The 68,292-nt window shown below is 41.9% G+C and overlaps 1 protein-coding gene across 1 annotated transcript; it reads right to left on the bottom strand.

The window, feature by feature from the left end:
• Positions 1–11,035: 11,035 nt before the first annotated feature.
• RASEF (RAS and EF-hand domain containing) lies at positions 11,036–41,190 on the bottom strand. Its single transcript, XM_075273387.1, has 17 exons — positions 40,748–41,190; positions 33,161–33,316; positions 31,619–31,709; positions 28,747–28,842; positions 27,586–27,663; positions 24,538–24,653; positions 23,185–23,253; positions 22,524–22,602; positions 20,851–20,900; positions 19,153–19,354; positions 18,918–19,034; positions 17,449–17,596; positions 16,531–16,612; positions 14,282–14,396; positions 12,667–12,777; positions 12,509–12,585; positions 11,036–11,370 (listed from the first exon to the last, which is right to left on the bottom strand). The coding sequence occupies exons 1-17, from the start codon at positions 41,059–41,061 to the stop codon at positions 11,274–11,276; spliced, it is 1,998 nt and encodes a 665-aa protein (XP_075129488.1). The 5' UTR covers positions 41,062–41,190; the 3' UTR covers positions 11,036–11,273.
• Positions 41,191–68,292: the final 27,102 nt, after the last annotated feature.

Raw genomic sequence — 68,292 nt, 5'->3', positions numbered from 1 at the left:
CAGGAAATTTGGAAAACTTCGCAATTTTGAAAATGTGAAATGCTTTGCTTTTCAGACAGATGGTCATACCACCCTAATACATCAATAAATATTATATACCATATCTCTGCTTTTTATTGGCATCATCTTTTAATCGTCCTTCAATTTATAGTGTAAGGGCCCCTTCACACGGAGTTTACGCTCCGCTCGTTCAGATACGTATACACGAACGCTTCAAAACACATCTCATTCACTTCAATGGGAGCGCGCGTCAAGCCGATTTTACACGTGCTCCCATTGAAGTGAATGGGATGTGTTTTGAAGCGCTCGTGTATACGTGTCTGAATGAGCGGAGCGTAAACTCCGTGTGAAGGGGCCCTAATAGCGATTTTACAGATTTACAAGAAAGTTTCCCAAATCCAGTTCAGTTCTGTAGCAATTTTAAAGGCCTACATACGTGGACAAAATTGTTAATACCCCTCGTTTAATGAATGAAAACCCTACAATGGTTACAGAAATAACTTGAATCTGACAAAAGTAATAATAAATAAAAATTCCATGAAAATGAACATATGAAAGTCAGACATTGCTTTTCGCTTCAACAGAATTAAAAAAAAAATAAATTTCATGAAACAGGCCTGGACAGAAATGATGGTTCCCGTAACTTAATATTTTGTTGCATAACATTTTGAGGCAATTGCTGCAATCAGACAATTCCTGTAACTGTCAATGAGACTTCTGCACCTCTCAACGGGTATTTTGGCCCACTCCTCATGAGCAAACTGCTCCAGTCGTCTCAGGTTTGAAGGGTGCCTTTTCCAGATGGCATGTTTCGACTTCTTCCAAAGATGCTCAATAGGATTTAGGTCAGGGCTCATCAAAGGCCACTTCAGAATAGTCCAATGTTTCCCTCTTAGCCATTCTTGGGTGTTTTTAGCTGTGTTTTGGGTCATTATCCTGTTGCAAGACCCGTGACCTGCGACTGAGACCAAGCTTTCTGACACTGGGCAGCACATTTCTCTCTAGAATCCCTTGATAGTCTTGAGATTTCCTTGTACCCTGCACAGATTCAAGACACCCTGTGCCAGATGCAGCAAAGCAGCCCCAGAACACAACAGAGCCTCCTCCGTATTTCACAGTAGGGACAGTGTTCTTTTCAAGATATGCTTCATTTTTCCCTCTGTGAACATAGAGCTGATGTGCCTTGCCAAAAAGTTCGATTTTAGTCTCATCTGTCCATAAGACTTTCTACCAGAAGCTTTGTGGCTTGTCAACATGTAGTTTGGCAAATTCCAGTCTGGCTTTTTTCTTTCTGCGACCACGTCCAAGGAGGTTGGCTACAATCCCATGGAGCTTAAATTTCTGAGATGGTCTTATAACCTTTACTTTTTACATGCTTGTCTATCATTTTCTTTCTAAGCTCCTGAGACAACTCTTTCTTTCACTTCCTCTGGTCCATGTTGAGTGTGGTACACACCATGTCACCAAACAGCACAGTGAGTATGGCTGAGATGACACGGGGTATTTGGTTCAGGATTCTGAGGCCGTATCCATCTCAAAATCCTGACCAAAAGGACGTATTTTGGACCCGAACCTGAATAAATTCTGTTGAAGTATGGTTGAAAAGCAATGTCTGACTTTCATTTGTTCAGTTTCATAGAATTTTTATTTATTACTTTTGTCAGATTCAAGGTATTTCTGTGACCTTTGTGGGTTTTTTCATTAGACGAGGGAAGCCAACAATTTTGTCCATGTGTATATGAGAACCACCAACAATAAAAAAAAAGTTGTATGTGTGGACGTAAACTGATGGTTGGGCACGCAGCAGGGTCCAGAAGGGAAGGATCACTTTGCTTTTTAAATTTCGTTGTAAATTTAGAGGGACTGGTTTCTGGAAGCCATGTTGTTTTTGCAGAGCCTGGAAGGTACCAGTAGATTTCAATTCCCAGTGACGCTATTTTGTAGGGCAATTTTAGAGTCTCTGTAAACTTGACATGGTATCCAAAAACCAGCAATCTAAACCTGCACTCCAAAAGCCACATAGCGCTCCTTCACTTTTTCGCCCTGCTGTGTGCCCAAACTGAAGTTTATGCCCACGTGTCTGAAATCCAAACCATCTAAGGCTAAGTTCACTCAGCGATTTTTGGTCTGGAATCTGAGGCGGAGGCCTCAGGTTCTGGTCCAAAAGCCGGGTACCCGCGACTGAAAGCCGGGGCACTGCACCAGCATCCGGCCACGCACTGCGCTCCAGATTGGGCCCAATGAATGAGCCTAGTCAGGAGGAGGGAGTGTCTTCAGGCCGAATCGCGAGGCGACTCTGCCTGAAGAATGAGCATCTCGTTTCTTTTTTCTGCGAGCCGGAAGAAACTGCTCCCAGAAAAAACTTGAAAAAACTCCTGAGCTGCTCCGATTGATTTCATTGGGAGTCGTCTTTTTGGTTAGGATTTTGAGGCAGATACGGCCTCAAAATCCTGACCAAAAAACTCTGTGTGAACTGACCCTTAATCTGTGCTCTAAAAACCAAATCGCGCTCCTTCTCTTCTGTGTCCGGCTGCTCCCAAACAGCAGTTATGTCCACCAATGGCATTTAGTACGCTATCCTGGGTACAAAAGTGTCATGCATGTGGGCATACACTGCAGATTGGGCACTCAGCAGGGGAAGACGTGACAGAGCACTATTTTGTGAGTGCAGATTTAGGTGCATGGTATTTTAGACGCCATGTCATGTTTGCAGAGCTCATGAGGTGCCAATAAAGTGGGATCCCCTAGGAACAGAACCCAGTGTGAAAACTGTACCTCTCAAAAATTTATCAAGGGGTGCAGTGAGCATTATTTTTCCAAGATGTGAATGCACAGCGGATGCTGAAAGTGAATATGTCAACTGTGTGAATACTAAATTCGCTATTATTTTCTCAGTAGCTCCTGTGATTAACTTTTCCCTTTAAAGCTCTAAATCTGGGGTGTACCCTAATCTACACTCGCACAGCTTACACATTCCTTCCGCAGCTAGTGCTGCCCTAAAGGTTTGGCGAGTTCTGAGGGTTTTGTCTTCACATTGTGCAAGCTATATATATATTTTTTTTTTTAACTTTTCTGGTGATGTAATGAGTTTTTTTTTCAACTGTGAATTTTATTACATTTTTTCAAAAAAGAGAACAAATAACCATATACTAGAATCAACCACTAGAACAACAAAAAACAGTCGAAACAAGCAATAAGGCAATTAAAGCACTGCTACGGTAGGGCTAAAGGTAAAAAATAATTGAAAGAAACAACAGAGAGAGTTTTTTTTTTTTTTTTTTTAAAAGCTGCATCGCCAATGACATGCATTTTGTAATGATGCCATTTATTATTATTTATTTATATAGCACCATTATTCCATGGTGCTTTACATTTGAAGAACTGGGGGAGAGGTGTATTAAGCAAGCAGCACAGTTTAAGGTGAACTGGAGGGGGCCGAGAGTCTTCGCTGGGAGGCCATGGATATTATATACACTACCATTTTGTGATGTCTATAATTGATTAAACTTCATTAACATTTTTTCTTGGTGATTTAAAAAAAAACAAACCTCAATTCTTGCATTGCTTTTTACTTCTTAAATTTTTTTTGCCAGTGTATAGCATAAGTACCAAGTTACCTTTATCCTATTGGTTGGTACGATTACGCTCTCTGACCTGTAACCGCCCTGCCTGATGGTAACCTTCAAATCCATCCCCGACATCAGGAGCTCTGGTGAACATCACTGGAGGGTCGGGTTTGGTGCGACTGGGAGTGCACACAACGCTCAATGCCATTTGATTAGTGTGTCTGATGCTGGGACTCCCTATTTTGCTCAGTGCTGCATCATTTTCTATTTTGTGCTATTAAATTAAAAAAAGAAAAACGTTTTACGTATTCTCTTGTATATATTTTCCCAGATATAAAAAAAATGCAAAAGTAACAAAAAAACAAAGTCCTACCAAAAAAGATGCCAGAATTAGTTAAAAAACCCAAATGATAAAAATGGGAATCTTTTTATCAGCGCTGATTCTGCCGCAAGTTATCGTGGTAGAATCAGTGCCACTTTACTCCGTGTGAATGCCCCCTAAGGCATTCACACGGAGTTTTATGCTGCCAATTCCCTTAAACCCTCTTTAACTGGCAGCCTACCTTTCCAGTTTTCACTGACTTTGCAAAATGGTGAGCCATTCTACAATGACAAACCCTCCAGCAGCACGTTGTTCACATGAAGGCCAAATGGATGACCCCATCAGCCAATGCAAGAGAAGTTGGTCATTCCTAATATGTGATTTCTAGGATATTGCAAGTTTACAACATCACAAACTCATTCAAGTCCCCCAAGAAGTGACTGGTTGCCCACAAAAGACAAATTCAAATAAGAACAGGATAACGCAGAGAATCATCACCCATAGCATCTGTTTATTGTCTATATAATCAAATCTTATGATGCGTACATTAACCTTTCCCTATCACCCACATATTTCTACAGCCATGGTGGCATTTCTGTAGCAGAGGATACATGTAGCACATGCTTTCCACTAATGGCTATTTCTTGGAATCTCATCTATAAAATGATACCAAAATCATCATTATAGCCCTTACAGATCCAGCGCGATTCACTGGTGAAAATGCTGTTGGAAATGGCTATCCCAACGCAGATCTGAATTCCCGATAGCGGTTTTAACAGAAAAATCACTGAATCATGATGATCATGGTATTCCCATCTTCTTATGCCTAATGGATCCTGAGATAAGAGGCTCTAAAGTGCCCCCCTCCCCGTCTCAGGCATCATCTGTCTATGACCTGTATATTTGACCCCAGGGGGTGGGGTAACATGGACTCTGTCCATGTTATTCCCTCTCCTATCAGAGAGCATATTGGCACATAAAGGGATAATGTAATATCCCACTGCACATATTTTACCGCAGTGTGGGGATGGGGTCACTAGAATCCAATCCACTACACAATGACTGTAAAACACTGTTTTCCTGTGGCATTTCCACCATGTGGGGCCCTGGTCTCAAAGCAAATTTTTGTTCATTCTAGTTATGGTGATTTTCTAAAGACATGTGCATGCAGGTGCAGGCTGTAGTGATATGAATGAACTTTGCAAATGCTGAACTCTTAGGGCTAGTTCACACGGGCACAGAGGAGGCGGATAATGGCACGGAATCCATGTCATAATCCAGCCCCTCACAATGGTGGTCTATGGAGACCGCTAGCGGAAAAAAGCAACAAGCTGCCCTTTCTACAGGCGGATTCCACGGCTCGATGAGCCATGGTGTCCACCTCGCGGCAGCAACCTCCAAAGTCGGCCCATTCATTTCCTTCCACTCCGGAGGGAAAAGCTGTGAAATCGTGGCAGGCGGATTTTGGCCCGAGAGTGACGCGGCTCCCCGTGTCACTCTCTGTGCCAAAATCCACGCTTCCGCTCCCCGTGTGAACTAACCCTTAGGAGATGTGGTGCATATAACATTTTGTTTGGTTTCCACTTTTAGCAGCAACAACGAAAAAGCAAATAAAATTTATATGAAACACACACTTTAAATCAAAACTTCATGAAGATGTATATTCACATACAATACCAAGTGGCATATTGACAATGCTGCAGGTGTCTACTTTCACACAATATATAGGTGTAGTGGTTCATGTAATTTTTTTTATTATTATTTTTTGTTTGTTAATGTTGCAATTTAGGCTTTCCCATCTCAAAAAAAACAAAAACAAAAACAAAAAACTGTGAAAATTGCCCTGGCTATTGAAAATATCTGAAAACCACTGGCAGTGAAAGGGTTACAACTGATGCCATTAGAGCTTAGATTCCAGACAGACATTGTCACGTGCCTGAAATGCATGAAGAATTGTTTTTCTGGCTATTTTGTCGTGTTGTGTTTTTCTTGTGGGTGTTTTTTTTTTGTTTGTTTTTTTTGCAAGACAGGAGGCAAGTGCTGTGGATCACCATGTGGCATAATGAACATATCACAATAGTGGGCAGTGCAATCATGCAACCACTTCTGTAGGAATCATGTATGGACATAAATGTATGTGCCATACAGGAGGAGTTTGCCTTTGGTGATAGATTACCACAATCAATACGTCTCTGGTGGGGTGTACATTTGGGTGACATGCTCTATTTTTGTCAAGATGCACAGAGCCATGGGATTAGACCCATTCACATACATGGGTTCTATATTCATAGAAGGAACTTATTCGCTGATGGATGTCCATGTCTTTTGGTAGATCATTGAGGACTGACTGCTGAGGCCCCCACCAATCACAAAAAGTTTGCCCTACTTTACTTATTTCAATGGGACCACAGAGGATGGCAGAGCACTGTACTGCAGCCATCACGGACTGAGAGGAACAGAGGGGAAAGTGGTTGGGAATTGGGTGCTGTCTGACCATCACTCCATTTAGTATCTGCATCTCCATGAGCAGACCCCTACCAGTCTGCAATTTCTCCCCCAAGAAAGAAAAGTAAATACACACAAATCCATTATATATATATATATATATATATATATATATACACACACACACACACAGTCCTATGAAAAAGTTTGGGCACCCCTATTAATCTTAATCATTTTTAGTTCTAAATATTTTGGTATTTGCAACAGCCATTTCAGTTTGATATATCTAATAACTGATGGACACAGTAATATTTCAGGATTGAAATGAGGTTTATTGTACTAACAGAAAATGTGCAATATGCATTAAACCAAAATTTGACCGGTGTAAAAGTATGGGCACCTCAACAGAAAAGTGACATTAATATTTAGTAGATCCTCCTTTTGCAAAGATAACAGCCTCTAGTCGCTTCCTGTAGCTTTTAATCAGTTCCTGGATCCTGGATAAAGGTATTTTGGACAAACAATTCAAGTTCAGTTAAGTTAGATGGTCGCCGAGCATGGACAGCCCGCTTCAAATCATCCCACAGATGTTCAATGATATTCAGGTCTGGGGACTGGGATGGCCATTCCAGAACATTGTAATTGTTCCTCTGCATGAATGCCTGAGGATTTGGAGCGGTGTTTTGGATCATTGTCTTGCTGAAATATCCATCCCCGGCGTAACTTCAACTTCGTCACTGATTCTTGAACATTATTCTCAAGAATCTGCTGATACTGAGTGGAATCCATGCGACTCTCAACTTTAACAAGATTCCCGATGCCGGCATTGGCCACACAGCCCCAAAGCATGATGGAACCTCCACCAAATTTTACAGTGGGTAGCATGTGTTTTTCTTGGAATGCTGTTTCTTTTTGGACGCCATGCATAACGCCTTTTTTTTATAACCAAACAACTCAATTTTTGTTTCCAAAATGAAGCTGCCTTGTCCAAATGTGCTTTTTCATACCTCAGGCAACTCTATTTGTGGCGTACGTGCAGAAACGGCTTCTTTCTCATCACTCTCCCATACAGCTTCTATTTGTGCAAAGTGCGCTGTATAGTTGACCGATGCACAGTGACACCATCTGCAGCAAGATGATGCTGCAGCTCTTTGGAGGTGGTCTGTGGATTGTCCTTGACTGTTCTCACCATTCTTCTTCTCTGCCTTTCTGATATTTTTCTTGGCCTGCCACTTCTGGGCTTAACAAGAACTGTCCCTGTGGTCTTCCATTTCCTTACTATGTTCCTCACAGTGGAAACTGACAGGTTAAATCTCTGAGACAACGTTTTGTATCCTTCCCCTGAACAACTATGTTGAACAATCTTTGTTTTCAGATCATTTGAGAGCGGGCTGTCCATGTTCGGCAACCATCAAACTTAACTGAACTTGAATTGTTTTGTAGAAAGAAATGGTCCAAAATACCTTCATCCAGGAACTGATTAAAAGCTACAGGAAGCAACTAGAGGCTGTTATCTTTGCAAAAAGGAGGATGTACTAAATATTAATGTCACTTTTCTGTTGAGGTGCCCATATTTTTGCACCGGTCAAATTTTGGTTTAATGCATATTGCACATTTTCTGTTAGTACAATAAACCTCATTTCAATCCAGAAATATTACTGTGTCCATCAGTTATTAGATATATCAAACTGAAATGGCTGCTGCAAACACCAAAATATTTAAAACTAAAAATGATTAAGATTAATAGGGGTGCCCAAACTTTTTCATAGGACTGTGTGTATATACAATCACCGGCCACTTTATTAGGTACACCATGCTAGTAACGGGTTGGACCCCCTTTTGCCTTCAGAACTGCCTCAATTCTTCGTGGCATAGATACAACAAGGTGCTGGAAGCATTCCTCAGAGATTTTGGTCCATATTGACATGATGGCATCACACAGTTGCCGCAGATTTGTCGGCTGCACATCCATGATGCGAATCTCCCGTTCCACCACATCCCAAAGATGCTCTATTGGATTGAGATCTGGTGACTGTGGAGGCCATTGGAGTACAGTGAACTCATTGTCATGTTCAAGAAACCAGTCTGAGATGATTCCAGCTTTATGACATGGCATTGCATTATCCTGCTGAAAGTAGCCATCAGATGTTGGGTACATTGTGGTCATAAAGGGATGGACATGGTCAGCAACAATACTCAGGTAGGCTTTGGCGTTGCAACGATGCTCAGTTGGTACCAAGGGGCCCAAAGAGTGCCAAGAAAATATTCCCCACACTATGACTCCACCACCACCAGCCTGAACCGTTGATACAAGGCAGGATGGATCCATGCTTTCATGTTGTTGACGCCAAATTCTGACCCTACCATCCGAATGTCGCAGCAGAAATCGAGACTCATCAGACCAGGCAACGTTTTTCCAATCTTCAATTGTCCAATTTCGATGAGCTTGTGCAAATTGTAGCCTCAGTTTCCTGTTCTTAGCTGAAAGGAGTGGCACCCGGTGTGGTCTTCTGCTGCTGTAGCCCATCTGCCTCAAAGTTCGACATACTGTGCGTTCAGAGATGCTCTTCTGGCTACCTTGGTTGTAACGGGCGGCTATTTGAGTCACTGTTGCCTTTCTATTAGCTCGAACCAGTCTGGCCATTCTCCTCTGACCTCTGGCATCAACAACACATTTCCGCCCACAGAACTGCCACTCACTGGATGTTTTTTCTTTTTCGGACCATTCTCTGTAAGCCCTAGAGATGGTTGTGCGTGAAAATCCCAGTAGATCAGCAGTTTCTGAAATACTCAGACCAGCCCTTCTGGCACCAACAACCATGCCACGTTCAAAGGCACTCAAATCACTTTTCTTCCCCATACTGATGCTCGGTTTGAACTGCAGGAGATTGTCTTGACCATGTCTACATGCCTAAATGCACTGAGTTGCCGCCATGTGATTGGCTGATTAGAAATTAAGTGTTAACGAGCAGTTGGACAGGTGTACCTAATAAAGTGGCCGGTGAGTGTGTGTATATATATATATATATATATATATATATACACACACACACACACACACACACACACACACACACACACACACACACACACACACACACACACACACACACACACACACACCGTATTTTTCGGACTATAAGACGCACCCAGGTTTTAGAGGAGAAAAATAGGGGAAAAAAAAATTTTCAGGCAAAAACGGTAAAATATTTAATGTATGGGAGTTGTAGTTTTGGAACAGCTGCAAGGCCACATTGACAGGTGACCCTGCAGCTGTACGGGGATGCATAGGGCGTTTTTTTTTGTGGGGCCAGGTGTACTTTTTAGTTATACCATTTTGGGAAAGGTTTATTGCTTAGATCACCTATTATTTAATTCAGAGGCAAAACAGAGAGAAAAACCCAGCGGTTTAGCACTTTTGATTTTGACGTTCACTGTACATAAAACTATTAGTAGACCTGGCATTTTCAGACACAGGGATACCTAATGTATATGTTTCACAGTAATGTTATACTTTTATATGTATTCTAGGGAAAGGAGGTGAACTTTTATTTATTTTATTTTTTATTATATATTTTTTTTTTACTATTTTATTATCCCCCGTCTAGGGGGCTTGAACCTGCAATCATTTGATTGCAAGTCCCATAGACGGCAATACAAGTGTATTGCCGTCTATGGGAGATTCTATACATTACTATCGCGGAGTGTCATAGACCCAGCCGCGATAGTAATATATATCTATGACAGGCCTGGGAGCCTTCATTAGGCTCCCAGCTGTCATCGGAACAGGTCGGCTCCTGCGGCCTCCCCGAGCAGGAGCCAGCCTGCATCACTAAAGGTATGGGGCCGGTGGGGACCGGCCCCGGGGCTAACTAACTGCCAAAACCTGCGGAGGAGGAGCGGATTTACAGCATGCCACTGCTGGTTTTCTTCAGCGGCAGGAGCGTGACAATCTGCAGGCCCCGGCAGCTAAGACAGTCCCCGGCATCTGCTGTAATAGACCGGCGGATGCCGGGGAGTGCCTTAGCTGCCAGGGCCTGCAGATTGTCACGCTCCTGCCGCTGCAGAAAACCAGCAGTGGCAGTAGCGCGGCTATGCTGTAAATCCGCTCCTCCCCCCACATTCGGACTATAAGACGCACCCTCATTTTCCTCCGAAATTTGGGGGGAAAAAAAGTGCGTCTTATAGTCCGCAAAATACAGTATGTATATATATATATATATATATATATATATATACACACACACACAAACTTTCAGGTTCTAATTCCAAGCAATACCGTTTTATAACAGATACAGTCACAAATACTTAAATAAAAGCTTTATTTGTCATAAAAATTATAGCTTGTCAATGTGTATAGTCCAAAATGCTGCAGTTTTGGTTTTTGTTTTTTTTTAGAACTTTTAGTCCAAAGGTGTCGCCATAAAATGTCCATTTGGAGTGTCCAAAATTCTGAGCTGCAGCCTCCACAATGCAACATAAACTTGCAAGAAGTAAAAAGACCTCATAGAGGAGTAGTTCTCTACTGGTCTGCCCTGCGTTATAGAACACATTTTATAATAAAATATTACCCTGGGAAACATTAATAGCTTCCCAATTATTTGTATGCCTTCTGAGAAAAAAAATCGCCTAGACTGCAAAATAGAAGTCTCAAAGTCAAAAAAAGAAAAAACAAAACAAAACAAGAATGCATACAATATAGGCAGTGAAGTCATAAAAATACATCCAAATGAAATAGAAAACAGGATTCATTATCAATAAGAATATAAAGAGTTTGTTCCCCTGAGAGCTCATTCACAATTATGTGCTAGAAGTGACCACCAAATGTTTGTTCATCCTTAATATATTAGTAGTTCCTGATATTGGATTCCTCCATCACAGTGAACCCTTCCATACGATACATCTTGTCTGCAGGATGGCCTCTGGGCTCTAGATGACGGTTAGATCTTGCAGCAATTAGACTTCTTCTCAGATATACTGAGCTTAGTCACAGACACTGAGCTTTCTTCAGGCACGTCTACACATTTCTTCACTTCTCTGGAAAGACAACAAGTGTCAATATACATTACAATGCTAGGGTCAGGGCCCTTTTATATGGGGTTATGTGTACCCATAAAGAAAGCAATAAGGTTATAATCTAGTTAAAAGTCTTTACACAGTCCAATAAACCAATAAGGGGGAGTTCACACTACCGCTACTGTCTGCCCCAGAGTTTCCGTCCTAAACCCCGGGGAAACTGGACAGGGGACAGCTTGCCGGCAGTCAGCTTTAAAACCCATTCGTTTGAATGGGTTTTTAAAGGTAACCACCAGTGTCCTTGTGCAGACTCTATGCCTGGAAACTGGTTTATTTTTGCATGGACACCCCCTAAGAGGACAACAAGCTGTTAAAGGGTTCTCTATGACTCAAACATTGACCAGTCCTTCAGATAAGTCAAATATTAGATAAATCGACTTTTTGCTGTGATCTGGGGAACTCTGCTTCTACTTCACAGGCCATTTGATGTCATGGTCACAGCCTGTTTTCAGCTCAGTCCCATTCAAGCAATCTGGGCTGAGCTACAATACCAAGTACAGCCACTATACAAGGCATGGCACGCTGCTTGTCCAAATGCTATGATCACTTTAAACAGCCTGTTGTTGTGTGTTCTGGGCATAAGTTACACAGTGATCAGATACTGAGGACCTATTGTAAGGATAGGTCAATAGCTTTGCCTTGAAAACCCCTTTAATACAACAGCTTATTCCCATACAATTTGTAAACACTGATTGATTGAGATTTTTTTTGCTAATGCAGATTTTGTGAAGTTTCGGATGCCATTTTAAATGTAGCATTTTTTATTTTTCTAAAATCTTTTTTGGCACATAAATTTTTTGTCCAATTTTTCCACACAAGTCATGTAATTCAGATCATGATTTGAAGTGTGAAAAACTCCACAATAAAACTATTGCAAATCAAACATAGAAGCAATAACCTATGGGAGCGTGCTGGAGCAAACTGCCAGAACACCACACCATTACACACCATTTCTTTTGCTTAAGAAACCACCACCAATGTATTTCACTATAGACACTAATGCAACACCAGACTGCACAAAAAAACACAAAACCACAAGCAACAAGAAAACTAATGTGTGAAACCACTTTTATGGCGCTGGTGTGTAGTGAGACATTACCTAGCTAGATGCAGAACAGCTTCTACTACATTAGTGCCATCTTTTGCGCTGGTCTCACAGAAGAGGGAGCTATAGGCCTGTAAATAAACAAACCAGACAAAGTTTTACACACCGCTCCACAAAGTACTATATGCAACAGACAGACATTTTAATCTTACCATGGCTAGCTTCTCTCCCATTGAAGTCTGAATTCCAGATTCATTGCCTTCTGTCCTCAAGTCCGTTTTATTGCCTATAAGCATCAGAGGGATGTATCGATCACAAGAGTTCTGTAAATGAGAAAATCATAAGGAGGTATACTTCAAAGACAAGATTGTAAGGCTAAAAGCAGCGGCGTAGCTAGCCATCTTCAAAGTGTTGGTGTTGTGTTAAGTTACAAAGTGATAATGTTTCCTTGCAGAGTAAACTCTGCAAGGAAACATTGTCACTTAGTAACGTAATACAACACCAACACTAGAGATGAGCGAACAGTAAAATGTTCTAGGTTCGATATTCGTTTCGAGTAGCCCCTCAATATTCGACTACTCGAATTGAATATCGAACCCTATTATAGTCTATGGGGGGAAAATGCTCGTTTCAGGGGTAGGCAACGTTCGATCAAATTATACTTAAAGTCCACGAGTGAGGGTCGGGCAGTCTTCTCCTTGCAGCGTCCCCGCGGCGTCTTCCAGCTCTTCATTCACTCTGCTAGGCATCGGGCCTGGGCAGAGCCGACTGCGCATGCCCGCACTACAAGCGTGGCAGAGTGAATGAAGAGCCGGAAGACGCCGCGGGGAAGCTGCACGGAGAATATTTCTACAGGTAGGAGAAGAACCAGTGTTGATTGGCCGACTGTATAGCATTCGGCCAATCAATGCTGGTTCTGCATTGAACTTTTCCATTTGAACAGCGAGTGGTACTCAAATCGAGTATGAGTATTTCGAATACCGTAGTATTCGATCGAATACCTACTCGATCGAGTACTACTCACTCATCTCTAACCAACACTTTAAAAGAATTCCACATCCAAGATCTTCATTTATCTCAACCATCTTAGATCCGGCAGGACAATCACGATTTTAGACTGCTGTTCCTGTCGTCCTGGATAGCCTACGGTTTGTTTAGCTATTCCCCTGAAGTCTTGCTATTAAACTTTTTTAGGGTAAGGTAAAGGCTGAATGGTCGATGCTAAATTCTAGATGACATCATGACCATGTGATTAGACTCTTGTGTGGGTGGAGCTATTCTGGATACTACAGGATAGTGTGGCCTTTCACAGAAAGAGGAAGCTGCAGGGAACGGAGACTGATGGAAGGCAAGGAGAAGAGAAGAGACAGCATGTGTGAGCAAAAGGGGGAACTGGGGGCAGATGTAGGGGACATTAAAATGGGAACAGATTGAGGGGGGACATTAAACATTAGGGGGTTTGCTGGAGGGTGACATGTCTGCCTCTAGTTGCCACCAGTTTAATGTCCCGCTCCAGCTGCCAGAGTTTAATTTACACCTCCAGCTTAAACTGGGGCACAAGGAGAGGGACTTAATACTGTGGGACAATTGGAGGAGAACATTATAATGTGGCGACATATGTTAGGGTGACTGTAGGAACATTATACAGTGTCGAGGAACATGGGAAAATGGATGAGAATGGGCAGAGTCAACATAGAAGTGGGTGGAGCCAAGTTTGCCATGGCACGCATAGCGCGCTGCATATATTGTCCCTCTTTCTATCCTTTGAAAGTTGGGCGGTATGAGCATAGAGGTTATCAGAAAGCGTAAAACATCACCATTTTATACCTTGATCTCATCAATCCATTGCCGCACATTGAGAAAGCTGGCTTCAGATGTCACATCATACACAAGAAGGACCCCGTGTGCTTTACGGAAATAAGACTTTGCTATACTGCGAAACCTAAAAAGATGACAATATATAAATATGTAACTTATTGAGGAGCACTAACATAACCAATAAACTAGCGGAAATCCATATTTACCCTAAATTTCCTTTCACTCTTTTCTTTAGGAAAAAAAAAAAAAAAAAAAGGATTGGACAGTAGTGTAATGCTTAGGGCTCGTTCACATCAGCGTTGTGAACTCCGTTCTTCAGGTTTCCGTTTCCTGCATAAAACAGAGGCAGGATACGGAAACCTGCAGGAGTCTCTCTCACCCATTCATTTGAATGGGTGAGAGAGATGTCCGGCCGTGAGTGGTGGTGAGCGTTTTGCGCCCTCCGCCGCGAAACCGGGTTTTATAATCTGGACACAGAGTCGGACATGCAGTACTCTGTGTCCGGATAAAAAAAATCCGGTTTCGCGGCGGAGAGCATAAAATGCTCACCGCTGCTCACGGCCGGACCCGGTCTGTGCTTTCCGACTTCTGGCATGCAGAAGACGGAAAGCAGAACGCTGGTGTGAACCTAGCGTCAGAGGTTTTGTTCCAACACTACAGCTGCAGGACTACCATGTCCAGTGCTTTATATACTAAAGTGAATAACGTTTGTGGCTGGAAATTCCCTACCTCATGCCATTAATATTCAGCCACTGTACAAATAGATGTCTTCTTAAATCCATCATAAGAAATCCCCTAAAATTCAACTACATTGTAATAGTCACCTTAAATCTCAAGTACTTTGAAGTCTATTTCCTATCTCAGAGTTCAACAAACAGCCGACCTATCACCACCCTCCCTGTTTTAGGGGGCATTCACACAATGTAACACTGCACTGATTCTTGCACGATAACTCGTGTAAGAATCAGCACTGAAAAACAGAATCCCATTGACTTCAACAGTACAGTACAGGCTGCAATGTAGAATAATCTGTACTACTTCAGTCAATATTGCAAAGGACAGAGACTTTAAGGAGCCCATTAGAGACAACCATCACAGATGGCCGCCTGGTTTGTCCCCTGTACAGACTTAGGGTGAGGCCCCAGATTGCGGAAACTGCTTTTTTTTGTTGCAGATTTTGTTGCATTTTTGTGCCAAAGCCAGGTGTGGATTGAGCAGAAGGTAGAAGTATAAGAGCTTCTTATATATCACATTCCTTTTGTAGCCATTCTTGGCTTTGGCTCAAAAAAATGCAACAAAATCTGCAACATAAAAAAAAAAAAAAAAAAGCTTCATTTATGCAATGTGAGGCCCCAGTCTTAAAAGGTTTTTTCCCAGGCAAATTAAAAAAGGACTGTTACTGCTATTAATATGTTAATAAGTGCACCCAAATATCTTTATCAGTGATTTCTGGATTTCTCTGAGCTCCTGGCATCATCTGCATTTGTATACATGGGTAGCTTTCTGTTGTGTTTTCCTACAACTACTATGCCTTGCACTTCACTCAGAGTTGACTCCCTCCCTCTGTCTCACTCACACCCCTCCCCGCTTACCTAGCAAACCCTCCCACTACTAGCCCTTCCTAACTCCCTCAACTTCCCACCCAATCATCCTGCCTGGAAGACAGGGAAGCATCTTCTCGGCACAGGACTTCACTTTGTTCTGAGCTGGCGGCCCAGAAAATCTGGATAAGAAAACAGGCAAGTATGATGGGGTGGTCTGTTGGGGACGAAGGAGGGGAGGGGGTTAATATTGGTGACATTCTATGTGCAGACTTTTATCCACTAGAGGTAATCAGAATGAATGACAGCAAGCAGAGATATAAAAAACCATGAGAGATTGATACAGAAAGTATATTGGAAAATTGTACAACTTTTTATTATACAAACCATAACCTTTGTCTCTCAATATTGGTCTGAAAGTGGACAACCCCTTTAAAGTGTCAGGATAAGTGGATGACAATGTGCCCAAAGCAGACGTCAGTTTCCTTCCATGACTTATCAAGGGGACATGATACCAAGGCATTAAATGGTCCACTCATTTAGAAGCCCAAACTAATTTCGCTCCATTCCACCTCCAGTCTTCCTTGTGTAATATTGCACAAAAATAACGTTTTTGTGGTTGTACTGTTTCTAACATTACCTGTATGGAACAGCTATTTTAAGCTACAGGATGTTATCAGTGTAGATAGGCACATTTTTTTCAAGGTTTGCACACACCTTTCTTGCCCAGCTGTGTCCCAGATCTGTAGAGTTGTATAATCTCCGTCAACAAGAAGTTTCTTCATCTGAAAGTCCACTCCTAAAATGGAGACATTCTTTGCTGACATGTTTATAGCAACCATATAGTCAACTAAATAAAATAGATCTGAAGATAAAGTGGCAGAGACAATCTACTCCCAACAAGGTCATCTGAAATGGAAAAGCAAATACAACATCCAGGGGAAAGGTTCTAAATTGGGTGAGAAGCACAGCGTAGATATTGTGAACCATAGAAAAAAAACCTCTTGCAGGTGATCATGCAGGGCTGAGAGTGAGAGTGAAAGCGAGAGTGAAAAGAGCAGCGCTAAACAAAACAGAAGACTGGGTGCAGGCCCCACAGTCCAGAGACAAGGACTGCAAAAATCCAAAATAAATAAAGTACAATATAAGTAGGGACTGGTCAGCCCAGTGCAACATTTGTCCTTAAAGGGGTTGTCAAGGATACTTTTTTTTTTTTTTGTAAGGGAGTCAAGAAAGATGAGTAAAACAAAACAAAACAAAAAAACACAACCAATACTCACCTGTCACTGATGCTTTGGATTCTCCCACAGGGATCCGATCCTGCTGCTCCCAGGATGTTATCCGGCAGAAATCCCCCATCTGTTACCGGCCTAAGGACAGAATGTCACAGGTATGTGTGGCAGGGACTTCCGCCGAAACACCTTCCATGGCCCTCTTACAACAGAATGATTATCCTGAACAACCCCTTTAATGACTTTTTGAGATATAGATATCATCTCTCTCATGGGGCAAGTCAGGATTATTTTGCTCATAACCAGGATTTGCACCTAACTAACCCTCACTTGTGCTGCTCTGGACTTATTGTTCAAGATGCACAGACAGATAAGAATAATTCAGAAATCTCAAACACTCTACCTAATGTGGTTGGAATATCCCCTCTGAATTCATTCAAGCACAGTCTGAGAAGGAAACTGGATTTTCCAGACCCTGCATCTCCAGCCAAGACCAGCCTGTATATTGGATTGGGAGAATGAGATTCTTCACCTATCACCAAACCTTCTTTCTGCAAGGAGTAAAAAACCAAATATATATTCAGTAAATGAACAATGATGGTAAAATAGCTAAAATGTTTTGGTCATATGCATATAGTCCTGAGTACTACTGATCAGTATCATTTATACTAAGGAAGATATTAAGACTGGTGGTCCAATTTAATTAGAATTAAAAAGGGCCAACTTTATTAAGAGGCATGCACCTTTTAATAAATTAAAAGTTAAATTAAAAATCTGTACCCACTATGAGAAGATTTAGATTTGCACCATAATTTGTGCCAATTTCTAGCACAAGTTATCATAAATCTGTTAGTCTGAAATTCGCAACTACTTTTTTGCTTCATCCATTTTTGTAAAAGTTATAAGATTTAGTGCAAATATGACATGTACCAACATCTGTGACTTTTTGCACTACAAACCTGGCACAATTTCATGATAAAGTCTCATTTAAAAGTATTATTTTCCCCACAACATTTTTATGCCAAAGTAAGGCAAAATCCCCCACAAAAATAAATAAATAAATAAAATCATCATTAATTTTCTAATTTCTCAGGGGCATGCCTGAAAAGCCTTTGTATACTGTAGCCGGATCTATACTCTCCAGTACAGATCCATGAAAGCACTTTGTTTATTTTAGTGACTATCAATTAACATACTTGTGGTGCTACACATTGTAGTTTGGTGAACACACACTTAAAAGCGAACCTCCACCTTTCAACCTAATGTAGTATTAAAGGAGACTAGAGTCTTTCTGCATACAGTTTTATTATTGGTAAGATTTCTGAGATCTGTTCACATGGTGTAGATCTGCATGGTGGCCCAGGCCCAGAGCCTGGGAACTTAGCCTGCCAACAGGGGGCGTTATTGGGTTGTAGTTTGTGTATTTCTGTATACAGAACAGTGTAAGGTGTCTTCTGGAGCAAGTTGTAGTTTTTCTAGGTCTTATTGTGGTGAGTATTACATTTTTTAAATGCAATGCATTTCTAGCTATATATATATATATATATTTTTTTTTTTTTTTAAATATATCTGAAGGGGGTCATTTGACTTGTTATATTTTTTACCAAGTTTTAAAATTATCTATTCACATGATCAGTGGGGTCCGGCTGTTGAGATCCCCATTCTCATCGGTAGTGGTCCCATCAAAGAATATATAAAACTTGGTGTTACCCCTTTAAGACTCAACTTAGAAAACTTTGTAACTTCTTAGAGAACTTAACTAATTTCCTCTGGGGTGACAAAAAGCCCTAACTAGCAGTAGAAAATATATAAAACCGCTATCCAGATGGTTTCTCAAAGCTTGTTAGCAAAAATTGGAAGTCATCTACTCACTTTTGGAGTAAATGCTGGAAGTCGTCTTCTGGAAGAAGCATTGGAGCCACTGCGGCTAACTGGACGTGAGGGAGTCCATTTAATCCGTCCATCAACCTCTGATCGAGCCTCTACTGTCTGAACAGAAAGGCAACAAACATTTGAACACAACCACAATATGGCTTCTTCTACTAAAAGCATCTTTTCTAGTTGTGAGCTGTTTGATATATGCCAAACGCAGCAAGTGTATATTTACCTCTGTTTCAGAATTGACATAAGAAACACTCCCTTCCCAGGGCTCAGAGCTGTTGCTGTGATCACTTCCAAAGTCACTTGCAGAGCAGTCTATGTCACTATAGCCACTGCTTCGATGTAGGGACACGCCACTGTCTTTACATCTATCAGCCCAGCTGGCCACATCAGAATATTTGCTATATGGGTCATCCTCTGCTGCAAAGCTATAAAAGTCAGAAAACCATTTGGAATTTCATTTATCAAAATCCATACAGCACAAGAGACAAAAATACTGAACATTCTCCATCTCCAAATATTATAAAGTTAAAGGGAGTCTACCACCACAAAACTCCTCTGTACCATTTATATGCTGTTGTAGGGGTTGCTAGTGACAGACAATTTTTTTTTTTTTTTTTTTAACAAAGTGTAATCTAACTGCTGAGAAAACGGCATCTGAAAGCTCTCAAGTAAGGTATGGAGCTAAACACCATGTTGTCTGATCAGGTTGTGCATCATACTAATAGGAGATCTGAAGCAGTGACAATAGCTAGGGGCGTAATGATCATGGTCACAGGGAGTGCGACCGCAACCAGCAAGGTACAGGGCTCGCTGGAGATGGCTGGGGCCCTGTACAACTATGACAGTGGTCGGGGAAAGCCTGGTTCCCCAACTGCTATACATGCTAGCCCAGGGGAGGAGACTTAAAATAGTTATACTCACCTCTCCTGGGTTCAGGAGTCCTCTCGGACGCTCTTCTGTCTCATAACCGAGTCCTGTGATTAGGCCCCAGCAGTCACATTGGGCGCGACAGTGTAATGACATCAGTGGGCCCACATGTGACCGCTAAGGAACAATCACAGGCCTCAGCAGGGATGTCGGGAAGATGGCAGAAAACAACCGGAGCCAGGAAAGGTGAGGCAAGGTGAGTGCGTTTGTTATTTTGATTCACCTTCCCTGGGCTTCTGATTATAATACTGTGAGGTGTGAGGAGACCCCAAAGTATAATAGCTTTGGAGCAGAGGGAGAGGAATGTTGGGAGGGGAGGGGGTGAACACTGCTGGACGCATAATATTGTATGGGGGGGGGGAGACATACTCTGCTGGGCGTATAACAATGTGTGGGGGGACGGGCACTGCTGAGCATATAATATTGTGGGGTGGCCCAGACAAAAGTTTGCACCCAGGCCCACAAGACACTTGTTATGCCACCAACCATGGCTGTACTAATACCAGAAGATGGAGCAGCACAGTCTCTTCTCAGCTACTCCACCATCTTCATGTATTAGTGTAGCCATTTTCAGAGTGTCTTTCTCTGTAAGCAGCAGCGGCCTTTTCCCCAAAAAAATCATATCCCTAAAGGCAAAGCATGCTCCTGCAGGTTTTTTTTTTCTTTTTTTTTTTTTTTTTTTAACAGCTTAATCCCAGAAAACCTCTATAAGTGTTTAGTAAAAGGAGTTATAAAATTGAAAATTCATAATTAAAAACGTTGTTTAGTATTTTTCTCCCCTCCACTAGCATAGATACCACCTCTGCTTTGTCAAGTTTCTGAATCCTGTAGAAATACTGTGGGATGCAAACGTTTTTTTAAACATCTTAACATAAGGATTAACAAGTCCTGATGTGAGACAACCACAGGGTAAACAAGTGACCTGGTAGACGTGGCCATGTTCTGGGTGCACCAAACTACTCATTTGCATAGGAATTAAAAGTTGATTTTCTACCTGCTGTAGGTAATCACAGGCGCATCCTTCGGAGGATTGGGGGAGGAATGCTGAAACAAAAAGGAAACAAGCCTTACTTCCCTCATACCTGTAAGTGTCACAAGAAACCAAACAAAGATTGGAGATTGGAAGCATCTGCAAGATGTATACCAATTTAGGCACAACATATGTTTACACCAAAACCATTAGATATATGGGAGATCATAGGAATGCAACAAGTCCGTAAGCTCACGTAGCAAGGGCAGATAGTTGTGAACATTAGCGATACAGCTGGTCAGTTTCACTCTTAAATATGAAGTGTGGTTGGAACGCCAGTTAAATGGAGAATCTTTTCCATGAGTGCTAGCTGAGGAGGTGAGATATATTAAGGACTTCTGACTTAGCTAGGTTTACTTTATAATTCAAAAAAGTAGAAAAGTTGTGATATCATCTAATGTCAGTAGTGCATGCAATGATGGCTCAATGATTATCTACAGAGGTCTTATCTTCTATTGTAAATCTGTCTGTGATGTAAATCAGATGATTGACACAAAGAAAGCCCTTACAAAAATGGCAGGTGTCGGTCTTACCACAGTGAAAATAAAATAGTGGAATGAAGAAAAAAATAAAAATAAATTTACTACAAATGGGTTTAACAAATGGGCTATTACGTTTTTTGTTTGCAGTTTTTTCAAGGCAAATTCAAGACTGGCCTCAGAAGGAATGGGAAATATAATAGAAGTGTTACTGCAAAAAAAAAAAAAAAAAAAAAAAAAAAAGCTCTTCTGCAACATGAGGCTTAAGTCTAGAAGTCTAATCTGTAACCTCCCGGCAAGAAACAATGTCTATTTTGGGAAACATACCAACTCGAGTGGTTGAACAGGATTCTTTGGTTATTTGTTTAGAGTTATGAAAAACTTCCCTGCACAATTTCAGAATGGACAATTAGCACCAGGATGTTATTAGCAGAATCTTCTAAAAATTCTGTAACTGGTACAATATAAATAACCCAGACTGCAATGCTAGTATCTGGTAAACTGTTGGGCTCCCTAACAGAAACCAGACAAATCTTACTATAGTATAGATCTGCCGGACATAGTCGGTATCCGCTATTTTAGGGATCTGGTATTTCCGTTTTAACAGAGCAAAAATAATAATAAAAAAATATATCAGAATTAACAGCATTAGGCAACATGAACACGACTGTGATCGTGTTTGCAGACTACGATTGAATGTTACAGACAGCACAAGGATGACATCTGTGTGCTGGAGGTGCCTCCATGGGCTCAATTCATTGAGGTCAATAATCATGGGCCGCAAAACTGAAAGGGATTTAGCTCACATTCCCATACACGGAACTATAAAAAATACACGGTCATGTTTATGGGGCCATAGAAAAGAATGGGTAAGCGTGCTAGCTGTGAAAATCACAACTAGTGCACGCAGTCATGTGCATGAGTTGCATGGCTTAAAAAAGGATTGAAAATGTGCAACAAAACTTTTTATTCGATGTATATAAAACAACTAGAAATAACACTTGTGGAGTGTAGGATGTAGCCCTATGTTTGACAATACAAAGCTGTGTCTTTCTTATATGGAGCAAAGTCTTATATTCATTTCAGGCTGATCAGGAATACATTTTTTACAACCTGGCAGCAATCTGTCACTTTATGTAACCTTGTCAAGCCACTCACCCTTTTCTTTTCATTTTCAATGTTGGTTAGAGCAAAGCGCATGCTGTCATTACTGTCATACAGAGACTTGTTGGCCTCGCTGTGGGGGTAAAGCACAGACATTCAGTAAGCTGCAGACATAGATATAACCATACTTTTCTGCTACAGATATTTAGCTGATTTACAGAATTACTCACAATCACTGAAAACACAAGGTGGACTGCACCAACCTGCATCCTTTATTTTTACATCTATTATTTATAATTTGCATTGAGTACTTAGAAAATAAAGGAAAAATATATTTGTACCGTGTTAGCCAGTGGATATGAAATATAATTTTTTTTTGAGGAGTCTTCAGTAGTTGATACCTTTTTTAATGGCTACCTAAAATGATGACATATTGCAAGCTTTCGGGACTACTAAAAAGGTCCCTTCATCAGGCTGCTCCCTTCATACCAGCCTGATGAAGGGACCTTTTTAGTAGTCCCGAAAGCTTGCAATATGTCATTATTTTTAGTTAGCCATTAAAAAAAAAAAAAAAGGTATAAACTTCTGAAGACTCCTCAAATTTTTTTTTTATATTATGAAATAAATGCATTATAATATATAAACTATAAAATACATAGTTATAACAGGAAGTATTACCCCACTGGATTATCAAAAAATAAAATATTTTACTCACTTCAGTAACTGAATCTGGTTGCTGTATCCTGTACTCTCTTCGATGATGGTTTTTAGCAGTAATTTTTCTCTATTTTATAAGGAGACAGTAACAGAGTAAACCTAAATATACATTAATAGAGTATAGACAGATTATCCTATTAAACGAGGGCTTGTCCGCCCTTTGATGTTTGGACATACAGCATCAGTTATTCATGGAGACGACTGTACAGAGTATTAAACCCCTCTCCGATTAAATGCAGAGGTAATTGTGGTAATAGTAATTACCGTAACTCACGTGTGTAAGTTGCACAGAAGCCATGTATCCAAGCAGAGTAAGAGCACCATTAAATGCACATTACATAGCCCAATGCCTGTGATGGACAAGTGCCCTAAAGACTGGCTAATGTAAACTGCATGAAGGAGGCGCAGTTTTTGTCCCCAATAAACTGTAGTTACATTATGTAGGCAGGACATCCCAGTTTTATTTTCTGTGCTGCAATAATCCAACAGCTGAACTTTTGCTTGTTTGTTGACTCACTGGCATAAACAACAATCAGCCATGTTTTTGTAATCCTGTACAAATCCTTTAAAGGCATATCAAGCCCAAGGGCAAACAGAGTTGTTGTTTTTTTTTGTCTTAAACGGAAAGTTAAACTACCAGTACGACTATATATATCCTAAATAATCCTTATGTTTATTCTGTACTCTTGCAGCAGAAGAACCTTATCTTATCCTCTTGTCATTAGACTATTAAGTTAATTGGAATGGATTACACTTAAATTATTGGAATGATGAAGTAGTATCCTTACATTGTCCCCAGAGTCTACACTCCTGCTCACTGTTCATTATTTCAATATACAAAAGAGTATAAAATAAGCAGAATCATGATATATTATATTTGTAACTCTGTCCTCTTCCCTCATTTTCAGAAATGAACTATAATTAAAGTGCTTGATGGTCACAACCAGTGCCATACAATAAACTATCAGCAGGATATGTACTATAATAAAACACAGATTCTTTATTCATAAAATAAAAGGGGTTGCCCAGCTTCCACAAATAAATGCTATAGTCTGTATACAGAAAAATACAGTTTACCAATGACACAGATGCTAAACCAGCAAGTAAACAGGGGAGACATGCCACTTTTTGTTTATTACATACCCTGTTGGTAGTTCTTTTTACACTTGGCCTATCTCTTTAGCATATAAGGCTACAGATCTATCTGGTGGAACAATGTAGGTGTTCGCTTCTTTTATCTCCATTTCTTTTTCCCCCCATTAAACTATTCTTTTGCACACTATATTTGGTAGTGTCAGAATTAACTACATCATATATTTAATCTACTGGCAGAGTTCCCTCTGTACCTCACCTTTCATGATGTGCCTGTTGATCTGCAAAGTCATTTTTCAGTCTGTCCAAATCAGTCTGCAGTAACGAAATGCTTGTCTGTGTCTCCAGTAGGGATCGTTTCAAGTCTGAATTTTCCTAAAAAATAAAAATGTATATATATTTAAATTTATTTAAATATTATCTGATTCAAGAGCCAGTTTAAGGCCGGGGCCCCACGGGCCAAAAATGCCGTGGAGAAAAAAAAAAAAAAAAAAAAAAATCATGGCATTTTACAGTACAGGCAAAGTGGATGGGATTCAAGCAAATCCCATGCCCACTTTGCGTTAAAAACCGCAGAGCGGACACGCCGCAATTTCCAAAACCGGTGCATTTTTGGAAAACACAGCATGTCAATTATATCTACGGAATTGCCAGCAGATTCCCTATAGCTATAATTGTAACCGAAAGTCTGCAGAGGAAAACTTCACAAACTTTCTGTTTAAAGTGCTGTGGGAAGAACCGCGATGTGCTGCCACCGCAGTTTTTCCTGCAGCACTTTATTGATGCAGGACGTCCCATGGGGCCTTAGCCTAAATCGAATTTTTGCTACTTGTTTGACATACGCACTGGGAAATCTCCATAAACATGCCAAACTTATCTCAGGCTTGATGTACCGACAAGTGTCAAAAAATTTCTTTTAGCATACAGTGGGCATATATCTATGATGGAGGGCTATGATGTATGTAATGTATAGAAATAGACTGCCTATAGGGTCCTGGTATACCTTTTCACAGGATGCATCTGGATAGAATTACTAAATTTAACTATATTATTGATTAAAATTTTTTTTAAAATATATTATTTATACACACACACCTGCCAAAGAACAACCAAAATAATATATTCAGATAAAGAGAGAATATCATAGAAAGCCAAGGAACTAACACTGAATGCAAGATACAAGATATTTGTATAAAGGAATAGTACCCATAACGGTTATGTTTTGTATCTACAAAGACAGGACACCCTAATGTGAACAGGTGTAAGCTACTGTGGTGGCAGCTGGGCTTCCTATTGTTTGATCAAATATGTATAACGAAGAACCTCAAATTTATATATTTATTTTATAGACAAAATGGTTTACAAATAGCAGTAATACAGTTTATTTTTTGTCTGTTCTTTATATGTCCAGATGTTGTGTCAGCCCTGCTGCATTTTTTGTGATCGTTATGTAGTTACTTGATATTATTTAGCTGCCATTTTAGGTGTAAGTCTTAATTTTTCCCTTCACTGCCACATCTTGTGAGGTCTTGTACTCCAGAACTGAAATGGGACTGGCACAAATTTTATAGTTTTAACTTGTGCCAGTTTTCTTCTATATAATATTAATTTGCTCTTATGCAAGTTATAATAAATCTGTCACACCAAAAATCCCTACCACGGTCAACTTTGACCCCTGCATTGGTGACTTTTTACATAATTGGAGAGTATAGTGGAAAATGGCCAAAAAGGTTACAGTTTACTTGTGCAAAAGTGGTATAGACCAAAATTTGTGACATTTGTCATTCCTTGTATGCCTGAGAACTAGTTTACAATGATAGGTCGGCCCCAATGTATACAAGTAGTTGAAAGATCTTTTCATGAGTGCAAATCACAAAGTAAATAGTACATAGTACTAAGGCATTTCATGTGTAAATAAAGGGAACCTGCCTTGTGTGGTACAGTTCACTGCCTTTATTCTTAAAGATAAGACATTCATATAATACAGCTGTCTCTTAACTTCTGACAACTTTACAAGTGTGACTTTTGGTAGGTCAGCACTGATGCTTTGCACCACTTTGGTCCTGGGTTGAAACATGAGCAAAGATAACATCTGCATGGAACTTGTATGTTCTCATGTTTTATTAGGGTTTCTTCTAGAAATTTAGATTGGTAATCCCATTATGGACAGACTATTGTGAACGATGACAATCTCTAGTATGGTATCTAAGCGTTATAATATAATAAAGCAAGGACATACTTAGATTAACTGGTCCCATATTAATTTAGTTTAAGAGTGTGAAAGCTACAATTACTACAAAAACCATCGACAACTTAATTTAGATCCTGACAAGAGAGACGATGTACCGTATATACTCGAGTATAAGCCGACTTTTTCAGCACATTTTTCATGCTGATAAAGCTCTCCTCGGCTTATACACGAGTCAAGGTCCACGGAGCACAGAAAACTGAAAGGGGAGGTCCTTTAGTGCTACTGCTCTGTGATTGGCTTGTCATGAGGTCACGTGACTGTGATGCCATCAAAGGTCCTGTAGCCACTGGTATGTAACATCTGCAGATAAAGTTGAGTCTAAATCCTAGTAGCCCCACCCACACCAGAGTCCCATCACATGGTCATGACGTCATCAGAGATCTGTTAGCACACTAGGATTTAGCATCTATCCTGCAGATGAGTGGCCAGGATTCATTGTGTTTTATGGAAGATGTCTGTTGTATGGAGGAGAGGAAGCTACAGTAAAGTGACACACACAGGGACCTTCCTTTAGTTACTCTGCTTATTAATGTCAGGCATTTGGGGTTATTAATTTAGTTTCAGTAACTACATGTGCCTCACATTATTAATAGTTAACCCCATAATGTCCCTCATATTAACCCCTGTGTGCCCCATATAAGGGTTACTAATATGTGAGACACATGAGGGTACTAATGAAGGACCTTAATTATGAAGATACTTAATTATTACCTCCAAATGTCTCACATATCAGTAACTCTTATGTGAGGCACACAGGGGGTTAATGTGAGGGACATGATTGGGTTAACTGCTATTACTATCATCCCCATGGAGTTACTAAGCTGTAATGCGCATGACCAGACTTTTTATGGTGGATTTCCCCCTCGGCTTATACTCGAGTCAATAAGTTTTCCCAGTTTTTTTGTGATAAAATTAGGGGTCTCGGCTTATATTCGGGTCGGCTTATACTGAAGTATATACAGTAACTTCTAACATTCAGTATGGCAAGTCTTCTTGTTCACATAATTTACACCATGGATAAAACTTCCTGTTGGGGAGACAGTTTAACTTGCTTACCTGAGAAAGATCAAGAATTTGTCTTTTAAGCTTAGTACTTTCCTCTCTGGTTTCTTGGGCTTTCTGTTCATCTTTGTGCTTAAGCATAAAAAAAATATATATATAAATAGTTGGTAAGAATCCAGTTAGCAGATAATGCTAAGAAAGGTCCACGAAGAGGATGCTGCATATCAGTGACTGACACAAAGCTTTCACTTCCTTGTCATAGAGGATAAGTGATCACTGGAGGTCTGAGCACTAGGATGCCCAAGTCCCTGTGTAAATGTAGTAGTTCACATAAACAGCCACCATGTCATTCACTTCTACAGAGCACAGTTCTCTAGCTCAGTCCCACAGACATAAATAAAAGCAGTGACTGCATTTGTACTACTATATTCAAAGAGGAGACTTGAGAAACCATTTGTGATTTCTCGGTGTCCCAGCACTTGGATTGCAGGCGTCAGTCAGTTATCCTACATAGGGGATAAGTGTTTATGATAAATCCCCTCTAAGGGCATGTTCACATGGAGGAATTTTTTAATTTGGAATCCCCCCCCCAAAAAAAAATAAAAATAAATCAGCAGTCTGTTGCAGCAATTCTGTGGCCGAATACGGATGCAAAAAAAAAAAAAAAAAAAAAAAAAAAAAAAGACACACTGATGGTCATCAATTTACAGAGACATCAAATTATTAGAGATGAGCAAGTAGTATTTGATTGAATACCTCCTCGTCATAGGTATGCGTCTAAGCGGCTGAACACCAAGGGGTTAGACGCATCAAATATTCAATGTGCTTAACCCCTTGGTGTTCGGCCACTTACACGCATACCTATGGTGGGGAGATATTCGATCGAATACTACTCGCTCAGCTCTACAAATTATATAAAAATAGATCTAATTTTTTTGGAAGGACAACAGTATGTAAAAAATATGTGATCTGAATAGAGTCTTAGACTGTTTGATATACAAAAACCATTTTAGTCAGAAGTCTATGTACTAAGAACTAGTTTATACATTATCAGAATGTAATCCTCACATTTCTATACCAGTTATTGTATTGGTTACCAGATGTTCTGACCCCACCCCCACTTATGGTAGGCTATAAATCAATATATAGATTAATACAGATGAGACAAAGGATGTTCTTGTACTAACCATGTGTATCTTACAAGGAGAATCCTACCTTAGCCATTCGGGTAACTTTGGCTTGCAGGTCTGATATTTCATTCTCGTGTCTTCTTTGCATCTCTTGAACTGCAGCTTCAAGTCTCTGTTGTTCCTGAGACAATACATGGAATATAAGGACACTGTTTTGATAAAAGCAAATAGTAAGACCTCTACTAAGCTCAGCACTATGAAATGCCTGCACACTCCTGTCTTATCTCTACAATGTGATGATCAATCAGGAAGTTACAGGCTTAATAATAACAACATACAAACTATGCAAAATGCACAGATAAAATTACAGGAAGCATGCCCGATCTAAATGCAGAGAATGTAACTTACCTACTTGGTTTGAATTTATTACTTAAGCCATCCTTCCCCTGGGTGTATGAGAATTTACCATTTAATAAATGAATAGGAAAAGTCCTATTCAGCAGAATATATTCTACTACACAACAAACCATAACAAGTAACTCACGGGCTACTTTATGTTGCCTTTTAAACAGATTAATTTAAAAGGTACCATCCAGGACTCTTACTTACCATCTTCTGGCCCAAGTTCTGAAAGTTGTAAACCTTGGGTTTCTGGCCCACTTCCAATTCTTGGCCACGTGTCTGGCACCAGACTCCTTCCTCCTCTTCTCCCTACGTCTTAGTACAATGTACATAGTGGGAGCTGGCAGATTCTCTCACTATAAGAGCAAAGCCAGCCTCCATCTTCATTGCGCATCTACACTGACATAAAGGGTCTGGCTTTGCTATTACAATGAGCGAGTCGGGTGGTGGACACGTGAGCATCATTCGGATCAAGCCCAGCTATGTTCACAATGGGGTTAAAATAAACCTGTTCTCAGGATCTTACTGCCGAGATCCCCATCAATCATCAATTTATCCTCTATCTAATGGGTAGAAGATAAATATTTTTGTGACGTAACCCCTTTAATTCTAATTTAAAAGGTTTTTCATTTCTACTTAACTTTGATATTATCAAGCACAAAACACCTTTTTTCCCCTCTACAGGCAGTGTATTATGCATTTATCTTAGGAACCGCACTTACAGGCTGTGTTTATTCATCTGCATATATTCATATATTTACATTAATCTCAATTTAATCTGACCGATCACCATCTGTGGTTTGTTCTCTTCTCCCAGCCAAAGGTTGTGTGCTGATGAGTAGGATAATGATCCCTCTGACTGGTTTACACTATGGGTCTGTTATTTAGGCTTGCTTCACATCACATTTTCAGTACAGTTCATGCCCCTCTTTGGAAGGAAAAAAAAAAAATCCATGCAAAACAGATGCCACCCCATGGCAGCCATTTGCATATGTTTCTTTGTGATATGTTTTTATTCAAAACTGGGGCATGGACTTCATTGTAAAAATGCGACGTGAACCCAGCCTTAAAGGGGTATTCCCATGTACATAATCATATCTATATTTGTAGATAATTAAAAGTTAAACATTTTTGCAAATATAATTAAAAACTCTGCACAGTTTTAAAGATTTTCTCTAACTTTCTTAGTGGTGACAGTCTTATCTTGATCGATTGCCATAGACACGACCACTAATGCAGAAACTTTCTATGATCTGGGACTTGTCAGGAACCCAGCTATGATTTTCTTATTGTACCTGGGTTATTAGACAGGGACACTACATGTATCAGAAGATATCCCGGCCACAATAAAGAAATCATGGCTGATTTTCTGACCTTAGAAAGTTCCTGCTTTGGTTGTTGTATCCATGGCAACCGATCAAGATAACAGACTGTGACCACTAAGAAAGTTAGAGAAAATCTTTAAAACTTCGCAGAATTTTTAATTACTTATATTTGCAAAAATGTTTAACTTTTAATTATCTACAAATTTAAAAATAATTATGTAGATGTATATACCCCTTTAACTGCATTACTGATACATAGACTGCCCTGATGTCTTCTCTGAAGTTGTACCATGCACATATGTCTACTAAAATTCTGTATGTTCTCTTTATTTTGTGGGTTTACAGTATGGCTAATAATATAACACATATAATCCTTGCTAACTTGTATTTAATGCTATTTATTAAGTCCAAAACTGATTATATCATGTTTATTTCTGCACTGGCTTCTTTACAGGAGGTTTTCAAGGATTATAATATTGAAGTTCTTGCCTTAGGATATTAAAGGGAGTATCACAAGATCCAGCACATAAACCCAGTCCCACAGATAGGTTAACGTCACCTAAGGGTGCATTCACACTGAGTAAACGCTAGCTTATTCTGAACGTAAAACACGTTCAGAATAAGCGGCGTCTAAAGCAGCTCCATTCATCTCTATGGGAGCCGGCATACGAGCGCTCCCCATAGAAATGAATGGGATGCTTCTTTCACTCCGAGCAGTCCCATTGAAGTGGCGTACACACCAGCACTCCCCATTCACTTCAATGCGACTGCTCGGAGTGAAAGAAGCAGCCCATTCATTTCTATGGGGAGCGCTCGTATGCCGGCTCCAATAGAGATGAATGGAGCTGCTTTAGACGCCGCTTATTCTGAACGTGTTTTACGTTCAGAATAAGCTAGCGTTTACTCAGTGTGAATGCACCCTAAATCAGCATTTTTTCCCCTTGTACACTGGTGCCTGTATCCATTGTCCAGACATCGCAGTTTTTGGTAAAATGCAGGTTAGCTCTTTGCAATGATGCCATTGCCACTTACCTGTGTAAAGCAATGACTATACCCTCATTGCTCCAGTGATTATTGCACCAGGTTTTCTGACAGGGCCAAGTCATTGAAAGTCCAGACACATTAATATAAATACTGTATTAAACCTATATGAAGCTATATAACGGTCACACACTTAAGATGACAATTCTACTATATAGCACACATTTCATTTACTGGGAACCATCTTACCTCTTCACGTATTTGATATTCTACTTTAACTAAATGACGCTGCAAATCTTCTTCCAACTCGATCATCTGTAAGGCTGTTGTCTCCTCCGTTCTACAAGATATATAAACATAGATTACAATATATTGTAGTCAAGTTATGACGGCATCACAACATAACAGAGAACTAGGAAACAGAAGTGTAATGGTGTGTACAGGGCATACACATAGTATTTCTTAAAGATGTGGAAAGCAAACTGATGAATCCCTGCACACATCTTGTTCTGGATCACTGACAAAGCAAAGCATGTGCACAGGACAAATGGAGCAGACTTCAGCAGAGGTATCATAATACCTCACTCCTCCAGTTTCCTGAATTACTTCATGGATGAAAGGACAGCTTGCAGTTTCGCCTTGTCTCGTTCAAAATTTCTCATACAGATTAAATAGGAAAGAGGAGGTTGAAATATAACAATCATTTACGCACTTAAATGGCCACTAATTTTTTAGGCAACATTAGTCTCATTGGTCCAGAATCACATGATCTGGTCAAAATATTATACACTTTATTTTAAAAAGGTGCTCTAAAGTTGCTGCCACTGGGAGTCTCCCTTCTAGCTATTTTGCCACCTGTTCACTCCCTGGTACTAGGAAGGGGAAGTTCTGTCCCTAGGCTTAAAGGGGTTGTTCAGGAACTGAAACCAATTAATACTGATGACCTGTTAGGGGGTCTGACACCCGGACTCCATCCCAATCAGGTGTCTCAGCCATGGAAAGCCATATACACGGCGTACCCCCATAAGCAGCCCTGTAGGTCTGCAGTTCCAGGTGCCACCACCACTACAAGTCTGTACAGTACATTCAAATTGACTTGCATAGAAACAGGGCCACTTCCCATTGGATACCTATTATACAGCTACAAATGGCCAAAACACCTGATCTGAATCCAGATCAGCTTCTACAATGTACGGAGTGTTCACTATCTACTTATTTTATACTTGTGACTAGCTGGTTTTGTTATTGCTGTTGGGATGTTATGCTAGGTTCACACTTGCGTTGGGGTTTCCATTCTTCGGGTCTGATCGAATAAGATTTTACCAGTTTTGTGATATTTTAAACATGTTACATAAATCTAGTGTACATCAGCTCCACAAGCCCAATTTCCAACTTTTCAAAAGTAGAATGAACATAAAAATGTGCAAGTTATTGGATTTTTTTTTTTTACAAAACAGTTCAAAAAAGTACAAAAACCCATTTTGTAAATTTTTGATGCCAGACACACACAACTTGATATATTATTTGTGTTTTCTCAGAAACCCTATAGAAAGATTAGGGCAGCATGAACCTAGTGACAGGTTCCCTTTGAGAAGCAATTTAGAGACGTCGACCACCATATCCTGCTTTCATGCTGTGCTATGGATATTGTATCCTGCACCATGCGCCTAACAACAGACATATGTATCCTGTTGTCAAGTGGCCCCTGCAAACCCCTCTTATAGCCATGGTTACTGAGAAGGAAAACAAAGCTTATGATCTCAGACTTGGACTCGGGTTTTTCAAACAAACCTTTTCAGAATGGACTCCAGTTTTTCGGTGTTAAGACGCTGAGCACGGAAATCATAAGACACGCTCTCGAGCAGTTTTTCATATTGTTTAAGAAGTCCAGGTACAGCCAAACCCTGGATTTCCTGGTGTAAACTCCATAGGTGCTCTCTGGTTTCACTGCAAAGCAAACACATGCATTAGAAAAGGTGCATATTATAACATATATTTATATACACGGTATATGTGCACACAGTATGCACAAGTCTCAGATTTGCAATGTGCTCTCCTATGGATATATTCCATGGTCTATCTAGAGTAGGACTTGAATTGCAGTTCAATGTGCTGTTGTGCTGAATCCCACCTAAATAGATGATCGAGAATGTCCTGAATTATAAGGAAATTCTGCAGTATGTTCTTGTGCAAATCACCAAAGATTGAGGGGGGGGGGGGGGTTGGGGGGAGGGGGGTTTCTGCTGAGGCTCATCTGCAGCTTTCTCTATAGGCCACCTGTAGCTTTCAACCTTTGCAATACAAAAGGTTGAAACCCACAGCAATAAATGACATGCCATGGGTTTTATTTGCTGAATCTCATCCAATCTCCTGTGTTTTTGTGGTGGAAGAAAGCTAAGAATTTTTTTTGGCTGTCTTTACTGTGTAGTATAAATGACGTGCAACATCAGTTTGTTTTTTTGTGGCAAGGAGTAATAGGCTTCCTTAGCTGGCAGGCCCAGAGGTTCATACAGAGTGAATGCCTTCCTCCGATCTATCCAACTTGATGCAGTGGTCACTATTGACCAAGACGTCTAAGCGGGATAAACCACCAGAGATTTACCCTGATCTTTGCAGCTACGGCACCAGCCCAGCTTTGTTCCTGCCACTGATCCTGTGGCAGAGCCAACAAGATCACCATGATGGGTATATTTGTCATGGAGCCTTAACTAACGCCAAGTTCACATTAGTGTTTGAGAGTCTCCATCCCCCATTCTGCTTAAAATTGAAGGAAAGAAAATTCCTGCAAGGAGAGCTTTTTCTCTTCATCGTGTTTTTGGCAGAAACCCAGCAGAGCCCATTATAGTTTATGGGGTCTGCAGGTTTCCATGTGTAACCAGAAAGATAGAAACACTACTGGGTCCCCAAGCAGACCCAAAGGACTGAAAACCGAATGCTAGTATGAACCTAGTGCAACCATCTCATGACGAGACACATTAGATGGTTGACTGGTCTCGCTAAAATCTAGGCTGACGTTTGTCTGATGTGTACAGTTCTGGCCCTAAGCACCATGTGACGTGTTATACAATCATGTCTACATGTACGCTTTATCACATTATTTTACATACGAATTCTGTGGGTTAAAAAAATATTTTGTAAAAAAACAAAAACACACTCTAGGAAATGACTGTTTGCAGAAAGTGATAATTGCACGTTGCTCACATTGTCAATGTAAAGGCAATAAACCCGGATTATGAATGTATAAACACTGTAAAATGAAATGACTCTCAGCAGGTTGAGACTAAGATCGCGAGGAATGTGGGCGATGGCACTTTCCTTTTATCTTCTACAAACAGGTGGAACTCTTTAGACCAGTTTTACACCGCTCTGACACAGTCACAAATACCTCCGACATCTTCGTGAATGTTTGCAGTCTAGGTGGAGAATTATTACTTTGACTCAATGACTAGTGACTCAACCGGCCGGCTTTCAGCCAAATAGCTCTATCACACGAGTCCCAGGCCTAAGTCATCATTCACACACAGCATTCACAGATAGCTGATTACATCTAATACTGTAACATAGTGTATATACTGCTAGAATATCCTGAGACCCAGTATATGTATATGCCAAGTCCCCGTCAGATCTATCCATACCCCACACATCAGCAAATCATTTGCATTGTTCTGCTCCATTATAGGACAGTGGAAATGACGGCTGTGCCAGGCCACCTGATAAAACCCACTGACCATGTTGCAGTCCATTGGGATTCCGTCAGTGTGTCTTTTTAAGAACAATACAATAAAGTTGTACACTGAGTAATCACTATTTTGGAATGACATGCATCTCATGGGGTGTTGACGGGGCAACTCCATACCAACTTATCCTTGCCCAGCTCCAATAACAGGGCTCTCCCTATAAGAGAGCTTCATCCAGTGTCCACATTTAGAACATTATAACTACCAGTGAACATTATAAAGAGGCATACACCAGTCACCTACATATTTATTGGCATTCCACTGGACTGACACTAGTGAAATATAAAACTTTAATATGAATTCAATGGCAGTGACAGCCTCCCGGGCTAGTCTGACAGGTAGGACACAGAAGTGAAGTATGTATATGGTAGAGAAGGTGAGAGGAGACGTGTGTGCTACCTGATGATGAAGGTGCTCTGAGAACATAATCCTTACTGCTTAAGGGCACTGTACAAGTCAGGAACCTCTCATAACAGATGTAGCCAAAAGATTAAGGAGCAACTGCTTCTTGGTGTAACAGCAGAAGGGGACACCATAATACATGGATATCAAGCCTCAAGCATCTCCCCCACAGGTCTGGAGCTTATTGCTCATATGAAGGACGTCCGTAGTATGGAGTATCTGACCGCTTCCCTTAATCATAAGGTGGAGGCTTTTGATGCTGTGTGGGGATCTTGTATTTTGCAAGGTCTCTGATTATAGTATACCCCTGGGAATATGAATATATATATATATATATATATATATATATATATATACACATATACACACAACTTATCTTGTACTGGTTTATAGAATACCGTATATTAGATCTAAGAGCTGCTTTCACAGTTCTGGTGATTTAAAGGGGTTGTTCAGGACTAGACTATTGTTTGGCATCATCTTCACCTTTCAGGAAAAAAAAAAAAAAACAACTGTACTAATAAGTAATTTGGAGGCAATTTTGAGTGGATCCTGTAGTTTAGTTTTTTCCACCCATACTCATTGAAAAATTCATCTGAGATCCACTATGTATCTACAATACGGTTTATAATTTGGCCAGCCATACATTTTATATTCTGGATAGCCAAAGTGCAACCATCCAATTTATGATGGGATTGGTCACATGAATGATCCATCTTATTGGGACTGTCTCGAGGCCAATGAAGGGCCTAAGGAAAGGACCCAGGACCTTTCTCCAATGAACCCCAGGGCACTGCTGCGCTTGAGGGAAACCAGAGCACTGGGCACAGGCTAATGTTCCCCCCCCCCCCTTTCCTGGCCTGTCCAAGATACATAGTGTACGTCAAGCCTAATTACAAGCCATTTTGTAGATCTATAATGGATCAAGGCTGTAGTTTTGAAGAGTATATATAAAAAAAAAGTTATATATTTATATATAACATATTTAAACAAACTACTCAAAATGGCCTCAGATTTACATATACAATTACACTAAACCTGATCCTGTGAAACAAGAACAAATCCAAACCAAGATGCCAAGTGTAAGAGTATACAAACACACAATGGAGCCAAGACATTTTCTGTGACAGTATATGGAGACAATGCCCTCATAGCAAATATTGACTTTCGTCATCTGCATATTGAAACGACCTTTATTAGCTCATGACAGGGACAGCCTCTGTGACGAGACAACGATAGTGAACACTTATTGCGCCCTCCAGACATGATACATGAGGTACATATTTCTGTCATGAGCAGAATGTTCTCAATGCATCTCATCTCAGCTGTTTGCACATATTATAGGTTTAGGTCTTTATTGAAAATGACTGTTTATTACCATCTCTATACTCATTGGCAACACTGGACTTTTCCACAGGAGAGTGAAAAAGGGTTTCCCCCTCTGCCCTATGAAAAGCTTTCAGAGGCTACTTTTGGGTAATGTATTTTTTCAGAGATCGATGACTGCTAGATATTCTTCAAAGACATTATGCCCAGTAGACAGATTCAGATGGGGAAGGGGGCATCATTGAACTGAGAGAAGCAGGATGGTCATTTCAAGGATCTGCCCACCATCTAGGCTGTTCTGACATACCTATTATGTGGTGTTGGGAACAGTGGTCACATGAGGGCTTGCACACATAGTGAACCAGCTCTGGATGGCCGGCCCAGAGATCACCAGCAAAGAGGATTGTTTGATGGATCAACATGCCCCAGGTTCCTTGTTCACCATTCAGACAGAGGCAGTATCTTCATTACACACCCTGTCTCTACCAAGACCATTTTCAAGCACTTAGCATACGGAAATTTGGATGTCATGGTGCCCATGACATATCCTGCCAATGACAACCAGCCACAGTCACCTTTGTATGCAGTGGTCTAGCGAAAGAGAATCTGAACTGCTATGGACTGGACTGCATCATCTTTAGCAGTGAATCCAGATTCTGTTTGGGATATAATTACAGTCGGAATATGAATGGAAGCCATGCAGTGAGCATTTCACTTCTGCCTTGGCTATGGAGCAACACACTACCTGTGGAGATCTGGGGAGTCAGGACATAAAACAGTCAGAAACCTCTAGTAGTGAAACAAGTGTTGTCTCATGACAGATCTAACTGGCATTTTTCAGAAGGATAATGCTTGTCCACATATGAAAAGGGTTTCCCAGGAATGTCTCCTCCTGATTGTATCATTTCCTTGGCTTGCCCAGCCCCCGGATGTATCACCAACAAGGTACAAGAGCCTCCAGCCAATTGTACAGATTTACCAAGTAAACATATCCTTTCACATTAATATTGTAATCACTTCCATACATCATCAGTGGAATCACATATGAAGCTTTGGATTTCAACACCTCCTTCTCGGTGCATTATTTTTTGTCAATGACTATTTTATGAATAAACCATCAAAACCTTTCAATTTTATACATGAGTCCCCCTTTGACAACAATAACAAAGGATTAAGTCCCGCCCTTCCTATTTCCGGTCGAAGATCTCTTTCCGGTTTTGAGAGTTTGCCATGTCTAGCAGGGGTATAGGCATACTGTTTCGTGGTTACGACGAGCCTGCTGCAGAACCTCATTTGCTGAATGCTATACAGTATATATATTCATTTGCCGAATGCTATATATATGTATAGCATTCGGCAAATGAACACTGATTCTGCAGCAGGCACGTCCTTGCTACGGGCAGGCAAGAGTTTTTCTCATTGGAATGAATAGTCCGATGTTAGACTCCGCCTCCTCAGACGAGCCTCTGGCAGAACCAGCGTTGATTGGCCAAACCACTGGCCACTGGCCAATCAACGCTGGTCTATTCATTTCAATGAGAAAAAGTCAACTGGTAACAGCATACTTACCTGCTCGTAGCAAGGACGAGCCTGCTACACAATCAGCCTTCATTTGCCGAATGCTATACACTGTATAGCATTCAGAAAATGAGGTTCTGCAGCAGGCTCGTCGTAACCCGAGGACCATACCCTGAAGTACATACCCAGCCCTGGTTAATTCACTAAGGAACAGGAAGTCTTCTTGCCGCCCTTCCATTGCGCATGTGCCAACCGGAAGTTCGCAGGGGGACTCATGTATATGTTCAGTTTACATTCTGTATGTCTGGGGCAGAATGTATGCCGGATTATTGGTGGCGTACATTTCCCTGATCATTTACGCTAAATTTGGAGCATAAATTATAGTAAATTTACCATCTGGTGGGGCTGATGGCCTTGTCCCCTCCCCATTTTTGCCAATTTTCCTTTTCAGAAGTGTGGCAAAGGTGGCACAGATTTAAAGGCATCCTATCATTAAAATGTTTTTTTTCTGACTAACACGTAGGATTAGCCTTAAGAAAGACTATTCGTCTTCTACCTTTAGATGTCTTCTCCGCGCTGCCGTTCGCTAGAAATCTCGTTTTTCTTCAGTAAACAAATGAGTTCTCTTGCAGCACTGGGGGCGGGTCACAGTGCTCAAACAGTACTGGGGGCATCCCCAATGCTACAAGAGCACTCTCCAGCGACGATGCCATCTTCTTCTGGAAAGGCCTCTCCCCGTGTCTTCTTCCGGCGCTGGGGACTAACCTTTACACATGCGCAGTTGGCTCTGCCATTGGGCCTCGGGCAGAGCCAACAACACATGCACGCGACCATTTTCTTGTGGCTGCTTAACCCAGCTTACTGTGTAAGCAGTAACAAGAAAATGGCCGCTTACACCAGGCGGGCATGCACAGTCGGCTCCTGCCCGAGGCCTAGAAGTTTGAAGCCAGCGACAATAGACGACGCACAGAGAGGCCATTACAGAAGAAGATAAAGGCACGGCTGGAGAGTTGTCTCGCAGCATTGGGAACTCATTTGCATACCGAAGAAAACCGAGATTTCTACCGAACAGTGGCATGGAGAAGACATCTAAAGGTAGGAGAAGAATAGCCTTTCTTAAGGCTATTCCTACGCATGATCGAGAAAAAAAAAAATGTTGTTTTAATGATAGGATACCTTTAAAAAAAAAAAAAAAAAATCATAATATACAACTTTTTATGCCTTGTATACCAGAAAGCTAAATCATAATTAAAAATAATTTTTTATTTTTAAGTCTGACTCAGTAACATTTTCCAAATTCTGACTGCACTCTAAACTTGGCTCTAACTCCTGCAAAGTCTATGGCCGCGCGCGCACGGTCTGCTGCAGGTATCATCAGCCTGGTCCTGTTTGTGGGGGGAGCTTAAATGCAGTAATGCCATATACAGTGCACGGAGCCATCTGCTTCTGGTGCTCTACACTGCATAGTGCGGTAATTGAATGCAGTACAAACATTTCATCTGTGCAAAGCACTGGATTTTGGTTCCCCCACTGATTATCCATTTATAGCCCATTCTAAGGATAGACCATAAGAAAAAAAAGTCGAAGACTACTTTTAAAGGGAGTTTGTCGAGTACCTACCAAACCAATACTTTAGTAGGGTGGCCTTTAATAGGAGGAGAAACATTACTATATTGCTACAAAGTGGGGGGGGGGGGGGGAAAGTAATGCAGATACCATCTTATTATGGATATGCAAGCCAGCCTGCAAGTGCAGTAGGTGGGGCCCGATTTATCTACAGGCAGCGGCTGAAAATGATAACCTCATGTAAATGCATGGGGCTGCACATCATATCCATAGGAGAGGTGGCGCATAACTGTGAATAGGCAAATCAGGACCCATGCCCAGTGCAAGCTGATTTGCAAATCCATAGGAGGATTACATCTGAATTGCTCCATGGCCCCATAGACATGTTTTTATATATGCTCCTATACGGCACGGTTATTGGTTTAGGAAGCATTTTGGAACTGATGGACTCCCTTTTATTTATACGTAAGGGAAGCAAGTACCCACTAACATAAGTGAAAGAGTTGCAGGGCGACAGTGATCTTTGGTTTAGTGACAGATGTTGCTGCCAAGAATCACTGTGTAGCCTTAGCCTAATAGGGTCCATAAGTTTTTATGTTTGTGTGTGAAATAAAAGTCAGACTTGTACAAGGTTTTTCATCTGGTGATTTGTGAGAGATCTGCACTAGGCAGACACCAGGCACATATGTGAACAATGCCTAATAGTGACCTGTCTTATACACCCTACCACATAATAAAGAACGTGAGGAAAGCATATATCCAGTGATATTGACATGTCTGCTATACACACACTACAAGTACAACTATACCATGCACACAGTGTGGTTACCTGGTCAGGTGCCGGGTCTCTCCCCCCAGCCTCCCCTCCAGCTCCTCCCAGGCAGGGGGCGGCTCAGAGACCTGGTAAGCAGACAAGTTGAGGGCTTCGGAAACCTCCTCGAATCTGGCACAAAAGTCCTGGAAGTCTATTAAACCATCTCCATCCACATCCAGCCTACGGAATAGGGGGCGCACCAGGTGTGGCTGGAGCCCGAGGTCTGTACACAGTGTAGTGAAGTCCTCCAGCTCCACCAGCCCGGAGCCATTCACATCACAGGCAGCGAACAAGCTCCGGAGCTGGGACACATCATGTACTGAGCCCATCAGCTTCAGGTCTAGTCTACGAGTTTTCTATCCTCCCCCTAGTGTGTCGCTATGGTACAGCCTTTTCCTATGGGGTACTGCTACCCTGGCATGTACCACACAGATAACGGGGGTAGCTTCAGTACCTCTCCGGAATAGCCGCTATGTCCTGATGCGGTGACAGGACAGTAGTGAGGAGGCGCCTGTAAGGATAGTCCCGGTAGATCCCAGTGGAGTTGCTGTCAGTAGATCACATATAGGGGAAGAGTAGCGCTGAGCAGACATACATTCCTACACACGAGTGTTTGCTCCGTGTCCATGATGTGATGCGGCCAGCAGGGAGTCGGATTGTTGTGTCCGTGTGGCTCCTCCCCACATACCTCACCTGTTGTCCTGGGGCACAGGCGGCCTCTGCTCCTCCCTCAGGTAACAGTCACTTCATCTCCGCTCGTCTTCTTCCTCATAGTTCACACTCCATAGACAAAAGAATCGATGCAAAAATTGCAATTTATTCACTTGAAGAGAAATCAATACGTAGAGTATAATGCGACGTATAGTGTGTCCGTGTCCAGACCTACACAAGTATATAGAATAGCACAGTGAACAGTGTATACAGGGGATAGGCAAAGCATATAGAGGGTAAGTTATATTACAAGACGCATAACATATGGAGATTGATATATGCACAATATATGGAACAAGTAACGTGATATGACAAGAATTTCCAGAGAAGTTCATGCAAAAGATAAGGCAGACTGCCAGATGTAAGATGACTTGGTGATAATTGATTATAATTATGTACATGTTTTGATACAAATTAACATATGATTATAGTTGGTATGTAGCATAAAGTAAACCATAGACAGAGGTATAACAGAGGATAGGAAGGCTGCAGAACAAGATCAGCTAGGAGACAGGAGGAAATAGAAAACAGCAGGAGGCATGCAAATAGTTAATGGCACTACCTGTAAAGGTATGGAGACAAGTCCCACAGGGAGTAACTAATGAATCACAATGATAGTAGCGGTATACACATAGAGAATAGCACTGCCAGGTATGGACAGCACTGTGTTTTAAATGGCACATGTGAGGGGAGTGCTGATGACATCATCAGCCCCTGCACATGTGCAGAACCTTTATGCTGTCAGAAGAGGGCATGGAAACAGGAAGTATGCAAGTACGGTAGCGAATAGTGGCCTAGAATGGCCAAAGATATAATTAGAGATGAGCGAGTACTGTTCGGATCAGCCGATCCGAACAGCACGCTCGCATAGAAATGAATGATCGTAGCCGGCACGCGGGGGGTTAAGCGGAAGTACCAGGTACATCCATTCATTTCTACGGTGCGTGCTGTTCGGATCGGCTGATCCGAACAGTACTCGCTCATCTCTAATAATAATTAAAATATTGATGAAAATAATAAAACAATAAAAATGAATATAAATAAACATAATAAAGAGAAGGTCAAGAAGGAAAGGGGTAGGAAAAGAACGTGGGCAAGAGAGAGTTGCACCACTTCTCTGGAATGCTCTACCCCGGACAATCAGATTAACTCCCAATTTCTACAGTTTCAAACGCAAACTAAAGATGCATCTTTTCAGAAAAGCCTATCACAATGTCTAACATAAACCTTTAACCCTCCTCTGTCCCCGCTCCCACATTTCCTCACATGATATGATGTCATCTCAGGATAACTTTATAGGTCCAAGCTCCATCCACATGTTACAGGACACGACTGTTGACGGCTCATAAAGTCTTATGTTTGTGTAATGACAGTCACCTCTATTACAAAAGTGTCTGACCTCTGTATAAGTAATACCGCCCCTGCTACCTCTTGTGTCACCCCCTCTACCTCATAGATTGTAAGCTCTTGCGAGCAGGGCCCTCAGTTCCATTGTGTGAAATGACTTTCTTTGTAATGTATCTTTCTGTGTGTATTTGAACCCTACAAATTGTACAGCGCTGCGTAATATGTTGGCGCTATATAAATAAAATTTATTATTATTATTAACCCCTAAACTAAACTCCCTCCCCCCACTTAACTTCTAATTTACATCAATAAAAGATTCTATAATTATCCATAGCCCTGGAGCGGTCATATGACTGCTCTAGGGACACTTTCTGATAATCCAGTTCCATTTTACCACTTCCAAAACAGAACATCACCATCACTCTACCCCCTCCTATCCCTTGCAGTACTTAAAGGGATCCTATCATTGAAAGTAATTTTTTTCTGAGTACCACGTAGGAATAGCCTTAAGGACCCCTTCACACGGAATTTACACTCCGTGTATTCTGTACATTTTACACGCAGACGCGCGCAAAAGACATGCGTTATACGAAAAAGCCATTGAACTCAATGGCTAACTACATTTTACACGTGTATTTTTGCACGTGTAAAATGTACAGAATACACAGTGTGTAGACACAATACACGGAGCGTAAACTCCGTGTGAAGGGGCCCTAAGAAAGGCTATTTGTCTCCTACCTTTCGTTGTCTTCTCCGCGCCCTCGTTCGCCTAGAATCCTGATTCTTGTCAGTATGCAAATGAGTTGTCTCGCAGCATTGGGGGCGGTCCTCCGTGCTCAGACAACATTGGGGGCGGCCCCAATCCTGCAAGAGAACTCGCTCCAGCACTGCTCCATCTTCGTCAGGAACGTCATCTGATGAGCACACAGGTGCTGCTCGTTACAGTCACAGCACAATAATCAGACATCTGCCTGGTAATCAGCTGTGCACCTGTGTGCTCATCACATGACCATGGACCGTAAATCAGATTGACCATGGTCAGAGCTTTATCCTCTAGAAGTAACAGAATGAATGACAGCAAGCCGAGATCTAGAAAACTGTGAGGAATTGATACAGAAAGTATATTGGAAAATTGTATATCTTTTTATTCTACACTCACCGGCCACTTTATTAGGTACACCATGCTAGTAACGGGTTGGACCCCCTTTTGCCTTCAGAACAGCCTCAATTCTTCATGGCATAGATACAACAAGGTGCTGGAAGCATTCCTCAGAGATTTTGGTCCATATTGACATGATGGCATCACACAGTTGCCGCAGATTTGTCGGCTGCACATCCATGATGCGAATCTCCCGTTCCACCACATCCCAAAGATGCTCTATTGGATTGAGATCTGGTGACTGTGGAGGCCATTGGAGTACAGTGAACTCATTGTCATGTTCAAGAAACCAGTCTGAGATGATTCCAGCTTTATGACATGGCGCATTATCCTGCTGAAAGTAGCCATCAGATGTTGGGTACATTGTGGTCATAAAGGGATGGACATGGTCAGCAACAATACTCAGGTAGGCTTTGGCGTTGCAACGATGCTCAATTGGTACCAAGGGGCCCAAAGAGTGCCAAGAAAATATTCCCCACACCATGACACCACCACCACCAGCCTGAACCGTTGATACAAGGCAGGATGGATCCATGCTTTCATGTTGTTGATGCCAAATTCTGACCCTACCATCCGAATGTCGCAGCAGAAATCGAGACTCATCAGACCAGGCAACGTTTTTCCAATCTTCAATTGTCCAATTTCGATGAGCTTGTGCAAATTGTAGCCTTAGTTTCCTGTTCTTAGCTGAAAGGAGTGGCACCCGGTGTGGTCTTCTGCTGCTGTAGCCCATCTGCCTCAAAGTTCTACGTACTGTGCATTCAGAGATGCTCTTCTGGCTACCTTGGTTGTAACGGGTGGCTATTTGAGTCACTGTTGCCTTTCTATCAGCTCGAACCAGTCTGGCCATTCTCCTCTGACCTCTGGCATCAACAACGCATTTCCGCCCACAGAACTGCCGCTCACTGGATGTTTTTTCTTTTTCGGACCATTCTCTGTAAACCCTAGAGATGGTTGTGCGTGAAAATCCCAGTAGATCAGCAGTTTCTGAAATACTCAGACCAGCCCTTCTGGCACCAACAACCATGCCACGTTCAAAGGCACTCAAATCACCTTTCTTTCCCATACTGATGCTCAGTTTGAACTGCAGGAGATTGTCTTGACCATGTCTACATGCCTAAATGCACTGAGTTGCCGCCATGTGATTGGCTGATTAGAAATTAAGTGTTAACGAGCAGTTGGACAGGTGTACCTAATAAAGTGGCCGGTGAGTGTACATTTGTTTGTCAATATTGGTCTGAAAGTGGCCAACCCCTTTAACACATCACATATGGAGAAATAGAAACATTAATATGTTACAAGGACACAGATGGTGGTATAAAAGTATCTATATGCTAACAAGTATAGCTAAGGGCTCGTTCACATCTGTGCCCGGTCTCCGTTCTGCAGGTTTCCGTTTCCTGCACAAAACTGGGCAGGAGACGGAAACCTGCAGGCATCTTTCAAACCCATTCATTTGAATGGGTTTGAAAAGTGTTCGTCTGTGAGCGGCGGTGAGCGTTTTATGCTCTCTGCGACGAAACAGTTTTTTTAAACCGGACACAGAGTCGGACATGCAGTACTCTGTGTCCGGTTTCAAAAAATGGTTTCACCGCGCAGAGCATAAACCGCTCACCGGTGCTCACAGGCGGACTCGGCGTGACAGGTTTCCGTCTTCTACATGCAGAAGACGGAAACCTGATAACGGAGAGCCGAATGCTGATGTGAACCCAGCATTAACAGTTTTTGTAGTGTGTATTTTACTGACACTAGCTGTGTCATTTGAATGGGTTTGAAAAGTGTCCGCCCATAAGCGCCTGTGTTCGTTTTATGCTCTCTGCGACAAAACCCTTTTTTTTTTAACCGGACACAGAGTTGGACATGCAGGACTTTGTGTCCGGTTTAAAAAAAACGTTTTGGCTGCGGAGAGCATAAAACGCTCACCGGCGCTCATGGCCGGACACGGTCTGACAGGCTTCCGTCTTCTGCTGGCAGAAGACAGAAACCTAATACGGAGACCTGAACGCTGGTGTGAACCCAGCGTAAAAGAACCCCAGTGACATAATGTGTACAAAAAAAGAGAGTGAACTTATAATAATACAATCAAATATTCATGTTTTTATATGGTGAGACATTTTATATTTCTAATGACAGACTGGTGGTGTTTTATTATGATATTGCAACCTTCTATGGCTTTATGTATCTACTTGATTGTATTATTATGAGTGATGTTTTAGTAATTTTTCATTTACACATCCCAATGTTAGTAAAATCTGTGAAATGGCTGTGGGGTAAAAATGCTCACTATACCTCTTGATGAATTCTGTGAGGGGTGTAGTTTCCAAATGGGGTCACTCTAGGTTTCCATTGTTTTGCTAATCTAGGAGCTTTGTAAATGAGACATAGCACCTGCAAACTATTCCAGCAAAGTCTGCTTTTCAAACACGCAATGTTGCTCCCTTCCTTCCGTGCACTGCCGTGTAGCCAGGGGTGTAACTATTGGGGTAGCAGCGGTAGCCGTTGCCACAGTGCCTAGGACATTAGGGGGCTGATGTGTGGGTTTTTGTTTTTTAATAGGTCATTACCTGCTAGAATAACCCCAGCAGGTAAGCGCCCTATTTACTTACCAAGCCTCACTCCTGGTCATGGTCGCCTGCGCTTCCCCTTCTGCAGAAGCGCAGGCGGCTATGAGCAAGATTGAGGATCGGTAAGTGAGGCCGCCAGCCTGTGATCCCCACAAACAATGCTATCCTTATACTCTGACCCCCTGACCCAATCTTAGATTAATTTCCAGTGTTTCTAGTCGTTTCTTTAAACAAAGAGATTGCGAGGTGCCCATTCATTACATTTTTTTTTGTGAAGACTTGAACAAGAAATCCATGGTTTATCAGATCCGGGAGAGCTGGTAAGTATGGAGTAGTCAGATAGCCCCCAGTTAATGATAGGGTGCCCCTATATTCATAATTACTATGTCCTCACAGACACTTATCAGCAAACACGCCCTATGTTTTGTGTGTTGTTTTTTTTCTTAACAAAAAACCATCTTCTTGCCCCTACTCTGCCATTCTGTCCTGTTTGAATGGCTTTCTATGTCGATGTCTGCTCTCTTTGCAACATATCCTGTACATAGTAGTGGACAGGAGCTACCACCCTATGGCTGTGCATTTTTCTGGGTACTTTGTTATAACTCAATACCACAGCCATGTGCATGAAGCCATCAGGTCATTTTTTCTCATTGCTGCTTTTGCCTTTCGAGATCCTGTATAAATAAAGGAGGAAATAAACAAATTATATTTGCATTTCTTATTCATTGAGGTTTATTCAACAGAAGAAGAGCAAAGTATTCTAATGAACAACTTGCATAATTCAATGTGTTTGCCTTTGTGACTGAGGAGCAGGTATAGCCTGTATTCAGAACACGTTTGTCAACATGTTTGGTGTAATTGTCAAAAAGGATTGATATACGAAAGAGACATTTTCCTATTTTGTTATAATAAATATTTTAAGTATCCATTGTTCTAATGTCTGTAAATTGCTTTTGTGTTGCTGCTATTGTGGGCTCATTTGAGAAGTGACGTAGTACACGGTATTCTGATTCTTAGCTGCGGGATAGATGACAACACAATTTAATGGTCATTAATGGAAATATTATAGAGACATGACTGTACTCCATAGAATTAAGTGTATTATATGCTTATCACTGTGGAATGTGATGATAAATTTTCCAAGAGTCTAATAGCTGTAGTGATCTAAGACTGGTTCAGTAAACTATAGGGCATCCTGAAGTTGTGCTGCTAATATTGCTCCATAATATAGAGATCTTTTCAAAATAGTGAAGGGATTTACTATCAAATGTACGCCACATGTGACCTTTTGTGTTTTTTTCTGCTTTTATTACCACTTTAGCCCAAGATATTTACTACTAGCCTCTGCCCGTGACTTTGTCTGCATGTTGTTGGTGTCGATGATCCACCTATATTCAGCAAATTGCTGGCATCGATGGTTTGCCTGCTCCGGTGTTTTGGCAGCCCTTAAGCTGTCCTGCTGCTGAACATGTTCCTCACGCCATGCCTTGTTCCAGCATCTCATCAGCTCTCTGGGATGTCATATAATGAGCGTGTTGTTGACATCGATGATCAGCATGCTCCGGCGTTTCGGCATCTCTCAAGCTGGCTTGTCGCTCAACTTGTTCCTCGTACCGTGCCTGTGATTGTCGTGGCATCTCAGCAGCTTGCTGGAACGCCATATAATGAGTGTGTTGTTGGCGCCGATGATCCCCATCAGCTCCGCTTGAGAAGAACTCTGACTTCTGGCTACCTTCATAGCTCTTTTTGTTTTAGAATTTTGCGACAAATTAGATTTTCTTTTTCCCAGCATGTTTAAAAGTAGCAAACTGCCAATTTGAATTAAGGATGTTTTCCCATCTAGTGTGTCAGCACTGCCTGGAGCTGATCAGATAATATGCAAATGAATGTACAGAATGAACTGAGGGTTAGATGTGTGTTTATATAGAGATATAACAGACCTGGCTTTATCAGAAGCTGGGATAAGGTTCTTCAAAAGCAGTGTAATATAGTATGTGAACATAAATTCATAACAGTTGTGAAGCCATGTCATTTACTGGGATAAAAAGTAGTCTATGTGTTAATTGAGGTTACAAACTATATATGTGGCAAATTTCATCCAAATCCATTCAGCCATTTTTGCGTGCTTGAGTAACAAACACACAAACTTTCACATTTATTATATTATATTATATATTATATTAGTAGGATAGGATATACAAGAAACTGTAACTCTAAATTATAGCAAATTCTGTGGCACAGACAAACAAAAATGTGCTGAATTTATTAGGAGTTATATGATATTGTAATCCCATGTACTTTGCATTAAGATCAACATATGACTCTCTAGTCTTAGAAACTTTCCCCTAGACTTTTTTGGAAGATAAGAAAATTTGAATTGTAGGGATCTTCTAAGGTAGAATTATTTTTATTGCATGTGGTATTGTAATTCTTTTTTTTTTTTTTTTTTTTTTTTTTTTTTTTACTTTTACACTGTGAGCACAAGATTTATCATGTGTTTTTGTCTATTTCAAAGGGTTTTTTTTTCCATAAAACTCGTCTTTTTGCTTTTTTGGGGAGGGAAATGGGTGTGCTTTATCTGTAGTACCGTATTTTTCAGACTATAAGACGCATTTTTTTCCTAAAAAATTTGGGAGGAAAATGAGGGTGCATCTTATAGTCTGAATGTGGACTATAAGAGGGGGCGGAGGAGCGGAATTGCAGCATCGCCACGCTCCTGCCACCGCTGGCTTCTTGTAGCAGCAGAAGTGTGGCGATGCTGCGGGCCCCGGCACCTGTGGTGGCAGCTAAAACCCTGTCTGGCATCCGCCGTTCTACTACAGCAGATGCCGGGTCTGTAAGGATAATGACAGCTGCTCTGCCGTAGAGTGGTCGCCATAGCAACTGGGTCTCCGCTATAACTCTTACATATAACTCTCATATTCCAAAGACCCCTTCCCCCCAAAGTTTAAAAATAGCCCTGGGGCCTGTCTCCACTGGCCCCATACCTTTAAAGTTGCAGGTCGGCTCCTGTACGGCAAGGTCGCAGGAGCCAACCTGTTCCTATGACAGCCAGGCGCCTACTGAAGGCAATATACTTGTATTGCCATGTCTGTGGGACCTGCAGTCAAATGATGCAAGGTTCAAGCCCCCTAGGGGGGTGGGGGGGATAATAAAATAGTAAAAAATAAAAATTTAAAAAAAAGCTTTAAAAAAAAATAATAAAAACATTAAATAAATAAAAGTTCTAAATCATCTTCTTTCCTAGAATACATATAAAATCTGGGTGTCCGAAAATGCCTGGTCTACTAATATTTTTCCTGTATGGCGAACGTCAAAATCAAAAGTGCCAAATCGACGGGGTTTTTTCACCGTTTTGCCTTTGATTTAAATAAAAGGTGATCTAAGCAATAGACATTTCCCAAAATGGTATAACTAAAAAGTACATCTGGCCCCGCAAAAAAAAACGTCAATGTGTCCTTGCAGCTGTGGCAAAACTACAACTCCTATACATTAAATATTTGACCATTTTTTGCTTCAAAATTTTTTTCCCCTATTTTCCTCCTCTAAAGCCTAGTTGCGTCTTATAGTCGGAAAAATACAGTAATATTTTACAATACACATATAATATGCCTCTTTTTAAAAATCAAAAACAAAGGGGAAACTGCACTCCAGCACATAGTTAACATAATTTTTTTTTTAAATATAATAAATCCCCCCCTCCAATGTCTTTGTTTTACAATTTGTCAGTAACTTGCTGCAATTACTTAATCCCTCATGTTTGAAGATACTGTATCAGTAGATTTTAACATTACAATGACATGTCATTATAAAATAAGCATAAGAAGCTGCTTACATGGCTATATTGCCTTTTCAGATGACTTTGATTCTGTCCTTTTGATCCCGTGTCCTAGGAAATAAAAAGAATGCATTCTATGTTTGTATTGTAAAACCATGTGTCTGTACATCATTCCTCATAAAGTCTATTGGGCAAAAGACTTCTTATGAAAAGGCGAGTACAAAAGGGCTTTATAACCCACATTCCTTCAGTTATATAAGACACACATGACAAGAAGATCGGAGGTGTAGGGGAATGTGTTGTCTCTAAGGACACACAAATAAACAGGTAACCAGAATGGTAAATGCACCTTAAGGGGAAATTCCTGTGGAGTTTAGCAGCACCTTCAGTGCACCTTATAGTCTGTGTACGGAGATCTGATAACTGTACTACATCTTTGTGACTACCATGTGAACAGGACGGATATTTATCCAATGAAAGTAGTCGGTAATTTTTATAACATGGCTGCAAAATCTTAATAAACACATGGAATTTATACAGAAAATATAATAGGTACAGAGGTAACATTCACATCCTGGCACCAATGCCCAGATGTGTCTCTGCCATACAGTGGCAGATTAAAGGGGTTTTCCAAGACCCCTACAGATCAGCTGTTGAAATAAAAAATTACTTCATATCTCAAGTTTTATAGAAACACATAAATTCAGATTCCTAAATTAATTCAGCATCCAGACCAAACCCCTATATTAATATAGACCTCAGATCAACCCTCAAATACAAATGGCCAGCAAATGCAAATTGCCTAAATAAGTACAGACGACTCATCCCCCTAAATAAATCCATACCAAAGGCCAGAACCCCTAAATATAGAAGTCGGACCAGAATCCCTCAACTATTACGCACCCCAGATATTTACACGTAGCTATAGTACCCATTGGAGCTGTACACCTCAGCCCTATAAAATAACAGGTTCCCTTTGCTGCCATATAGCAACACACCAGTATTATAAATGGCACATGGTATATGTGGAGATGCATTGGAGCCTAGAAGTTTCAAATCATTCCATATAAAGCATTTTCAAGCACAACAAAGAGCTACCATAAGTACATAGTATACTTTTTTTTTCTTCTGGTATTTTTTGACAAGTTCATCCTAAAGTCTTCAAATACGTCTAAAGGGAATAGCAGAACACAGGTCGGCTCTCTGTGGCATTCAATAAGACAGAACTAGGTTAATGTATAAGTAAATATCTGTGCACACAATGAACAGGATTTCCTAGTGCCAGCAGAGCACATAATGTCACTGGCATCAAAATGTCAGGGACTCCAAATTCTTCCTTTAGTGACGATATATCTGGACTGTTTGTAAGATATAAAGGCTATATTGTACTAGAAAACAGTATGTACATACATCTCAGATTGAATATAGGAATTTGCTGATATCTATTTTCCAAGAGGATTCATTGCAAAAATCCTAAGCTGATACCTATACTTCTGCTATGGACAGACAAAGCCCCACACAGCTGATCTATGCAGGGGTGGTCAGTCCCCCCCACCAATCAGATATTTATGGCCTATACTAAGGACAGCGGAAAAAAAAAATCCCAGACAACCCCTGTAATATTTACCGTATTTTTCGGACTATAAGACGCACCCAGGTTTTAGAGGAGAAAAATAGGGAAAAAAAAATTTCAGGCAAAAAATGGTAAAATATTTAATATATGGGAGTTGTAGTTTTGGAACAGCTGCAAGGCCACATTGACAGGTGACCCTGCAGCTGTACGGGGATGTATAGGGTGTTTTTTTTGTGGGGCCAGGTGTAGACAGGGCATTTTCAGACACAGGGATACCTAATGTATATGTTTCACAGTAATGTTATACTTTTGTATGTATTCTAGGGAAAGGAGGTGAACTTTTATTTATTTTATTTTTTATTATATTTTTTTTAAGTGTTTTTTTTTTTTTTTTTTACTATTTTAATATCCCCCGCCTAGGGGGCTTGAACCTGCAATCATTTGATTGCAAGTCCCATGGTGTATTGCCGTCTATGGGAGATTCTATACATTACTATCGCGGAGTGTCATAGACCAGCCGCGATAGTAATATATATCTATGACAGGCCTGGGAGCCTTCATTAGGCTCCCGGCTGTCATCGGAACAGGTCGGCTCCTGCGGCCTCGCCGTGCAGGAGCCGTCCTGCATCACTAAAGGTATGAGGCCGGGGGGGGGGGGCTAACTGACTGTCGGGACCTGCGGTGGAGGAGTGGGTTTGCAGCATGGCCGCGCTACTGCCACCGCTGGTTTTCTTCAGCGGCAGTAGCGCGGCAATCCGCAGGCCCCGGCAGCTAAGACAGTCCCCGGCATCTGCTGTAATAGGCCGGCGGATGCCGGGGAGTGTCTTAGCTGCCGGGGCCTGCAGTATTGTCACACTCCTGCCGCTGAAGAAAACCAGCGGTGGCAGTAGCGCGGCAATCTGCAGGCCCCGGCAGCTAAGACACTCCCCGGCATCCGCCGGTCTATTACAGCAGATGCCGGAGACTGTCTTAGCTGCCGGGGCCTGCGGATTGCCGCGGTACTGCCGCTGAAGAAAACCAGCGGTGGCAGTAGCGCGGCCATGCTGCAAACCCACATTCAGACTATAAGACGCACCCTCATTTTCCTCCAAAATTTTGGGGAAAAAAAGTGCGTCTTATAGTCCGAAAAATACGGTAATCACTGCATGGTGACAATATGGGTCACACTATGTCTAAAACTGATCCTGGTTACAACTGAGGTAAAACACGAAGACATTTATACGTTGACTAAAACAGTACTCATATCCCCTTTCCAAAAATGCATTCACCTATTACATGTTGCCTTGCATGTGACCTTTCTTATCCTAGATAACATGTGATCTACTTCCTTATCCTAAATGGTTTCAGAATGTCAATGAGTATAATTTAATGATTAAATTTATTTGTCACTCTGTATGCAGATTGGAGATAATAGATATAACTCACTGGCACACACTAACATATACTACGACAGAAACCTTTACTATAATCCTTACTGTAGACTAGAACTACCCATAAACAGTATGCTGCAGATCAAGTTTACACAGTCTCGTTCTATCATGTCCTCTGGCGTCTAGTCTCATTTTCTTCTGCCCTACCTTCTCATTGAAATGATTATTTTAAGAAAGATATGTAACTGGTTCTTAAGAATGCCTTTAAAGGGGCTCTATCAGCAAAATTATGCTGTATGAGCCCCACATATACGTGAATAGCCTTTAAAAAAGCTATTCAGGCACCTCTAATCTTATTTTAAACCCCGCTCCCGTTTTAAAATAAAACTATAAAGACATATATGTAAATCATACCTTTGCATGCACAGGGGGCGGTCGTGCACGATCAGACGTCATCTTTGGTCCCGCCTTCCTCTTCTTTCTTCTTCCAGCAACGTCCTCATGTTCTGGCTCTTCTCCGCCTTCATCTTCTGTTCTTCCGGAGTGAAGACGTTCGCGAGCGTACTGCGCATGCTCGCGTAGTTCTAAGGGATACTTAGAACTACAAGACAAATTGCGCCAGCGCGTGCGCAGTAGCGCTCCAGAGGAAGCGTTACTGTGCACTCGCGGGATTTGAATGCAACCCGCCGGAAGAACAGAAGATGAAGGCAGAGAAGAACCAGGACAGGAAAAAAAATATTGCCTTATTTTTGTGCAACACACAGTACTAGTTTGTATTTTAGAACAGGCAGGGGACGATAGTGTCTCTTTATCACTTGTATTATTTATCTTGAACAAGGCAGTTTAATTAGTGCACTATTCATGCTAGTGGGTCTACATATTTTATAGTTTTGACCTAGGCAGGGTCTGCTAATAAAGTATAGTTGTGCAGACATAGGTTCTGTGGGTCATTGAATACACGTAGTGATCATAGACTGGGAAGCCATCATACCCGGTCTGTGTTTTTGCACTATATACGGGTAAATGTCTGTTGTGGGTGGGGGTCGTTTTTAGCCTCTATGGCATGTTAAATAAAGGTTATGTTTTATTACATTTATCGGTCTGATATCTAGAGTCAATCAGCCAGTCAATCAGCTGGGAATAAACATTGAAGAAAAATTTTAAAAAATGCATACTCACCTGTCCCTGTTGCGCTGTTGTCCTCCCGCGCTATCTGTGACATCATGGACCCTCTTCTTGAGGCCCGCTGAGTCACATGACCACTAAGGCCAATCATCGGCTTCAGCACAACATTGGAAGAGACCTGGGAGATGTGGAACGACAATGGAGAAACTGGGACAGGTGAGTGTATTTTTTTCTTATTTTTCTTCACTGCCCCCTCCTTATTTAACAGTTTAGCCTGGAAAACCCCTTTAATATAAAACAATTGACAACTCCCACAGTTTTTTAAAATGTAATGTATGTACGTATAGATTTTGATTACCTTTGGTTCATCACCGTATGGACAAGAGGTTGTTTGTTATTCCTAGACATATTTGTTTGTTTGTTTTTTAACTTTACAGACTTTTGCTGTTTTTTCAATGCCTTTTTATTCCCACTGAAGGTGATATTTTGCTATGAAACAGTTTTATGTTGCATGAAAACTGAACCAACACTGGATTCAATGTATTTGCATGGATTACAAAAGTAATGCTAGTGTTATAGCTTGCTCAGGAGTGGCAAAATTTACAATACAGTTCTATATATGCATTCCATTGTCAAACTTCATTTACTTGTAGAAGAAACATTCAGAATGGGGAATTATCATGTCTCCTGTTCTTCCCATCAGCAAGATTCTAACCAAGAGGAGTTCAATGCCCGCCTGTACAGTGCTTGACTATCTCTGATGGATGCCAGAGTTGCCATTTACCCACCAAAATGTTTTAGAACTTATTGATAGAATAACTCATAAAATATTGATCAGTGTTGTTTGACTGAAACCTTACTGATCTTGAGAATGTGCCAATTCTAGGGTTTTGTGACTTAGGTTGAACCAGAATGTCTTCACTTCCAAGACATTATCTTGAGGATTAGATATTTAGTTTTGAAACATTTTCACATGTTGTACATGTTATATACAGTGGATATGTTGCCTTCATCTAAGAAAGAAAACCCCAAATTGTGATCAATGACAAAAAAGTGTTCCACCTCTCTACAACTTTCCAGATTACTCACTGCTCTCATAAACCAGAAAGGTTGTGTCAATAATTAAAAATACAAAATACAACTACTATGTTTTATAACTAGGTGATTCTTTATGCTTTCTTGTATCAGTAATGGATCAGTAATAGACTGTATAGAAAACATCGGCTGCAGAGACATCTTGTGGTGGGTTTTCAGATTACCTGACCAGAGTGGTGAGGGGGCTGTATACTGATTGGCTGATTGGCACTCTGTACTTTTGACCCAAGTCCCTCTGTTCCTCCTAGGGCTTTAAATGTCCCTCTCTTTGATATCAGAAATAAGTTTAATAATAAGCTTAACTATGTATGATAATTTGGTGCATCCTACACCTTAAAATGTCTTTATTCACACACGGTGTATGCTAATATTTTAATTAAACAAAAGATATTCAAGCATATACATAGGCAAACAAATTTTAAATCTTCACAAAGTGTCCTGCTTTGAAAGTCCAAAATGTTGGGAGGTACGGCTGAATCAGAAGATGAACCTGGGCACTAAGTTTTCACCCACCTGGTACTGCCAGTCATTAAATGGTTAAACTTATTCCTATTCTAAAGTAATGACATATGGCTAAGATATATCATGACTATAATTGGTGGAGGTCCAAAGGGGTGAAAGTACTAGTGTTGTGCAGCTTCCCATTCACTGTAGTGCACGATGGATCCCTCTCTTGAGGACCCGAGAAATGGGAACCTAATCCACTTGAAAAGCGGTTACCCACGGAGGCCCGTGGACCCCTTAAACTATAATGGGGTCTATAAAGTGATGTATTGGTTGCAACTCCCCATGCATCTATGGAAGTCTTCGGAGTGTGAGATCCGCGCTTTGGGACTCAGCAAAGTCACATACGTTATACAGCTATGCTATGATTAAGGGATTATTTATCCCGAAACGCGTTTGCGATTTTTAATCTTTTTCACTGTTTTTTCTTTTTCTTTTTGCACTGTATCCTATGTTTTTTAATTTTCACATGGAATAAAAGTTAAATTTTATTGGAAGCTGGATAGTGGAGACGTTTTTCCTCTTCTTCTATATATATAATGGGGTCTGCCAGGTTTCTGTCCGATTTCTGCCCAAAAAATGCAGAGAGAAAAGTTCTGCTTCCAGGACTTTTCTCTCTGCATTTTTAAAGTGGAATGGTGAAGAGAAACCCCGAGTGCAGCTGTGAACATGCCCTTACATTAGTGAAGGAGCCACAGGATGAAAGAATGATCTGTGGTCATGTGACATAACATCACAACCACAGTCACCTGCCACTCAGGCTAGGTTCACACCTGTTCCCGGTCTCTGCCTGGGGATTCCGTACCCCATTCCTCTTTAAACATACAAGTCCTGCCAGCAGCGCTTTTCTCTCCGCATTTTCTGTCCTTTTCGGGCGGAAACCCGGTAGATCCTATTATAGTCTATGGGGTCCGCGGGTAACCGCTTTTTTTTAAGGCGGATTAGGTTTCCATTTGAAGGATTCCCAAAAGGGAAACATGAACGCTATTGCCCCACGCATATTGCCTGCTTAACAGGTTTCTCAGGGAATAATGCAATTAGCATATGTAATATATTTAATATATAGCATATCTAATATATGGCATATTTTCACATGTTTATATATATATATATATATATATATATATATATATATATATATATATATCTATATCAAAACAAGAAGAGGGTGGAGCTATATTTGTCGTGGCACACTAAGCGTGTTCCACATTTTGTCCTTCTACCTGTCCTTTGAAAGTTAGGAGGTATGGATAAGTTATGTCTACAGATATTTAGTACTGTGATTAAATCCCGTTCACATGGGATAAGAGGGGGAGGATTTTGACGCAAAATTCACCTCAAAATCCGCCCCCTCACAATAGAGGTGTATGTAGACCGCTAGCGTTCTTTTTTCCGTGAGTGGAAAAAAGAAGCGAGCTGCCCTTTCTTCAGGTGGATTCCACGGCTGATTAAGCCGCGGCGTCCACCTTGCGACACCTCCCTCCGGACTAGGCTCATTCATTTGGACCTACTCTGGAGCGGGAAGCTGCGACTGTCGGAAGCTGCGGCAGGCGCATTTTGGTCCTATTTTGACGCTGCTTCCCGACCAAAATCAGGACCAAAATACGCGGTCACTAGCCCCGTGTGAACTAGCCCAATCAGTCAGCAGCCAACTTCACATCCAGCAATCCTATTGGTTGTAAGTGGATGTAGTTAGGGGTCCGAAGCTAGTTTTGGGCCTTACATTGGGAGCAGAGATGAGATAGAAGGATAGGGGGAAGGGAGAGTATGTGGGTAGCGGAGGGAAGGGGGAGTTTCTGAGAAACAGAGGGGAGAACAACAGTAAATAATAGAGGTTATTGTGGTTGGGAACATAACGAAAAAAGGGGAGGGGAGGAGTTATGGTGTCTATGGGATATTAATGCAAATGATTGAGTGAGGAGACTGGTCAGTCAAGTGTGAAGTGAAGTGAGTGAAATAGGCAGAGTGATGGTACATGACAGTCTGTGGTCATGTGATGAATAAAACTGCACAGTTCATTGCCTACGCAGATGTATGATTACTGTGCTTATTCCAAGTTGTGCATCCGTGTACCCATCACATGACCACGGACTGTACATCACATGACCATGGTCAGAATTTTATCCACTAGAAGGAACAGAAAGAATGACAGCAAGCAGTAATATAATAATAAAGTAATAAAGTATATTGGAAAATTGTACAACTTTTTATTATACGAACAATAACATTTGTCTCTCAATTGGTCTGAAAGTGGCCAACCCCTTTAAGGTGTCCAGATTTACCAAGCCAGAATGTTGCTTAAGGCTGCTATACAATACTTGTACATCAGTCACTTATTGATACCTGAGAAGGGGCTAGTCACAGTGCTGACCATGACTAACGCCTTGTGTGTGGGGTCCTCATCACTATAAGTTCTCCCACTCTGGTACACAGAGTCCTAGATATGCCACATTGTCATGAAATGATAATAAAAATTGATGACAATTGATGGTTTGGAAGTTGAATTTTTGTGAAATAGCCTGATGGCAACAGCCGCATTTTTTACATAAGTTTTAGCATCTGTTGTGATCACTTGAGGGACAAAAACACTGATACTGATGTAACATAAATGTGAATACAACCTTCATGCCTGTAGTGTGCAGTATGAAACTGCAGAGGGCTCTCTAACAGCACACATCAGAGCTGGATATTTTATGTGCTTGGACTTTTTTTTCCCCTGTAATTGAAAAAGAGATATTTACCCATTAGAAGGAACATTTTATCTTCCCTTTTGGTAATACCCAGAATTCTGAAACTTAGCACCCATTGCCAAAGACAACACTTGTGCTGTAAGATCCCAAAAAAGGTTTACCAAGGACATGATCTTTATGTTCCCATGGAGTCATAAAACCAAAGCAAACAGGTTATCTGTTATTTATAGAACTGGGATATGTTTTACTGAAATAGCTCATAACTAGAGATGAGAGAGTAGTATTCGATCGAATACTATGGTATTCAATATATTCGTACTCGATCGAATACTCAGTGTCACCCAATAAACGGACTGCTTCCTTGATGTAGTCTGTGGTGTCCTGAATGACAATACCCCCACCCTTGTCAGCAGGTCTGATAACAATGTCATGGTTGGATTTTAAAAGTTTCATTGCTGATAATTCAGATTGAGATAGGTTCCTAGCAAGAGGACCTTTGGATTCTGCTAATTTTTGGAGATCTGTGTGTACCAGTTTGAAAAATGTCTCAATGGCAGGGCCTCTGTGTTGTGTTGGGTTGAATTGGGAAGGTGGACGGACATTAACAGGTATCGGCAGGGGAGGATGAGAAGTGGGGTTAGTAATGGATATGGTGACAGGGGCCAGATTGGGAGGAGAGATGCTGAAGTGGCGTAGTAGTGTTAGTTGGCGGGTGAATGTGTTGAGGTCTAAGAAAAGTTGAAACCCATCCGGTCTGGCTGTTGGACAAAATGAGAGTCCCTTATTGAGTAGTTTGATTTCATCAGGTGTGAGGGAGTGGGAGGAAAGGTTAAAGATGTTGGTGGAAGAGGAAGGAGGGTGCTCTAAGGGAGGTTCCTCCTTTTGGGTCTTTTGTTTTCTTCTTCCCCCTCTACACCCTCTGAATCTTTTTCGTTTTGTTGACACCCTCCGACTGGTGGTAAAAAACTGAGTGATGGTTGTGGAACTGGTAATCGGAGATAGCAGAGTGGTGGTGGATTGCTGTACCGGAAGTGGGTGTTGTATGGGGGGCATGGTGAGTTGAGAGGGGAGGGCTAAAAAAGAGTCAACAGAGGGATTGGTGGAGCCGGTGGGAATACTAGAGACTAATGTTGTGTGAAAGTGGGAGAGCGGTATCAAGGGGCAGGGTTTTTGTGGGGCTGATGGAGGGTGCCCCAGAGGCATCTGAGGAACAGTGGGGGGGGTGTGATTGAGGAGGAATCAGGACGGGTGGTTAATGGAGATGACAGAAGGGGCGAGGAGGGGTCCTCATGTGTGGTAATCTGGGAGATTTGTAGGTTCTGTCAACCAAATCTTACCATGGTTCTCTGTTTCTTTTTCTAAAAACTTTTGCTTAGAGCTGCTGAGACAATCATATCTCCTACACCTGATATTTTATATGTACCATGTGACTTTTTTTTATTATGATTACTACCACTGTTTTTTTTCTATCTATTTATCTATGTATTTATTCATTTATTTATGATTACGTTTTATCATGTTTTGATTATTGATTTTAATTCTAGTATTTGTCTGTTACTGTATATTTTAGTGGCCTGAAGAAGACACCCGCCCGGTGTCGAAACGCGTAGCCGTTTTAAGCTGTTGTTCATGTCCTTGGAGCAATAAAACAGAACCAATTCATCTTAATCTTGCATATCATCATTTTTATTTTTCAAGTCTATTACGGATTTTGCTGCCTTTAGCGCTCTGCCAGTTCCCGTTTTTTCTATATATCCTTTCATTTTTTCACCACCCACTTTGTGGGACGGTGTCCGGGTTAGAGCTGCAATTGGCCTGTTGGGCAATTGGCCCGGTGGGCTCCTGACTGGAGTCTACTATTTCCACCAGACGGGCGCCTGGTCACCCTTTTTAAACTTCTCTCAGCATTATTCCTATAAGAAAAAGTAAGATCCCTCGTAACACCAAGCTGCCAGCTCTCCCGACTAGCAAGGACGAGCCTGCTTCAGAACCAACGTTGATTTGTCGCAGACTCGTCTTTGCTAGTTGGGAGAGCTGGCAGCTTGTGGTTACGAGGGAGCTTACTTTTTATCAGCGCAACTGCAAGTGCTGTGCAGTTAAAGCGCATGGACCCCATAGACTATAATGGGGTCTGTGCGCTTTAACTGCACAGCACTCCTCCTAAACACTCTCCTCCTGCTACTCGTGGACTTGGTGACTCTCCTTTAGTTGAATAGTGGTTTCCCCTGAAACGACCATTTTTTCCCATAGACTATAATGGGATTCAATATTCGATTGAGCAGTCGAATATTGAGGCTCTACTCGAAATGAATATCGAATCTTGAATATTTCACTATTCGCTCATCTCTACTCATAACCTGGTAGTTTTATGTGTAGTTATATGTATGTGACAACTGGAACGAATGGAAGAGAATTTACTATGAAGCTGCCAGTATTCCATCAGTTATGGAGCTTTATAATCAGTTCTGTTTTGTCATGCCTATGTTTTATTCCTCCAGAAACTTTATTAACTTTTCCATATGTTGTGTATTCACATGTATTTACGATGGTCCAGCAGCTGCTGCCATCTGTGTAAGTGGTAATGTTATCCGCCGCAATATTAAATTATAAAAACAGTATTTGTAATAAATGTAAAAAAATATTTTTACTGTACATTTAGGAAATACATTTAAATGTCACCTGCATTTTAAACATTTTAAACTTAATCATTAGTGAAAACAGAACAAAAGATTATATTTACCTTAAAATGGTAGCATCTGAAAAACTTCAACTCAAACAAAAAACAAGCCTTTGTTCAGCTATGTCAATGGAAAAACATTGAGGTCCAACCAATGGTGTAACTAAAGTCTTGTGGACCCCTGGTGCAATATTATGTCCGAGGTCCACAACCTCATCCCTACAGTGAATTCTTGATAGTGATGGTTACGGGTGCTAAGGAGTTTAATCATCCTTAGTGTGGTTAGGTTACGCTAGGTTCACACCTGCGTTCAGCTGTCCGTTCTGTGGTTTCTGTCTTCTGCATGCCAGAAGACGGAAACCACAGACCGGGTCCGGCCGTGAGCGGCGGTGAGCGTTTTATGCTGTCCGCCACGAAACCGTTTTTTTAAATCCGGACACAGAGTACTGCATGTCCGACTCTGTGTCCGGATTATAAAACCCGGTTTCGTGGCGGAGAGCATAAAACGCTCACTGCCGCTACGGCCGGACATCTTTCTCACCCATTCAAATGCTCTGTTTTTTGTTTTTTTTTTAAATGTAGATTGTGAGCCCCACAATGTACATTTTTCCCTATCAGTATGTCTTTTTTTGGAATATGGGATGGAAATCCATGCAAACACGGGGAGAACATACAAACTCCTTGCAGATGGTTTTATGCCCTTGGCGGGATTTGAACACCAGGACCCCAGCACTGCAAGGCTGCAGTGCTAACCACTGAGCCACCGTGTGGCCCCTCTCCTGCTCTGTTTTATGCAGGAAACGGAAACCTGAAGTACGGAGTGCCGGGCGCAGATGTGAACGAGCCCTTAATCTGTAGGTCTCCTTGGCTCATGGTCCAGATGGAAGCTGCATTATCAATACTGATGCCAGTGCTTATGGGTCTCCCAAGACTCCTGGGCCCCGATACAACCTCACCCTTTGCACCCCTCAAGTTACCCCCCTGGGTCCAACATAGGTATGAAAAAACGGCCAGGTAACCCTAACCAGTGATGTCAAAATTCTGGACGAAAATATGTCATATCTCTTTGGATTCGGCAAATTACATTAGCCCTCCCAGTCACAGGTGGGAAGTTCCAGAAAGTGGGCTGGGGTGAGTAGTCCTTAAAAAGAGATGAAGTACATGAACTCAGGGTCAAATATTTCGAGCGGCTGCCAACCTATAGATCGGTCCAATAAATCCTGATGAAGCTCCCAGCCAAGATTTGAAAAAGGTCTGTTTCATTTTATTCCCTATTTATTTCATATTGTTTACATGAATTAGTCTTTTTATTACATCTTTTATTGCTAACCACTTCCGGACCACCCATAAACTATAAACGTCCGGGAAGTGGTTGCCTTGTTCTGACAGTACATGCCGGTACGTCCAGTCAGAACACAGCAGCTGCACAAAATCGTGCAGCGGCTGAAGCTGGGAGCCGGCTGTAACTTCAGCCGGAGCTCCCAGAGAGAAGGCAGGGAAGGTTTATTCCCTTCCCTGCCTTCTTGATCGCTGTGTATACAGGGGACTCAGTCTACATCTGTCATTTAATGTCCGTTGCTCTCATCCTGTGATGGATAAGAGCAATCAATGTTGTACAATGGCAGTGTGAATCCAACCTGAGGCTGAAGAACCAACATAGAGAGAACTTTTTTCACTGCTGAGTTTCACTTTGTGACTAACAAACTAGAAGAAGTATATTTGAAATATTTGCAGACATGTAAACCACATAATGGACTCGTGGGAGAAACAGATCTGTAGAGATTGTGAGTGTATTCACCTCCAACGTGAGGACTATAATCCAAAGTAAATTGTTTTTTGAGTAGTTACTGTATATTTTAGTCTTAGTACATATACAGTTATCTTTGGGACTAATCCCATTAGTGTTGGTGTTTCTGGTTCCCTTCGTTACCTTATCACTAATTCTGTCTGTCAGACCCTATTTTTGTAGCTTATTTTTGGTATTCATCTCAGAAATTTGTCATGGAAAACAGTTAAGGGTGCCAAGTTTCCAGATGATTTCAGCAGAAAGTTAGTTCTGTGCTGGTCAGATTTATTCCCATCAACTCTCTTGCCCTCTCCTCTAATACCCTGTTTCATTTGACAGTTTTTTGCCCTGTAGTCAGAGACCAAGAAATATACTCAAAAGAATGCAAGTGACCGAGCTCAGATTAATAGGATCTGTATCATCCACAAATATAGAAGTAATTTTGATACTCTGACCAGAATCACAAACTGTGCTTCTGCAAATCTGAGAAAACGGAGTACCTCTCACTCATTCATTCTTGCAAAGGTGGATACAGGACCAACAAAGGGACAAGGGGTAATCTGTCTGACACTTACCCATCATAAGCCCACCACAGGTTATACTTCCACAACCACTCTATACAAAATATTATACACATTTCCCAATAATTATGCAAGAGATATCTCCCATAATATTGGCACCTTATGTTTATATAATGCTAGTTGCTTTACTGTGCACAAATAACTGTATTACTCATATATAAAGTACACTAGTGTCCGTATACACTAATACTGCCATAAAACACTAAAATGATATTGCTATATAGCTCCCTCTTAACACAGTGTACAAATATAGTGCCATAAAAGTGATGTTGATACATAAGACTTTACTTTTATGTAATTTTTAGAGATGAGCGAACACTAAAATGTTCGAGGTTCGAAATTCGATTCGAACAGCCGCTCAATGTTCGTGTGTTCGAACGGGTTTCGAACCCCATTATAGTCTATGGGGAACAGATACTCGTTAAGGGGGAAACCCAAATCCGTGTCTGGAGGGTCACCAAGTCCACTATGACACCCCAGGAAATGATGCCAACACCTCTGGAATGACACTGGGACAGCAGGGGAAGCATGTCTGGGGGCATCTAACACACCAAAGACCCTCTATTACCCCAACATCACAGCCTAACAACTACACACTTTACACACTCAATACCACCTCTCTGACAGTAGGAAAACACCTTGAAACATGTGTATTTGGCACTTGCAGTGAGGAGAGCTTGTCACCAGCAGTGAATTTGGCCCTTGTAGTAAGTTGAGGTTGGCACCAACATTTGTTTTGAAAATCAGGGTGGATTGAGCCTCTAACCAGCAGAGTTTGGGCAAATTCATGGTGGAGGGAGCCTCTAAACACCCCAGTTTGGGCAAATTCATGGTGGAGGGAGCCTCTAAAAACCCCAGTTTGGACCAATTCATGGTGGAGGGAGCCTCTAACCAGCCCAGTGTGGGCAAATTCATGGTGGAGGGAGCCTCTAAAAAACCCAGTTTGGACCAATTCATGGTGGAGGGAGCCTCTAACCAGCCCAGTTTGGGCAAATTCATGGTGGAGGGAGCCTCTAAAAAACCCAGTTTGGACCAATTCATGGTGGAGGGAGCCTCTAACCAGCCCAGTTTGGGCAAATTCATGGTGGAGGGAGCCTCTAAAAACCCCAGTTTGGACCAATTCATGGTGGAGGGAGCCTCTAACCAGCCCAGTTTGGGCAAATTCATGGTGGAGGGAGCCTCTAAACAGCCCAGTTTGGGCAAATTCATGGTGGAGGGAGCCTCTAACCAGCCCAGTTTGGACCAATTAATGGTGGAGGGAGCCTCTAACCAGCCCAGTTTGGACCAATTAATGGTGGAGGGAGCCTCTAACCACCCCAGTTTGGACCAATTCATGGTGGAGGGAGCCTCTAAACAGCCAAGTTTGGACCAATTCATGGTGGAGGGAGCCTCTAAAAACCCCAGTTTGGACCAATTCATGGTGGAGGGAGCCTCTAACCAGCCCAGTTTGGGCAAATTCATGGTGGAGGGAGCCTCTAAACAGCCCAGTTTGGGCAAATTCATGGTGGAGGGAGCCTCTAACCAGCCCAGTTTGGACCAATTCATGGTGGAGGGAGCCTCTAACCACCCCAGTTTGGACCAATTCATGGTGGAGGGAGCCTCTAACCAGCCCAGTTTGGGCAAATTCATGGTGGAGGGAGCCTCTAAAACCCCCAGTTTGGACCAATTCATGGTGGAGGGAGCCTCTAACCAGCCCAGTTTGGGCAAATTCATGGTGGAGGGAGCCTCTAAACAGCCCAGTTTGGGCAAATTCATGGTGGAGGGAGCCTCTAACCAGCCCAGTTTGGACCAATTAATGGTGGAGGGAGCCTCTAACCAGCCCAGTTTGGACCAATTAATGGTGGAGGGAGCCTCTAACCACCCCAGTTTGGACCAATTCATGGTGGAGGGAGCCTCTAAACAGCCAAGTTTGGACCAATTCATGGTGGAGGGAGCCTCTAAAAACCCCAGTTTGGACCAATTCATGGTGGAGGGAGCCTCTAACCAGCCCAGTTTGGGCAAATTCATGGTGGAGGGAGCCTCTAAACAGCCCAGTTTGGGCAAATTCATGGTGGAGGGAGCCTCTAACCAGCCCAGTTTGGACCAATTCATGGTGGAGGGAGCCTCTAAACAGCCCAGTTTGGGCAAATTCATGGTGGAGGGAGCCTCTAAACAGCCCAGTTTGGGCAAATTCATGGTGGAGGGAGCCTCTAACCAGCCCAGTTTGGACCAATTAATGGTGGAGGGAGCCTCTAAACAGCCAAGTTTTGGGAAATTCATGGTGGAGGGAGCCTCTAACCAGCCCAGTTTGGACCAATTCATGGTGGAGGGAGCCTCTAAACAGCCCAGTTTGGGCAAATTCATGGTGGAGGGAGCCTCTAAAAAACCCAGTTTGGACCAATTCATGGTGGAGGGAGCCTCTAACCAGCCCAGTTTGGACCAATTAATGGTGGAGGGAGCCTCTAAACAGCCAAGTTTGGACCAATTCATGGTGGAGGGAGCCTCTAACCAGCCCAGTTTGGACCAATTAATGGTGGAGGGAGCCTCTAAACAGCCAAGTTTTGGGAAATTCATGGTGGAGGGAGCCTCTAACCAGCCCAGTTTGGACCAATTCATGGTGGAGGGAGCCTCTAAACAGCCAAGTTTGGACCAATTCATTGTGGAGGGAGCCTCTAAAAACCCCAGTTTGGACCAATTCATGGTGGAGGGAGCCTCTAACCAGCCCAGTTTGGGCAAATTCATGGTGGAGGGAGCCTCTAAACAGCCCAGTTTGGACCAATTCATGGTGGAGGGAGCCTCTAACCAGCCCAGTTTGGACCAATTAATGGTGGAGGGAGCCTCTAACCAGCCCAGTTTGGACCAATTAATGGTGGAGGGAGCCTCTAACCACCCCAGTTTGGACCAATTCATGGTGGAGGGAGCCTCTAACCAGCCCAGTTTGGACCAATTCATGGTGGAGGGAGCCTCTAACCACCCCAGTTTGGACCAATTCATGGTGGAGGGAGCCTCTAAACAGCCAAGTTTGGACCAATTCATGGTGGAGGGAGCCTCTAACCAGCCCAGTTTGGACCAATTAATGGTGGAGGGAGCCTCTAACCAGCCCAGTTTGGACCAATTAATGGTGGAGGGAGCCTCTAACCACCCCAGTTTGGACCAATTCATGGTGGAGGGAGCCTCTAACCAGCCCAGTTTGGGCAAATTCATGGTGGAGGGAGCCTCTAACCAGCCCAGTTTGGACCAATTAATGGTGGAGGGAGCCTCTAACCACCCCAGTTTGGACCAATTCATGGTGGAGGGAGCCTCTAACCAGCCCAGTTTGGACCAATTCATGGTGGAGGGAGCCTCTAAACAGCCAAGTTTGGACCAATTCATGGTGGAGGGAGCCTCTAAAAACCCCAGTTTGGACCAATTCATGGTGGAGGGAGCCTCTAAACAGCCCAGTTTGGGCAAATTCATGGTGGAGGGAGCCTCTAAAAAACCCAGTTTGGACCAATTCATGGTGGAGGGAGCCTCTAACCAGCCCAGTTTGGACCAATTAATGGTGGAGGGAGCCTCTAAACAGCCAAGTTTGGACCAATTCATGGTGGAGGGAGCCTCTAACCAGCCCAGTTTGGACCAATTAATGGTGGAGGGAGCCTCTAAACAGCCAAGTTTTGGGAAATTCATGGTGGAGGGAGCCTCTAACCAGCCCAGTTTGGACCAATTCATGGTGGAGGGAGCCTCTAAACAGCCAAGTTTGGACCAATTCATGGTGGAGGGAGCCTCTAAAAACCCCAGTTTGGACCAATTCATGGTGGAGGGAGCCTCTAACCAGCCCAGTTTGGGCAAATTCATGGTGGAGGGAGCCTCTAAACAGCCCAGTTTGGACCAATTCATGGTGGAGGGAGCCTCTAACCAGCCCAGTTTGGACCAATTAATGGTGGAGGGAGCCTCTAACCAGCCCAGTTTGGACCAATTAATGGTGGAGGGAGCCTCTAACCACCCCAGTTTGGACCAATTCATGGTGGAGGGAGCCTCTAACCAGCCCAGTTTGGACCAATTCATGGTGGAGGGAGCCTCTAACCACCCCAGTTTGGACCAATTCATGGTGGAGGGAGCCTCTAAACAGCCAAGTTTGGACCAATTCATGGTGGAGGGAGCCTCTAACCAGCCCAGTTTGGACCAATTAATGGTGGAGGGAGCCTCTAACCAGCCCAGTTTGGACCAATTAATGGTGGAGGGAGCCTCTAACCACCCCAGTTTGGACCAATTCATGGTGGAGGGAGCCTCTAACCAGCCCAGTTTGGGCAAATTCATGGTGGAGGGAGCCTCTAACCAGCCCAGTTTGGACCAATTAATGGTGGAGGGAGCCTCTAACCACCCCAGTTTGGACCAATTCATGGTGGAGGGAGCCTCTAACCAGCCCAGTTTGGACCAATTCATGGTGGAGGGAGCCTCTAAACAGCCAAGTTTGGACCAATTCATGGTGGAGGGAGCCTCTAAAAACCCCAGTTTGGACCAATTCATGGTGGAGGGAGCCTCTAAACAGCCCAGTTTGGGCAAATTCATGGTGGAGGGAGCCTCTAACCAGCAGAGTTGTGGGAAAGCAGGGTGGAGGGAGCCTCTAACCAGCAGAGTTGGT

This window comes from Leptodactylus fuscus, chromosome 5 (genome assembly GCF_031893055.1).
Source record: "Leptodactylus fuscus isolate aLepFus1 chromosome 5, aLepFus1.hap2, whole genome shotgun sequence".
NCBI lineage: Eukaryota > Metazoa > Chordata > Amphibia > Anura > Leptodactylidae > Leptodactylus > Leptodactylus fuscus.
The sequence above is the reverse complement of the archived record's forward strand: the minus strand, read 5'-3'. Positions and strand labels throughout refer to the sequence as shown.

Coding starts and splice junctions, on each gene's coding strand:
- RASEF (XM_075273387.1), bottom strand. CDS start 41,061: ATGGGCTCAGTACATGATGTGTCCCAGCTCCGGAGCTTGTTCGCTGCC. Junction 12,778..14,281: donor AATGGATTGATGAGATCAAG/GTATAAAATGGT, acceptor TCTCATTTACAG/AACTCTTGTGATCGATACAT. Junction 12,586..12,666: donor TGGGAGAGAAGCTAGCCATG/GTAAGATTAAAA, acceptor GTTTATTTACAG/GCCTATAGCTCCCTCTTCTG.